The 71,233-nt window shown below is 42.3% G+C and overlaps 4 protein-coding genes across 7 annotated transcripts in view; 2 read left to right on the top strand and 2 right to left on the bottom strand.

Annotated features, from left to right (window-relative positions):
- The first annotated feature begins 9,281 nt into the window (after positions 1-9,281).
- LOC115128979 (transmembrane protein 42) lies at positions 9,282-13,369 on the top strand. Its single transcript, XM_029659116.2, has 3 exons — positions 9,282-9,621; positions 10,775-10,921; positions 11,093-13,369. Exons 1-3 carry the CDS (start codon positions 9,445-9,447, stop codon positions 11,222-11,224), a joined length of 456 nt encoding a protein of 151 aa, XP_029514976.1. The 5' UTR covers positions 9,282-9,444; the 3' UTR covers positions 11,225-13,369.
- Positions 13,370-23,863: 10,494 nt separating this feature from the next.
- Positions 23,864-36,470, bottom strand: LOC115128235 (zinc finger DHHC-type palmitoyltransferase 3). Of its 4 annotated transcripts, none has more exons than XM_029657912.2 (8): positions 36,059-36,470; positions 35,917-35,939; positions 31,714-32,048; positions 31,186-31,310; positions 28,666-28,762; positions 27,665-27,746; positions 27,135-27,265; positions 23,864-26,765 (listed from the first exon to the last, which is right to left on the bottom strand). In XM_029657912.2, exons 3-8 carry the CDS (start codon positions 32,017-32,019, stop codon positions 26,607-26,609), a joined length of 900 nt encoding a protein of 299 aa, XP_029513772.1. In that variant the 5' UTR covers positions 32,020-32,048; positions 35,917-35,939; positions 36,059-36,470; the 3' UTR covers positions 23,864-26,606. The 4 variants fall into 4 exon arrangements, with proteins under 4 accessions (XP_029513772.1, XP_029513771.1, XP_029513773.1 ...); XM_029657911.2 differs by having other exon boundaries at positions 31,714-32,051; XM_029657913.2 differs by lacking the exon at positions 35,917-35,939.
- Positions 36,471-37,585: 1,115 nt separating this feature from the next.
- On the top strand, positions 37,586-47,186 carry exosc7 (exosome component 7). The gene is made up of 8 exons (XM_029657914.2): positions 37,586-37,693; positions 37,893-37,994; positions 38,122-38,216; positions 38,330-38,495; positions 42,234-42,304; positions 42,452-42,575; positions 42,741-42,896; positions 47,026-47,186. Exons 1-8 carry the CDS (start codon positions 37,637-37,639, stop codon positions 47,128-47,130), a joined length of 876 nt encoding a protein of 291 aa, XP_029513774.1. The 5' UTR covers positions 37,586-37,636; the 3' UTR covers positions 47,131-47,186.
- Positions 47,187-49,975: 2,789 nt separating this feature from the next.
- Positions 49,976-71,233, bottom strand: part of cdcp1b (CUB domain containing protein 1b) — a 27,407-nt gene continuing 6,149 nt past the window's right edge. The window contains exons 3-12 of the mRNA XM_029657915.2: positions 63,813-64,046; positions 61,866-62,222; positions 59,898-60,107; positions 58,626-58,982; positions 58,121-58,483; positions 57,655-57,852; positions 55,281-55,643; positions 52,435-52,791; positions 51,481-51,568; positions 49,976-51,350 (exon numbers count right to left, since the gene is read on the bottom strand). Of these exons, the coding sequence (XP_029513775.1) occupies positions 50,819-51,350; positions 51,481-51,568; positions 52,435-52,791; positions 55,281-55,643; positions 57,655-57,852; positions 58,121-58,483; positions 58,626-58,982; positions 59,898-60,107; positions 61,866-62,222; positions 63,813-64,046 (3,059 nt within the window). The 3' untranslated portion in view covers positions 49,976-50,818. The remainder of the gene's footprint in view (positions 51,351-51,480; positions 51,569-52,434; positions 52,792-55,280; positions 55,644-57,654; positions 57,853-58,120; positions 58,484-58,625; positions 58,983-59,897; positions 60,108-61,865; positions 62,223-63,812; positions 64,047-71,233) is intronic.

Genomic DNA, 71,233 nt, shown 5'->3' on the forward strand with positions numbered 1-71,233 from the left:
TATTTACAAGGACGGCCTGCCAGGAGGCAAATGCCTCCTGCGGCAACAGGGGCTGGGATTAAAAATGAAAAAACTAAATAAAAATATAGGACAAAAAACAATGGCAAATGTTCTACTTTTAAACTCGGGATAAAACAGAGATGCTTGTTCTAGGTCCCACGAAACAAAGAGATCTTCTGTTGAATCTGACAATTAATCTTGATGGTTGTACAGTCGTCTAAAATAAAACTGTGAAGGGCCTCGGCGTTACTCTGGACCCTGATCTCTCTTTTGACGAACATATCAAGACTGTTTCAAGGACAACGTTTTTCCATCTACTTAACATTGCAAAAATCAGAAACTTTCTGTCCAAAAATTAAGCAGAAAAATGTATCCATGCTTTTGTCACTTACAGGTTAGACTACTGCAATGACCTACTTTCCGGGTACCTGGATAAAGCACTAAATAAACTTCAGTTAGTGCTAAACACGGCTGCTAGAATCTTGACTGGAACCAAAAAATGTTATCCTATTACTTCAGTGCTAGCCTCTCTGCACTGGCTTCCTGTTAAGGCAAGGGCTGATTTCATGGTTTTACTGTTAACCTACAAAGCATTAAATGGGCTTGCTCTTACCTATCTTTCCGATTTGGTCCTGCCGTACATACCTACACGTACGCTATAGTCACAAGACGCAGGCCTACTTACTGTCCCTAGAATTTCTAAGCAAACCGCTGGAGGCAGGGCTTTCTCCTATAGAGCTCTATTTTTATTGAATGGCCTGTTTATCCATGTGAGAGACGCAGACTCGGTTTCAACCTTTAGGTCTTTATTGAAGACTCATATCTGCAGTAGGTCGTATGGTTGAGTGTAGTCTGGCCCAGGAGTGTGAAGGTGAACGGAAAGGCACTGGAGCAACGGACCGCCCTTGCTGTCTCCACTGGGATTCTCTGCCTCAAACCCTATTACAAGGGCTGAGTCACTGACTTCATCCCGTCGCTAGGAGGGGTGCGTCACTTGGGTGGGTTGAGTCACTGATGTGATCTTCCTGTCCGGGTTGGCAGCCCCCCTTGGGTTGTGCTGTGGGAGAGATCTTTGTGGGCTATACTCGGCCTTGTCTCAGGATGGTAAGTTGGTGGTTGAAGATATCCCTCTAGTGGTGTGGGGGCTGTGCTTTGGCAAAGTGGGTGGGATTATATCCTGCCTGTTTGGCCCAGTCTGGGGGTATCGTCGGACCGGGCGACAGTGTCTCCGGACCCCTCTTGTCTCAGCCTCCAGTATTTATGCTGCAATAGTTTATGTGTCGGGGGCTAGAGTCAGTGTGTTATATCTGGAGTGTTTCTCTTGTCTTATCCGGTGTCCTATGTGAATTTAAGTATGCTCTCTCTAATTCTCTTTCTCTTTTTCTCTATTTATTTATTTCTCTCTTTCGGAGGACCTGAGCCCTAGGACCATGCCTCAGGACTACCTGGCCTGATGACTCCTTGCTGTCCCCAGTCCCCCTGGTCGTGCTGCTGCTCCTGTTTCAACTGTTCAGCCTGCGGCTATGGAACCCTGACCTGTTCACCGCATGTGCTACCTGTCCCAGACCTGCTGTTTTAAACTCTCTAGAGACAGCAGGAGTGGTAGAGATACTCAGAATGATCTGCTATGAAATGCCAACTGACATTTACTCCTGAGGTGCTGACATGTTGCACCCGCTACAACCACTGTGATTATTATTATTTGACCCTGCTGGTCATCTATGAACATTTGAACATCTTGGCCAAGTTATATTATAATCTCCACCCGGCACAGCCAGAAGAGGACTGGCCACCCCTCATAGCCTGGTTCCACTCTACGTTTCTGCGTAGGTTCTGACCATTCTAGGGAGTTTTTCCTAGCCACCGTGCTTCTACACCTGCATTGCTTGCTGTTTGGGGTTTTAGGCTGGGTTTTTGTACAGTACTCTGTGACATCAGCTGATGTAAGAAGGGCTTAATAAATACATTTGATTGATTGATTGGCAATAAAGACACCACAACACTACATGAAGAGAGACCTAGACAACAACATAGCATGACAGCAACACAAAATGATAACAACATGGTGGCAACACAACATGGTAGCAGCACAAAACATGGTACAAACATTATTGGACACAGACTTCAGCACAAAGGGCAAGAAGGTAGAGACAACAATACCTCACGTGAAGCAGCCACAACTGTCAGTAAGTGAATGGCCCACCCATTTTTACCTACCTCATCCCCATACTGTTTTTATTTATTTACTTTTCTGCTCTTTTGCACACCAATATCTCTACCTGTACATGACCATCTGATCATTTATCACTCCAGTGTTAATCTGCTAAATTGTCATTATTCACCTACCTCCTCATGCCTTTTGCACACAATGTATATAGACTCTCTTTTTTTTCTACTGTGTTATTGACTTGTTAATTGTTTACTCCATGTGTAACTCTGTGTTGTCTGTTCACACTGCTATGCTTTATCTTGGCCAGGTCGCAGTTGCAAATGAGAACTTGTTCTCAACTAGCCTACCTGGTTAAATAAAGGTAAAATAAAATAATATCTATGAGATCATACATCCCCTACCACCCACACTCCATGGGGCGTATTCATGCCTAAATATTCCAACATCAAGATAACAGATTAGATGGAGTCTGTGGGCTGTTTGCTCTATCTTTTTATGGTCTCTTTGGCAGAGAACACACATTTGGAGAAAATTAGGATACATGTAAAAGATGTAGAGGGCGTTTTTTTCTGAATTTCTATTCATTTTAGGTCTGCCTCTTTTTAACCTAGTCAAATGATCTTATCTGCCTAGATCGCCCCATTTAAGATGGCCCGATATACTGAGACAAAGGTCAAAGTTGTAGTAGCTAATGATCTTGGTCCCTTCACCTTGAGGTCAGTCTAGTTAGCCCATCCTGTAAAGTTAGGATTGTAAATGGAAAACATGGCTGCCTTTTCAGCCAACGGATATAGATGGGAAGCTCCACGACAGGTCCTCATTTGCGAGTGTTCGTTTGTTCTCTGTGGACTCTTCTCTCCCAATAAACACGAACAGGACCCCAATTAGAGATTTATCTCAATACCTTAGTGAGTCATAAGCTGCGTCCCAAATGGCACCCTATTCCCTATATAGTGCACTACATTTGACCAGGGCCCATGCTGTATATAGGGAATAAGGTGCCATTTGGGACGCAAGCATACACTTCCACAAGCATGCACCTTCAAATGTGAAGATTACATTTAATTGGCCCCTTGATATGAAAGTTATTATTTTCTGAGGGTGGCGATGATGACTTGCTAATGACTGGATGGCGAGACATGATGATGGAGACTGAACAGTAGCCTAATGGCCTAACGAGAGGAGAGCTTTGATGTGACTGGTCACAAATATCCTAATGATGAGATCATAGATATTACAGGTAAAATAGGTAGATTTTTTAGGTAACAGACCTGAAGTAGTCAAACCACCAGTAGTTTATAATCACATTTATTTGAGGTAATATGTTTAATGATACATGACTGATAATAACAATAATCCAATTTAAAATGATTCCATAAGTATTTTCTGGATGTTTTTCAGTTCATCCAAGCAGTAATTTACATTTACATTACATTTAAGTCATTTAGCAGACGCTCTTATCCAGAGCGACTTACAAATTGGTGCGTTCACCTTAAGACATCCAGTGGAACAGCCACTTTACAATAGTGCATCTAAATCGTTCAAGGGGGGGGTGAGAAGGATTACTTTATCCTATCCTAGGTATTCCTGAAAGAGGTGGGGTTTCAGGTGTCTCCGGAAGGTGGTGATTGACTCCGCTGTCCTGGTGTCGTGAGGGAGTTTGTTCCACCATTGGGGGGCCAGAGCAGCGAACAGTTTTGACTGGGCTGCGCGGGAACTGTACTTCCTCAGTGATAGGGAGGCGAGCAGGCCAGAGGTGGATGAACGCAGTGCCCTTGTTTGGGTGTAGGGCCTGATCAGAGCCTGGAGGTACTGAGGTGCCGTTCCCCTCACAGCTCCGTAGGCAAGCACCATGGTCTTGTAGCGGATGCGAGCTTCAACTGGAAGCCAGTGGAGAGAGCGGAGGAGCGGGGTGACGTGAGAGAACTTGGGAAGGTTGAACACCAGACGGGCTGCGGCGTTCTGGATGAGTTGTAGGGGTTTAATGGCACAGGCAGGGAGCCCAGCCAACAGCGAGTTGCAGTAATCCAGACGGGAGATGACAAGTGCCTGGATTAGGACCTGCGCCGCTTCCTGTGTGAGGCAGGGTCGTACTCTGCGGATGTTGTAGAGCATGAACCTACAAGAACGGGCCACCGCCTTGATGTTAGTTGAGAACGACAGGGTGTTGTCCAGGATCACGCCAAGGTTCTTAGCGCTCTGGGAGGAGGACACAATGGAGTTGTCAACCGTGATGGCGAGATCATGGAACGGGCAGTCCTTCCCCGGGAGGAAGAGCAGCTCCGTCTTGCCGAGGTTCAGCTTGAGGTGGTGATCCGTCATCCACACTGATATGTCTGCCAGACATGCAGAGATGCGATTCGCCACCTGGTCATCAGAAGGGGGAAAGGAGAAGATTAATTGTGTGTCGTCTGCATAGCAATGATAGGAGAGACCATGTGAGGTTATGACAGAGCTAAGTGACTTGGTGTATAGCGAGAATAGGAGAGGGCCTAGAACAGAGCCCTGGGGGACACCAGTGGTGAGAGCACGTGGTGAGGAGACGGATTCTCGCCACGCCACCTGGTAGGAGCGACCTGTCAGGTAGGACGCAATCCAAGCGTGGGCCGCGCCGGAGATGCCCAACTCGGAGAGGGTGGAGAGGAGGATCTGATGGTTCACAGTATCGAAGGCAGCCGATAGGTCTAGAAGGATGAGAGCAGAGGAGAGAGAGTTAGCTTTAGCAGTGCGGAGCGCCTCCGTGATACAAAGAAGAGCAGTCTCAGTTGAATGACTAGTCTTGAAACCTGACTGATTTGGATCAAGAAGGTCATTCTGAGAGAGATAGCGGGAGAGCTGGCCAAGGACGGCACGTTCAAGAGTTTTGGAGAGAAAAGAAAGAAGGGATACTGGTCTGTAGTTGTTGACATCGGAGGGATCGAGTGTAGGTTTTTTCAGAAGGGGTGCAACTCTCGCTCTCTTGAAGACAGAAGGGACGTAGCCAGCGGTCAGGGATGAGTTGATGAGCGAGGTGAGGTAAGGGAGAAGGTCTCCGGTAATGGTCTGGAGAAGAGAGGAGGGAATAGGGTCAAGCGGGCAGGTTGTTGGGCGGCCGGCCGTCACAAGACGCAAGATTTCATCTGGAGAGAGAGGGAGAAAGAGGTCAGAGCACAGGGTAGGGCAGTGTGAGCAGAACCAGCGGTGTCGTTTGACTTAGCAACGAGGATCGGATGTCGTCGACCTTCTTTTCAAAATGGTTGACGAAGTCATCTGCAGAGAGGGAGGAGGGGGAGGGGGGGAGGATTCAGGAGGGAGGAGAAGGTGGCAAAGAGCTTCCTAGGGTTAGAGGCAGATGCTTGGACTTTAGAGTGGTAGAAAGTGGCTTTAGCAGCAGAGAGAGAAGAGGAAAATGTAGAGAGGAGGGAGTGAAAGGATGCCAGGTCCGCAGGGAGGCGAGTTTTCCTCCATTTCCGCTCGGCTGCCCGGAGCCCTGTTCTGTGAGCTCGCAATGAGTCGTCGAGCCACGGAGCAGGAGGGGAGGACCGAGCCGGCCTGGAGGATAGCGGACATAGAGAATCAAGGGATGCAGAAAGGGAGGAGAGGAGGGTTGAGGAGGCAGAATCAGGAGATAGGTTGGAGAAGGTTTGAGCAGAGGGAAGAGATGATAGGATGGAAGAGGAGAGAGTAGCGGGGGAGAGAGAGCGAAGATTGGGACGGCGCGATACCAACCGAGTAGGGGCAGTGTGGGAAGTGTTGGATGAGAGCAAGAGGGAAAAGGATACAAGGTAGTGGTCGGAGACTTGGAGGGGAGTTGCAGTGAGATTAGTGGAAGAACAGCATCTAGTAAAGATGAGGTCGAGCGTATTGCCTGCCTTGTGAGTAGAGGGGGAAGGTGAGAGGGTGAGGTCAAAAGAGGAGAGGAGTGGAAAGAAGGAGGCAGAGAGGAATGAGTCAAAGGTAGACGTGGGGAGGTTAAAGTCGCCCAGAACTGTGAGAGGTGAGCCGTCCTCAGGAAAGGAGCTTATCAAGACATCAAGCTCATTGATGAACTCTCCGAGGGAACCTGGAGGGCGATAAATGATAAGGATGTTAAGCTTGAAAGGGCTGGTAACTGTGACAGCATGGAATTCAAAGGAGGCGATAGACAGATGGGTAAGGGGAGAAAGAGAGAATGACCACTTGGGAGAGATGAGGATCCCGGTGCCACCACCCCGCTGACCAGAAGCTCTCGGGGTGTGCGAGAACACGTGGGCGGACGAAGAGAGAGCAGTAGGAGTAGCAGTGTTATCTGTGGTGATCCATGTTTCCGTCAGTGCCAAGAAGTCGAGGGACTGGAGGGAGGCATAGGCTGAGATGAACTCTGCCTTGTTGGCCGCAGATCGGCAGTTCCAGAGGCTACCGGAGACCTGGAACTCCACGTGGGTCGTGCGCGCTGGGACCACCAGATTAGAGTGGCCGCGGCCACGCGGTGTGGAGCGTTTGTATGGTCTGTGCAGAGAGGAGAGAACAGGGATAGACAGACACATAGTTGACAGGCTACAGAAGAGGCTACGCTAATGCAAAGGAGATTGGAATGACAAATGGACTACACGTCTCGAATGTTCAGAAAGTTAAGCTTACGTAGCAGGAATCTTATTGACTAAAATAATTCAAATGATACAGTACTGCTGAAGTAGGCTAGCTGGCAGTGGCTGCGTTGTTGTTGTTCTATCTCTCTATAGTGCTGTTTCTTGTATTATGGTCTCTTGTTTCTTTAGAGGTTTCACTTTGTTGTCCTTTTTCTTTTCCTTTTTCTTCTGTCCTTATTTTGTCTTCCTTTCTTCTGTTAACTAGATATTTTTAATTAATTAATTTCTGAAGTGCATCACAGATTATAGGTTTACATGATTACTTGTGTACATTTTAGGAAATTGTCTGCATTCAAAACTCAAAACTGTTTGATTTCTGTAGATATGCTGTTGCTTGAAGAACATTAGAGACATCTACTGGCCAAAATGTGGATCTGTTGAATAATGGGAATGGACGGATAATGTTTCTTTCAGCTTGGGCCTGTAACATTTTATGACCTTGAATTATTAATTAAATAGGCATTGTGCAAAAATCCGTAAAACACATACAAAAGTAAACTACTTGCCACAGCTGAGGAAAGAAGTGGCCCAGTGTTATTCTCATGGTGCCTGGAGCCATAACTTAAAGATTGGTGCATCCATAGTATTGTTAGGTTAATGTTTTTGAGGGGGTATCTTAGATCGATATCTTAGAGTCTCAAATATGTAATACAGATAATATTCTTCTTTGATAATCAATAAGAGGAGGAGAAATAGATTGTTTTTTATACAGTGTTCTCTTTTTTAGGGAAACTCTAATAGTAACAGACAAGTTCCCTCGCTTTATTTCCTCTCTGTGTGCAAATAATGAGGATTTCAAGTCTTGTCTCTGAAGGACAGAGATATGGCTGAACTAAGGTACCATTTTCTCCCCTGGGGGATGCATCCCAAACGGCACATTATTCCCTACGTAGTGCACATATTTTGACCAGAGCCTATAAGGATCTGGTTTAAAAAAAAAGTGCACTATATATTCAAGAGGATGCCATTTGTTTTTAGGTAATGAACCTATATGATCCAGCTCATCAGTATGGTGAAGGGGACATTTATTCTGAAGGCCCCGGGCCCCAATCTGAGGGACCTACTGTCTGGATCAGGATTGGGGCTAGTGTGAGAGTAGTCCTGCCTTGACCCACTCAAAGACATCACATTAGCATCCAGGATATGAAATTAACACCCGCCACCCACCAAATGCTGGTTGATTTAGGTATTGGCAGGAATGTCTATTCCGTTTGCAGGGCTCTACAGTGTGAGCATTACATTTGCGAATAAAAATAGTCTAAATTCAAGTATGAGAATGTGTGATTTTGTGTTAGAAAAATACATCAGTATGCTGTTTTCAAAGTATTTATGCTGTTTTGTTTCATAGCTGCTAATTGAACAAAGAAATACAAATCCTATATCCCATTGTTGTATTTACATTGTTTTGTTCACAAGCTTGGTTATTTTTCAACATTAATTTGAGTCTGCTGCTTCAACTGATAAGAGAAGAGATGCCCTAGTCCAGTGGTCACCAACCTTTTCTGATTCAAGATCACCTTCGAAGTCAAAATGCAAGCCAAGATCTACCACTCCGATTGTTTTCAAAACATGACTTAAAAATGAAACCTATGCAACATAAACCAATTAAAAACAGTTATGTAGCGATGAGGTTTGTGAAGTAGACTATAGGCCCAATATTATCACTACATATTGGCTATGCTTGAATTGCCCTGCAAATGTTGTTCTTCTCAGAGCAGTTAGAAATTATATTTAAAAAATGTAGGTATATGATCATACTGGCAACAGATTTGTTGTATTACTTGTGAGGCACAGCTGAGTGAGCATAATAATTAGCTTTTTTTTATTTTATTATTATGGACTGATGGCCTGCATCTGATGGTGAGTCTGAGGGGAGGGAGGGTAGCAGTGGAGGCTCCTCAGAGGAGGAAGGGGAGGACCATCCTCCTCAGTGAATTTCAGAAGAAAGAAAAATATTGAAACATTAAAAATGTATGCTTTTTAGATAAAACTATACTAAATATATTAATGTCACCAAATAATTGATTAAAACACAATGTTTTGCAATGAAGGTCTACAGTAGCTTCAACAGCACTCTATAGGGTAGCTGCTTTACTGCTTCTTAAGACTTGCTTTCGATGAGAATGACAGATCTATAACTCACATTTCTATGTACATTTGGTCAGGTTTCTCAAAAAGTTACATATTGCAACTTTAATATAGAGCAGATTAACAAAGTAGTAGGCTATAAGACTAACCTCGCCCATTGCCTAATGTATGATTCTTTTTTGTGATTAAAATGGAACGTCTGGCTATTAATTTAATATTATAAATATGAATCAGACTAATTAAAGGCCTATTATGATTCATTAATTGGGTCTTGCCTTTGAGAGACTAGAACTCACTCATAAACCTATTGATTCCTGAAATAAATTCTTATCCAATATCCACAGAATTCCTGAACACGTGATGCCGCTGAAGAAACTACTCATCCCACAATGCTACACAGCCGTGGAGTTCGAACCACTTTCTGCACCTACCCGCCGAGCAAGTATTTTGATTGGTGTGGCTATCTCCGGGCGGTTATTGTTAGGAAGTAGCCTGTAGATTAGATTTTACTCACACATTCAACTCAATACCGCCGTAGGAATGTGATGGATTAGAAAAATATGTGCCTTGGTTGTCAACATGTTTCCCGGCGTTTTCTATGCGCTCCTGGCGGGGTTTCTCGGGGCTGTCGCATCTTCATCTGCAAAGCTGTCACTTGGAGCCGATTACCTTAAAGGTGTATGTGAAACGGGGCTACGAACATGGGGAGAGCAGCGGAAATTTAGACAACCGGATGAAACTACCGCGTGTGACTGGGTGAGGAATCGCCCCCGTTTAAGTGCCTGAATTATTAACGCTATGGGATTCGGTTGGCTTTGAATAATGTAAATGTCAATGTGTTAGCATAGCAATACGTCCGCGAGAAGGGAAATTGTGGTTTTCCAGTGATGAGTTTAAGGCTCCCGATTCCAGCTCGTGCGCTCAGCATCAGCACCATCGGCGGCTCGCTCAGCTGGACAGGCGATGCTGTGTATCAAGCTCCTGTCGTACCCGCGTGCTTGAACGACATTGCAGCTCGTGCGACCTACAGTAGTGCAGTATTACATCGTTTATTTTTGTGTTAAAGCAATATATTTGCTTATGTTGAGTATCATTTTATTCTAGTGGCCGAATGTGATCCTAGTTTAACATATGGGCAATTGTCCATTCAATGTCAATACCATATTGTATTTGGGCTGCTTGAAACGACCTTCATAATGTGGTGTTATGATTTTACGTTTGAGTTATTATCTATATTATTTATTTATAAAGCCGTCAGATATTTATTTGACATACATTTACATATCAAGACACATAACTAAAATAGGCTCCAAATCTCTGAAATGGAGCTAAACTATTTGATGTGACTCAATTGCCACATAACATTGTATTCATTCATATAGACCACATTCCAGTACACGACACACTGACGTCACGTACAAATGCGTGCTACTATTGGCAGCAGTAAAAAGCCATCACCATCTATGCCCGTTCAACATAGCCTAGATTTACGTTTTTATTACTTATAAACAAAGTCACTTTTTTGGGGTTCTCCTATGCTTACAATGATGTTTAGACTCTTGCTTGAATAGTCACAAAGATTCTATTTGGTTATCTTTGCAAAATAACTATTTTGGATTCAGCCGTTGTTAGCTAGAATTCTAACGCTCATTGAAATAGGCTGTTTTAAAAAAAAGTATAATGCAGTTGATTTGCGATGATGACACAAACATTATATTAAACAGGACATACATATTAGCCTTAAAATATGATTATAATCCAAAAGTAGTGTGCAATGCACTTATAAGCAACATGTAAATAGAGGCTTTTTTAACCCTTGTTCTCCCACCAACTTGTGTACATCGCCCTAGTGGAGCAATGTTTGCAAACACAGAAAGGGGTCTATTGTGTTTGTGTGTGTTTGTTCCAGTTACACATCCCCCTGAGGCTGCTTTGTGGGGGGCTGCTCTTCACTTGTAATGCTGTGATGTGGACATTCCTCGCTAAGGCTCTCAGGTACTCTTCCTCCTCCACCCGAACCACTGTGACCACCACCGCTTCCAACTTCATATCTTCCGTAAGTACATGTTTCCCTGTGGAAAAGACACACTTATTTATAAATAATGTATAAGACTAAAAGTGCATGGTTTGAATTAATACATGACACAGATTTTCCGTTTTGAGTGCTGTCAGAGAGAAAAGTGTAATGACTGGTGCACTAAATTTAAATACCTGTATTTTGCCACAGGCCTTTTTGGGGCAGCTTATCTTCGGGGAGGCCCAGATTGCATTGTGGTGGGTGGGAATATCCCTCACGTTCTCTGGCCTCCTGGTACTTCAGAGGGCAGCCCCCAACGACCGAGCCAGGAAGGACGAATGACAACCTGTCGGAAGGCACAACTAATTAACTGATATAGAAAGAAACCAGTAATGCAACGTATAGCCTACTATCTGTGACAAACAATAGCATTTCTTGGGTGAAAGGCAACTTTGGAAGGTAAAGCACTGTAAAAACATACCATGTAAGGAATATACAGCGATTTTTTTTTAAACACTTTGACATCATCAGCAATGTGTGCATGACATCAATACTTGAGAACACAAAAGTTGTTTTGCTCACATATCCTAAGATGACACTCACTGTACACTTCCACACCAACATTGCATTATTGCATGTTCAAGGTGATGTGTGAATGAATCATGTATATAGCCTCATATCTTGAGGACTTGACCCTTAAGAGTTTTGACATGTTTTGTGAATTCTGAGGAGGTTTGGCCTTGCCTGCCTTTATAGCAAATGTCTAATAGAAAGTTCCTCACAAGGTCTAAACCCAATTAAGTCAAACCAAAGTACCCAAATATGTTGATCCTGCCTTTTACCCACTAACCACAGCAGTGGCTCTGTCAATGCATTGTGAAGTCAAACTGCTAAGTGGCCCAAAAAAAATCGTAGTGACCTCAACTGCCTGTAAAGTGATAGTGTCTAGTTCACTCAAAAATCAAAGTTTGTCAGACATATTCAAACCTCAAAAGTGGCCAATGAATGGAAAGGATAGGCAAAGTCTAATTGAATCTTCTTTAGAGGGTGCCTGTCTTTCCAATTCATTTGGAGTTGAGGCACAGAGCTGGATCTACACAGAAGACAGTCTGGACCTCTTGACATTAGCCCACATCTGACCTCAACTACAATTTTGGAGTGAACTATCCCTTATTCCCTTTGGCAGAAGAGACTCATTTAATTCTGACCTAATGGGGTGTCTAAACAACAGTTACTCCGATGTCTGGCCTTTTAATTGTGTGTCACCAGCTGTTTGTCTTCCAGCTATAGGCCTGTCTCATCAACAATGTCTATCCTAGTTTTCCAATGCAATTCAAATCAGTTTGAGGTTATCCTTGGGGTAAGAGAGGCATCCGGTAGCACAGTCCCTCCCTCTGCATCTTCCAAGACTCCCAAAAGGTCAAATGTTGCTGTGGGGTTTCTAACCCAACTACTGAAAGTAGTGTTTATTACTAGCATGCTTTTCCTCCAACGGTGTACTTCCCTGATATTCCTTAACACTGTGATGTGCTATTGTGGAAATGGGCTTTTTGCGTAATACTGACAACGTTACCATAGACTGGAGTTTGACTTGACAACTTTACTCTACGATCACACTTTGCTGTTTTTTTTAATACGTATCATATGCATGCAACAACCAACGGTAGCTACCTGTATTCTGACTGTATCTATTAGACAATGATATGTCTGTATAAATGCAGAGGAATACACACTATGAAATCGGTTCTCCATCCAGTTGCAGTACATTACAGGCTGCAGGTTTTGTATGTAATGTAATCTACTTCCCTGGCAATGTGACTATCTATGCTATTGAATCAGGATGGGAGACATTGGTGCTGACATTTCTCCTGTGTTCTTCAGTCTAAACTGAGGATAAACATTTACCTGTGAAGCCAGTGTCACTAAGGGCAAGAGAAATCAATGCATTAGTGCAGTGGTTTCATGAAATGTTTGATTTATAGCCAGCACCTGAATGGGACATGTTTGTCGTAACCATTATACTGTAGATATGGATATCATGTTATAAACTGTAGATATTAGTTTGGGAGGTGCATATGACTGACCTGTTAAGATGTGTGTTCCAGATTAGTGCAGCACTGGGGCCCTACTAGGGGGATAAGGAAAGGCAATGTATTATAAACAAAAAATGCATTATTAAAAGAGTCCTTACTTGGACAAGACACCTCCCCATCCTTTGAATATGTTGCTTGGCTCTTAGTAAATTGTGTATGATAAGGGAGGAAGTCTCAGAAAATGTCTGTTAGCCAATAGAATCTGATTGCACATACTGATGCTGTGTCTGTCAAACTGTTAGTCATCACTTCTTGGAAAACGGGGAGAGAAAAAAGGTGTTTGGGCAGACTGCAAACTGTCTGCACTGGTAAGAAATATGAACCATTCATATCTAGTCTAATATAACTTATATTAAACTAACATTTAAGTGTAAATATTTTCTATTTACAGAAAATATTATGGACATGTTTAACCACTCATCCAAATATGAGATGGTGCACAATGTGAAATAAACCTCATCTAGGAAAGTGAACTGTTTGTTCATTCTATCACGTTAAGGTATGACCCAGGTGCAGACAGTGTAGAAGGAACCAATGTTTATTCTTTAAAATGGGCAGTCAAACGACAGGTCAAGGCAGGCAGGGGTCAAAAATCCAGAGCAGTGTGGCAAAAGTACAGGACGACAGGCAGGCTCAGGGAAGGCAGGAAGGGTCAAAACCCGGAAACTAGAAAACAGGGACTATAGCAAAGACAGGCACTGGTACGTTTGAACAAACAAACGAACTGGAAACAGACAAACAGCGAACACAAGTATAAATAAACGGGATAATGGGGAAGATGGGTGACACCTGGAGGGGGTGGAGACGATCACAAAGACAGGTGAAACAGATCAGTGTGTGACACATTCATTCTAAATGACTCATCTAAAACTCCCAAGAGACTAATTAACTATCGTCAATGGAATGAGATGCACATACAGGCAGAATTTACAAGGTTACAAGTCCAGTAAATTTCTCAGATTACCTAATTAAATGATTGTCAAATCAAATTGTATTTGTCACATGTGCCGAATACCACAGGTGAGGACCTTATCGTGAAATGCTTACTTACAAGCCCTTAACCAACCATGCTGTTCAAGTAATAGAGTCAAGAAAAGATTGACTAAATAAACTAAAGGAAAAGGGAAAAAAAGTAACACAATAAAATAACAATAATGAGGCTATATACAGGGGGTACCGGTAACGAGTCAATGTGTGGGGGTACAGGTTAGTCTAGGTCATTTGTACATGTAGGTAGGGGTAAAGTGACTATGCATAGATAATAAACAGCGAGTAGCAGCAGTGTAAAGACAAGGGGGGGGTCAATATAAATAGTCCGGGTGGCCATTTGATTAATTGTTCAGCAGTGTTATGTGTTATGTCTTGGGGTTAGAAGCTGTTTAAGGAGCCTTTTGGACCTAGACTTGGCGATCCGGTACTGCTTGCCGTGCGGTAGCAGGGAGAACAGTCTATGACTTGGGTGACTGGAGTCTTTGACAATTCTTGGGCCTTCCTCTGACACCGTCTACAATATAGGTCCTGGATGGCAGGAAGCTTGGCCCCAGTGATGTACTGGGCCGTACGCACTACCCTTTATAGCTCCTTACGATCGGGGGCCGAGTAGTTGCTGTACCAGGCATTGATGCAACTGGTCAGGATGTCCTCGATGGTGCAGCTGTAGAACTTTTTGAGGATCTCGGGACCCATGCCCAATCTTTTCAGTCTCCTGAGGGGAAAAGGTGTTGTCGAGCCCTCTTCACGACTGTCTTGGTGTGTTTGGACCATGATAGTTTGTTGGTGATGTGGACACCAAGGAATTTGAAACTCTCGACCCGCTCCTCTACAGCCCTATCGATGTGAATGGGGGCGTGTTCGGCCCTCCTTTCAGACAAAGTCCAGTGTGCTATTAACATAACAATTAAGGCATATGATAAATTGAAACTGGATATGAAAACATGATGGTCATTCAGAATGCACCACTACATTAACTATTCCACGGGTATAGTATATTGTCTACCTGGAAATAATCTTAAAGGGATAGTTAATTGAAAACGAACTATCTATTTAAATACGTTTTTGAGTGAACAATCCCTTTAATAAGACAAAAATGTTGACAGACGGACGACCATTTTTAAAAAACAATACATTTATTGTCATTAATTTCCATATAACTCCAGTAACTTAAACTTTTGCATTCGGATAAACATTGAAAGAGAAGCACTTTGTGAAACATTTATTTATAGCGGTGTGTTTGAAAAATGTATAAAGAGACAGATATGAAAGATTACTAGTCCCTTTGTCCAGTGGCGTAAAAAACGTAAGTAAAAATGCTTTATTAAAGTACTACTTAAGTAGTTATTTGGGGTATCTTTTACTTTACTATTTTAATTCACTACATTTCTCAAGAAAAACAAAAAAAACTTTTTACTCCATACATTTTCCCTAACACCCAAAAGTACTCATTACATTTTGAATGCTTAGCAGGTCAGGAAAATGGTCTAATTCATACACACAAAGAGAACATCCCTGGTCATCCCTACTGCCTCTGATCTGGCCAACCCACTAAACATACTTGCTTCGTTTGTAAATTACGTCTGAGGGTTGGAGTGTGCTCCTGGCTATCTGTACATGTAAAAAACAAGAAAACGATGGCGTCTGGTTTGCTTAATATAATGAATTTGAAATTATTTACACTTTTGATACTTAAGTATATTTTAGCAATTACATTTACTTTTGATACCTACTTAATTATATTTAAATCCAAATACTTTTAGACTTTTACTCAAATAGTATTTTACTGGGTGACTCATTTTCTATGAAGGTATCTTTACTTTTACTCAAGTATGACAATTGGGTATTTTTTCCACCACTGACAACTTTTGCTAAACTAGATTTGTCCGTCGGACTGCCAGATGGTGAAGTGTGATTCATCACTCCAGAGAACGCGTTTCCACTGCTCCAGAGTCTAATGTTGGCGTGCTTGACACCACTCCAGCCGATGCTTGGCATTGCGCATGGTGATTTTAGGCTTGTGTGCTGCTGCTAGGCCATGGAAACTAATTTCATGAAGCTTCAGACGAACAGTTTTTGTGCTGACGTTGCTTCCAGAGGTAGTTTGGATCGCAGTAGTGAGTTTTGCAACTGAGGACAGACAATTTTTACACGTTACGTGCTTTAGCACTCGGTGGTCCCGTTCTGTGAGTTTGTGTGGCCTACCACTTTGCAGCTGAGCCGTTGTTGCTCCTAGATGTTTTCACTTCACCATATGAGCAAGTACAGTTGACCGGGGCAGCTCTATCAGGACAAAACTTTGACTAACTGACTTGTTGGAAGCTAACTGACAATGGAGATTGCATGGTAGTGTGCTCAATTTTATACACCTGTCAGCAAAGGGTGTGGCCGAAATAACTAAATCCACAAATTTGAAGGGGTGTCCACATCCGTTTGCATATACAGTGCATTCGGAAAGTATTCAGACCCCTTGACTTTTCTCCACATTTTGTCATGTTACAGCCTTATTCTAAAATTGATTTAAAAATTTAAAAAACTGTTTTATTCATCAATTGACACACAATACCCCATAATGACAAAGCAAAAACAGGTTGTTGTTTTTTTGGTGCAAAAACCTCCAGAAATATCACATTAACATAAGACCCTTTAACTTGGTATTTTGTTTGAAGCGCCTTTGGGAACGATTACAGCCCGAGTCTAATTGGGCATGATGCTACAAGCTTGGCACACCTGTATTTGGGGAGTGTCTCCCATTCTTCTCTGCAGATCATTTCAAGCTCTGTCAGGTTGGATAGTGAGCATCGCTGCACAGCTATTTTCAGGTCTCTGTTTGATCGGGTTCAAGTCCAGGCTCTGGCTGGGCCACTAAAGGACATTCATAGACTTGTCCCGAAGCCACTCTTGTGTTATCTTGGCTGTGTGCTTAGGGTCGTTGTCCTGTTGGAAGGTGAACTTTCACCCCAGTCTGAGGTCCTGAGCGCTCTGGAGCAGGTTTTCATCAAGGATCTCTCTGTACTTTGGAAGGTGAACCTTCACCCCATTCTGAGGTCCTGGGCGCTCTGGAGCAGGTTTTCATCAAGGATCTCTCTGTACTTTGCTCCTTTCATCTTTCCTTCGAACCTGACTTAGTCTTCCACTCTCTGCCCCTGAAAAACATCCCACAGCATGATGCTGCCACAACCATGCTTCACCGTAGGGATGGTGCCAGGTTTCCTCCAGATGTGACGCTTGGCATTCAGGCCAAAGAGAGAGTCCTTTTGGTTCCTTTTGGCAAACTCATAGCGGGCTGTCATGTAGCTTTTACAAAGGAGTGGCTTCCGTCTGGCCACTCTACCATAAAGGTCTGATTGGCGGAGAGCTGCAGAGATGGTTGTCCTTCTGAAAGGCCCTCCCATCTCCACAGATGAACTCTGGAACTCTGTCAGAGTGACCATCTGATTCTTGGTCACCTCCCTGACTAAGGCCTTTCTCCCCCGATTGCTCAGTTTGGTGGGCAGCCAGCTCTAGGAAGAGTCTTGGTGGTTCCAAACTTCTTCCATTTAAGAATGATGGAGGCCCCTGTGTTCTTGCGGATCTTCAATGCTGCAGACATGTTTTGGTACCATTCCCCAGATCTGTGCCTCGACACAATGCTGTCTCGGAGCTCTACGTTCAAATCCTATGACCTCCTGGCTTGTTTTTTTTGTCTCTAACATGCACTGTCAACTGTGGAACCTCATATAGATAGGTGTGTGCCTTTCCAAATCATGTCCAAACAATTGAATTTACCACAGGTGAACTCCAATCAAGTTGGAGAAACTTCTCAAGGATGATCAATTGAAACAGGATGCACCTGAGCTCAATGTTGATTCTCATAGCAAAGGGTCTGAATACTTGCAGTACCAGTCAAAAGTTTAGACACACCTACTCATTCAAGGGTTTGTCTTTATTTTGACTATTTTCTACATTGTAGAATAATAGTGAAGACATCAACACTATGAAATAACACATATGGAATCATGTAGTAACTAAAAAAGTGTTAAAGAAATGTGAGATTATTCTAAGTAGCCACACTTTGTCTTGACGACAGCTTTGCACACTCTCTCAACCAGCATTCTGGCATTCTCTCAACCAGCTTTATGAGGTAGTCACATGAAACACATTTTATTTAAGAAGTGTGCCTTGTTAAAAGTTAATTTGTGGAATTCCTTTCCTTCTTAATTTGTTTTAGCCAATAAGTTGTGTTGTGACAAGGTAGGGGTGCTATACAGAAGATAGCACTATTTGACAAAAGTCCAGGTCCATATAATGGCAAGAACAGCTCGAATAAGCAAGGAGAAATGACAGTCCATCATTTTTTAAGACATTATGGTAAGTCAATGCAGAACATTGTAAGTTTCTTCAAGTGCAGTCGCAAAAACCATCAAGTGTTATGATGAAACTGGCTCACATGAGGACCGCCACAGGAAAGGAAGACCCAGAGTTACCTCTGCTGCAGAGGATAAGTTCATAAGAGTTACCAGCCTCAGAAATTGCAGCCCAAATAAATGCTTCACAGAGTTAAAGTAACAGACACATCTCAACACCAACTGTTCAGAGGAGACTGCGTGAATCAGGCCTTTATGGTCAAATTGCTGCAAAGAAACCACTACTAAAGGACACCAATAATAAGAAGAGACTTGCTCGGGCCAAGAAACACGAGCAATGGACGTTAGACCGGTAGAAATCTGTCCTTTGGTCTGATGAGTCCAAATTTGATATTTTTGGTTCCAACCGCCATGTCTTTGTGAGACACAGAGTAGGTGAACGGATGATCTCCGCATGTGTGGTTCCTACAGTGAAGCATGGAGGAGGAGGTATGATAGTGTGGGGGTTCTTTGCTGTTGACATGGTCTGTGATTTATTTAGAATTCAAGGCACACTTTACCAGTATGGCTACCACAGCATTCTGCAGTGATTCGCCATCCCATCTGGTTTGCGCTCAGTGGGACTATCATTTGTTTTTCAACTCGACAATGACCCAACTCACCTCCAGGCTGTGTAAGGGCTATTTGACCAAGAAGGAGAGATGGAGTGCTGCATCAGATGACCTGGCCTCCACAATCACCCGACCTCAACCCAATTGAGATGGTTTGGGATGAGTTGGACTGCAGAGTGAAGGAAAAGAAGCCAACAAGTGCTCAACATATGTGGGAACTCCTTCAAGACTGTTGGAAAAGCATTCCAGGTGAAGCTGGTTGAGAGAATACCAAGAGTGTGCAAAGCTGTCATCAAGGCAAAGGGTGGCTACTTTAAAGAATATAAAATATAACATATATTTTGATTTGTTTAATACTTTTTTGATTACTACATGATTCCATATGTGTTATTTCATAACAAAATAGTAAAAAATAAAGGAAAAATGAGTAGGTGTGTCCAAACTTTTGACTGGTAGTGTATGTAAATAAGTTATTATTTTTATTTTTTTATTTAAGACATTTGCAAAAAAATCTAAAAAACAGTTTTAGCTTTGTCATTATGGGGTATTTTTATTTATTTAACTAGGCAAATCAGTTAAGAACAAATTCTTATTTACAATGACGGCCTACACTGGCCAAACCCGGACGACGTTGGGCCAATTGAGCTCTGCCCTATGGGACTCCCAATCACGGCCTAATGTGATGCAGCCTGGATTTGAACCAGGGACTGCAGTGATGCCTCTTGCATTGAGATGCAGTGCCTTAGACTGCTGCGCCACTCGGGAGATTGATGAGAAAAATGTAGAATAAGGCTGTAGCGTAACATGTTCAAACAGTAAAAGGGTCTGAATATTTTCCAAATGCACTGTATAGTTTATTTTGAGTAGATACATATTCAACCTCCTGTTAGAAACACTGTTGGCGATTACAACTGTGAGTTTTTCTGGGTAAGTCTCTAAGAGCTTTCCACACCTGGATTGTGTAACATTTGTACATTATTTATTTTTTAATTCAAGCTCTGTCAAATTGGTTGTTGGTCATCACTAGACAACCATTTTCAGGTCTGCCACAGATTTTCAAGACGATTTAAGTCCAAACTTGAACTGGGCCACTCTGGAACATTCACGGTCTTCTTGGAAAGCAACTCCAGTGTAGATTTGGCCTTGTGTTTTAGCTTACTGTCCTGCTGAAAATGTATTCATCTCCCAGTGTCTGGTGGAAAGCAGACTGACTGAACCAGGTTTCCCTCTAGGATTTTGCTTAGCTCCATTACTTGAATTTTTTATCCAGAAAAACTCCCCAGTCCAAATATGCCCATAACATGATGCAGCCACCACTATGCTTGAAAATATGGAGTGCTACTCAGTAATGTGTTGTATTGAATTTTCCCCAAACATAACACTTTGTATGCAGGACAAAAAGTGAATTGCTTTGCCAAACTGTTTTTGCAGTATTGTTTGTGCCTTGTTGTAAACTGGATGCATGTTTTGGAATATGTGTTATACTGTACAGGCTTCATTCTTTTCAAGTTAGAAATGTGGAGTTACTACAATGTTGTTGATCCATTCTCAATTTTCTACTATCACAGCCATTAAACTCTGGCCTCATGGCAACGGAGTTAGGAAGGATGCCCGTACTGTATCTTTGTAGTAATTGGCTGTATTGATGCACCATCCATAGTGTAATTAATAGCTTCACCATGCTCAAAGGGATATTCAATGTCTGCTTTTAAAAAAAAATCAATTTACCAATAGGTGCCCTTCTTTGCAAGGCATTGGAAAACCTCCCTGGTGTTTGTGGTTGAAATTCACTGGTCAACTGAGGGCCCTAACAGATAATTGTATGTGTGGTGTACAGAGATAAGGTTGTCATTCAAAAATCATTGCACACTGAGTGAGTCCATGCAATTTATTATCTGACTCGTTAAGCACACTTTTACTCCTGAACTTATGTAGGCTTGCCATAACAAAAATGGGTTGAATACTTATTGACTTAAGATATTTCAGCTTTTCATTTTGAATTAATTTGTAAACATTTTCCACTTTAATTTTATGTGTTATTGTGTGAAGACCAGTGATAAAAAAAATCTATATTGAATCCATTTTAAATGCAGGCTGTAACACAATAAAATGTGGAAAAAGTCAAGGGGTGTGAATACTTTCTGAAGTCACTGTACGTCATGTAGCTGAGTCAACCATTAATGTACTGAAAGGGAGTAACACGAGCCTTGAACCAGCCTCTTTCTAAGGAACCTCATACCCCATTACTTCTGATGTCTCTCCTCTGACTCTGAGGAGTGACTCTGACACCGACAGACATTAATCAGATTCAGGAACTTCTACATCTACAAAGAATGAATACATGCCTGTGAGGCATGTACATGATGAGCAGATAATTAGTTGAAGTTATTTGGTTAAAGGTCCAACTGGAATGAGCTGGAACAGGAAGCACCTTTTAAAGATAAAATAAATAATGTATTTTTGGAGAGCATTTAGTCTGATATGATAGTCAACTTTAGTCACAGTATTTGATAGTTGGGTCATTCTACGAAAATGGTGGGTTTCCTATCCCGGCCTTATTCACCAGGAAAAACACTTAAAAGTGTGAGATAATGACACAAAAAAACATTGTTTCAGGAGTCATGGTTTAGTGACATATTTTGAGTTTTTCTCCCTCTTTAAATGCCATAATACAAAGACAAGTATTATAGTTATTTAGTGTACTACTTAAGAACTAAAATATCAAATAAATATTACAAATAATTTACAAGTAATAGCTGCTCCTCAATTTTATGTCACTGGTGTGAAAATGTATAAAAACCACCACTTAGAAAAAAATGCAACATCGTTGCCAACTTTTTCCTGGGTCAAAGGTTCATTGGAGACGGGACTGTTTTGAAAAGCACATGGTGAGTGTGCACTCTCTCTTCAATTTGATTATTAACTTGGTAATTTCATGCGAGGACTTAAGATTTCACACAGTTTATAGTAAGGGGAAAGGAAATTGGATTAAAATGATTAAAATTCCACGATTAAGTGATTTATTTACAATTTAAGAAGTGTGGTTTGAGCTAGTGGCTGCAGTCTTAGATATTCCATCTTGTCTGCAGATTTGTCACTGGTGTTACTGTTCTTGCTGGTAACGCCAGTGACAATCAATAAAACCAAACTTTTAATGTTTTATGTTTTAAGTAATGTTTTATAAAACCCTCAACAATTATATATATAAAAATAATACTTATTAGCATTTTATTACTGTTTCAATATTGTAATCACATAATTAAAGACTGAAATTACATTCTAGAAAGCCTGAATTGTCATCTAAAATATAGGTAATACCAGTGAAAAAAGGGCAGCACAAGCATTTTTGTTTATGTAAAGTAGTAAAAATATATAAAAAATATGTTAAGCTGTCATTTATCTTGATTTATAACATTAAGGGGTTAACTATTATCTGACTATGTTTTGATAAAAAAAAAAAATAAACATTTGTAAAAGTTTGCGGTTCAAAAAGCCACCATTTTCATAGACTGACCCAGTTATATGAGTCACTACAGAGCTTAAAAGGGTCGATCAGTTCAAGTAGGAGTTAGCAGTATTGAGATTTAGGTAGTTGAGCGTTCTGCTTTAAAAGAAAAAAGGTGCACCAAATCAGAAAGATATGGTAACGTAAACTCGTACATCGCCTTGGTCCGTACAATTGCCCTTATTTGAGCGCCCCAAAAACGTAATACTTCCAGATCAACTGTAATGTCAATACCATTGTAAAGCACAATTTCTCCCCTTTCCAACAAAATCAATTACATGACCTAAACGCTGCCCGTTTCTGCATAATTCAACAAGGCAATGAGCCCCGTCGGGTCTTTTTAAAAATGGCGGGTGGGGAAGCTAAACTCATGCGTGGTAGTGAGGAGATCTGTCCAACTTATCGCCTCTAGAATGTAAATAAAACACTATAAAGAGTTTATATAATGTGTCATTACATACCTATTTGAAGGTTTGTGTCGAATTAGAATCGGGTTTTTAGGGCGGTGCTAAAGTGATCTTAGAAGTAAACAGCGGCTTTGAGAATGATGATCGCATGCAATGATGACGCAAAAAATTAGTAGGTATCCCTCCGCCTTACCCCTGTCACTGTCCATTTCTTGTTTCTAAAGGATGAGAGAAGTGCTACACCTGGTGAAGAGAGATTGTAAGACAGAAATAGTTGCTTTAATGCGTGCTTGACACTTCACGATGTAAAGGAGGGTCCGTTTTTTCTCCAATACTATAGAGCCATTACCATGTCGATCAACGCTTGAATAGAAACCTAGTTCACACCTCCGATTTTGACGTCAACACAGTCCCATTAGCTTTCTTTGTAGCCTCGTTTGAATGTTGTGGTTGCGCACATTTGTACGGAATGGGGTGAGTTTACGTTAGTAGATTTGATTGAAGAATCTTTAACTTTAAAGTCACCTATTCAATAAAAAAATTAACTGCTTAGAAAAAGTGACTGTCCGGCCTCTCGAGTGGAGCATCGCAGTACTTGAGGCATCACTACAGATCCGGGTTCGATCCTGGGCTGTGACACTGCCGTCTGGGAGATCCATGAGGCGGCGCACAATTGGCCCAGCATCGTCTGGGTTGGGGGAGGGTTTGGCCGGCCAGAATTTCCTTGTCCCATCGCGCTCCAGCGATTCCTGTGGCGGGCCGGGCGCCTGCACACTGACTTCGGTCGCCAATTGTATGGCGTTTCCTCCGCCACATTGGTGTGGCTGGCTTCCGAGTTAAGCGTGCAGTGTGTCAAGAAGCAGTGCTGCTTGGCAGGGTCGTGTTTCGGAGGACGTGTCGCTCTCTCCCTTCTCCTCTCCCGAGTCAGTACGGGAGTTGCAGCGATGGGACAAGACTAACTACCAATTGGGGAGAAAAAGGGGTCAAAACCAACAGATAAAGGTGACTGTCGTGATAGTGTCATGCTGCTTTAGTGACTTCAAAGTTGATTTTATTCTTCATAATACATTTTTTTAAATCTATAAAATGTGGTCCATACACATTTCAAATTACACCCATGCTGTGCAAATGCACTCTGCATTCTCAATTACGAGAGAAACATTTTTGTTTGATGAATACATAACCATTGTGTTCATTCAGCATGGCTTTGACAGTCTGTAAAATGCATTTTCACAAAAGGCATATGTTTCTGAAAGTTTCCCTGTGGCCTCAATGGTACATTCCACCATAAGCTGTACAAAATGATATGCAGGGAGGGTGAAAGAGTTCAGAGATTCCTCATTCATAAACCAGAAAATATGGCACCAAAAATATTCTACATGAGTTCGGCTGTGCCCCAAATGGCACTCTATTCCCTACACAGTACACAACTTTTGACTAGAGCCCTGTGGGAATAAAGCCCCATTTGGGATGTAGCCATTCTGTTCATCACCAACAGCAAATACTCTTTCTATAGTAAGGCTTCTGAACACACGATTGATTGTGTGATCATTTTCTCACAGACAAAGGCTTTTTCACTGAAGTATCTGCTTTGAATGAAGCTTGTTTGTTTGCAATTGGCCTAGAGCCAATCTAGACTGTCTCTAGGAGACCGGTCTGTGCCTTTACATAATGTGTGAACTAGTTAGCATGGTCCACAATGTTCTTTCGGGTTTCAGTGCACGTTTCACTGGCCTAAATGTCATCACCAATGTTTGTGTCTCGCAAAGCTTAGCTCGGTCAGATTCGTAACCACAAATGTCAAGCCGATAGCCTGTTTTGATATGACATTTAACAAATTCCATTTAGTGAACACAGGGGAATTACACATAGCTGCAGGCTTCTGTTCCAAAACGTTAAATATTATGTACATTTGATTTACCAGTTGTATAGTTATTCCAGTGATCAAATGAAAATCTCAGAGGGCATTACACTACAGAGCTACAAAAATATCTTTACCCAACTGCCATTGTGTACTGTCCTATAAGTAAACATTTGGGGGGGGGGTCAATTTGAGGTGTTGTGAGCGGAAACTTGAACATTGTGAGAATTTTGTGCAAGTTCTGACACGCGATTACAGGGAATACTGAGGTGGAACCCTTAGGTTTTAGACAGTAACCTATTGCTATTGTGGCTATTTCAGCATAATGTAGTCCTACCAACAAAACCAATGGAGCAAATCCCATAACATTTTCAGATAGAAATCAAAAGCAATTTCTATGATATAGCCTACAGTAGTCTATATGTGGTGTTCAATGCAGGCCTACATTGCATGATACCTTTAAACATTTTTACATTATGAAGGGTTTGACATTAATTAAAATGACTTTTTACTTGGTCTGTAACACCATGGGCCAAATAGGTGATTGCATTGTATGATGCAAGAAACCACTTTTCAAATAATTAATTATTATCATTCAGTGAAATAGACAATGAAGACTACCCCTCTGCCTATTGGCTCATTTCCTTATTCAAGGCTGTCTCAAAATACAACACTGCCCCTTTAATTAAAACACACACGCTTTTTACCTGACTAGTTTTTCAAAAACAGCTTAAAGGGGCTGATATAATTAAGCAATAAGGCACGAGGGGGTGTGGTATATGGCCAATATACCACAGCTACGGGCTGTTTTAAGCACGACGCAACGTGGAGTGCCTGGATACAGCCCTTAGCGGTGGTGTATTGGTCATATACCACAAACCCCTGTGGTGCCTTATTTCTATTATAAACTGGTTACCAACGTAATTAGAGCAGTAAAAATACATGTTTTGTCAAACCCGTATACGGAATGATATAGCTGTCAGCTAATCAGCATTCAGGGCTCGAACATCCCAGTTTATAATGTTGATTCGATCACAGAAAAAACGTTGATCTATGTAGTGCAACCTAATGGGGTGAACTCGGTGAAGTTCAATCTCTGGAGTCTGCGCGGCCTGGCATTTCTTCTGTGCGGCAGTCCTGCAGGAGGTGAGCAGCCGCGCATGCCTATAAGGCAAAGACTCTGCAGCTTGCAGCAACAGATTTGGCTGTTCTAAACAGCAAATGTAATGCCTTGTGGGTCGGTAGCACATCAACAGCGTGGCCTGGCACCAAAGGCTATAGCTTATACCATAAAGCATACTTTATGGAAAGGCTGAGGTACTGCAACATTGGAAGAGAAAATATGCCTACTGGAACTGATCGTTTTCGTCCACTGAAAAGCCAATCCGAATTCAGGTCATGCGTTTGCTTTGTTTAGGCCTAGTCCTCAAACGGGACATGAACAAATACAGGAAATACTGTACGTTGGGTTTAAGAGTGTCTACCCTTTCTATCCCAAAGGTAGAGCCTAGTTTATAGCCACGTCAGATTCAGTCTCTGGCTAGGTTACATCAGTAAGTGCTCTCTTTCATGTTAAACGTGAGAGAAGCAGAGACTCATTTTACAGTTGATGGTTTTGCAGGGCTTGGCTGTGATTGTGAACAGAAGGGAAAATAACTTGTTTTTCATACAGGTATCAAAATCAGCACCGGGCAAAGAAAACTAAAATAAGTGACAAGTATTAAAAACAGGCAGAAAGATGTTTTTCACAAAGAAGACCCTGAAATTTAAAAATGATTAAAAACAGAAAAGGAGAAGAAGTGTCAAGAGTTAATGCTCAGGCGGTGGGAACACCTTCGCCTGTACGCATCATCAGTCCGCACCCTGAAAGACAGGCTGGTAGCACGGGTGCTGGAGCTTGGCTTCTTCTTCTCAGACAACGTACTGGTAATAGTCTGCCTTCCCGTGGTCGGGGGTTGCAAAGGGACTTAGCCAGGCTATGGAGAACGGATGGCCAAATACCACCCTCATGTTCATCCACTTTGTCCTTTTAACCCATCTTCTCTCCTCCTTTTTCAACTGCTCTATGCCCTGTAGATAAGATCCAACAGGCAAAACATCAGAAGGAGACCATGTGTCTCAAAATAATCCTGGCTACTTATACATCTTGGGGATGGTTCCATCAAGAACCTGAATAAAGCTATGTGCAATCTGGATCTAGTAACTAAGCAGCATGGTTGGGGCCAATTCCATTTCAATTCAGGAAGCAAACTGGAATTCTAATTCCAATTGTCCTCAACGCTTTTCTATGACAAAAAATGGAATTGGAATTCCAGTTGACTTCCTAAATGTTCAAATGGAATCAACCCCAAACCTGCTGAGCAGCGATGGTTAAGAAGGAAGAGAGGAGCATTGAGTGGGGGAGTAAATGGGAGCTGGTGGCGTGTTCTGTTCACTTACCGTCTCATCGGTACAGATGGAATGGACCTGGGTCCCAAACATCACTGAGGTGAAAATGAGGAAGAGGAGTCCCTCAAAGCAGAGGAAGATGAGGAGGATGACGGTCGCAGGAGGAGAGAATGTACTGCACTCTGGGGAGGGCCGAGGGAAGAGAGGAGAAGGGAGAGAAGAGGTTTAAACTGGAGGGCACTGATAGTCTGGAAGCTGAGGAGAGGGGTGCTGGGTTCCTTCTCATCAGGTAAGTATTATCTTAGGGGGCAGGAAAGGAGAGACAAAGGTTGATATCCTGTATGTGGCATTGACCAATTAAGTCATGCTTTAACAAAGAGAGAGTCAAAGGAGAACAATCAGGGTACTGGAAAGGAAAACATGATACTTATGAAGTAGTGGAAATAAATAATTGCAAATGGAAACCACAACACTAAATCCATTAAATGTGTTTCTCTGTTGCGGAAGAACCACGCAAAGTTAAAAACAGTATGGTGGATTTGACAGAGAAGGCTAACATAGCTGAACAGCATGGTACTCACTCGTCCAGTCTGACTCGAAGCAGAAGATAAAATGGAAGGCAACCATGACCAGGGCATGGAGGGATATCAGTGCAATGTACATCTGAAGGGAGACAAAAATTACATCGCATCAGCTAACACAGTAGTAACACTACATCATTTAACCATGCAGTGCTCTTATTTTGAAAAAGTATTTATCAGAATTCTGTCAAGATTGTGTACATTATTATGGATACAGGTATCCTATGTGTATTTGTTTTCTCTCCTTCAGCCCTAGTCACAGGTTTCACTCATCAGTCGCCAATCAGAAGACACACCTGCTCCTTTTCCCTTACCCAATCACATCCCCCTTGGTTTAAAAACCCACTCGGTTGTTTTCCCAAACACTCTGTCCGTCTCTCCCTCCGGATAGAGATCATCTCTCTTTTGTTTTTGCACCTACATGTCACATTTGCCCGTTATTATGTATTGTAATATTGTGTATGACTGTTTGTTTGTTGGTGGGAAAAGGGGATACCAAGACAAGTCGCCCACGGGCATACATTACCCGTAGGAAAACATTGTCTAAGAACCCTAGTTAGAACTGGGCGGACCACCCACTGTATTTCATTGGTCAGTTAGCTAGCTGTGCTTGAAGGTAAGCTCAGCCCTTTTCCACCCCATTACCGTGTGTTTGACAGTAGATTTAGGTTGTCTGTTGTTATTAGTTTTCACTGTTATGATTTGCATGACATATGTTATGGGTCTCTTTTCCATCTCCCCCTAGACTGCAGGGCCAAAGGGGTTCGTAACATCCATAATGGAATAATGTGTTGTCTTGATGAATGTGGGCGAGAGTTTGCAGGTCTGTAGGAGGACATTAGTCAGCATTAACTGTAAGGTAGGAACACATTAGTCAGCAATAACTGAAAGGTATGATTGCTGAGACAAGTAGCAACATCTCATGTGAGGGAGTCAATAACAGCTTGTTGTGAATGTATGTTTGCGTAATAGCCAAGTAGCTCGAGGCTAAAAACACTCACTGTGAAAAGCACAAAGAATTTCTGGTTCTTCTCTCCTACGCAGTTGTTTACCCATGGGCAATGGTGGTCCATCTTCTTGATACAGCGTTTACACACACTGAGAGGGGCACACACAAGGACATGACAGCATGGAACAGCCACATAGAGAAAGAGGCCTGGAAATATGAGCCAAACCGTGACCTACTACACAAGCTGCTCCTTCTGGAAGCATGAAGACCAGCCACAACGCCTAGTTAATTAAATCCGGCAATTCAGAACACGCACACCAACACAGCAGAGTGAGTGGAGAGATACTCCACTCCTTCTAGCCACCTTCAGCTGCATGTCTGCGCCCCAAAGGGCACTCTACTCCCTATAAATGGTGCACTATATAGGGAATAAGGTTACATTTGAAACAAACATGTTGACATTTATGGAGGTGAGAGATGGGAATAACCAGCTGAACTGGACTCTCCCATCACACAGGGGAGTCACAGCGGAGACATATTATTTAAGGTAGCAGACTGACAACTCAACTCTCTGCCATATGGAGCTGCAATATGCTCAGAGGTGTTCTGATACCATGGTATTCTCTGAAGGTGGAACAAGTGTTACAGTATGGGGTCATGATATTTATACTATATGCTTGAGAGGGGTTGTTGCTATGTACTTTTTTCCAATTCCTACTTCAACTAATCCCTTTTTGTTTTAGCCATTTCCGTCCCCTTGAAACTATGTTAAAGCACTTCAAAGTCTGGGGAACAACTCCTTAGCCATCCAGTAAGTACCAGTGGGTATAAGTAATGCAGCTAGGCTGAGGCTAAACAACATTGTCAGGAGAGAACATTAGAATAAAATAAGTGGAACGGGACAGACCAGACTGCAGCAGTCCTGTACTGTACCTGCAGTGGTGAGCTCTGTCAGGCTTTATACTGCAGCAGTCCTGTACTGTACCTGTAGTGGTGAGCTCTGTCAGGCTTTAGACTGCAGCAGTCCTGTACTGTACCTGCAGTGGTGAGCTCTGTCAGGCTTTATAGGCTTTAGTCCTGTACTGTACCTGTAGGCTGGTGACTGTACCTGTAGTGGTGAGCTGTCAGCTTTAGACTTAGACTGCAGCAGTCCTGTACTGTGGTGAGCTCTGTCAGGCTGGTGAGCTGGTGAGCTCTGTCAGGCTTTATACTGCAGCAGTCCTGTACTGTACCTGTAGTGGTGAGCTCTGTCAGGCTTTAGACTGCAGCAGTCCTGTACTGTACCTGCAGTGGTGAGCTCTGTCAGGCTTTATACTGCAGCAGTCCTGTACTGTACCTGCAGTGGTGAGCTCTGTCAGGCTTTAGACTGCAGCAGTCCTGTACTGTACCTGTAGTGGTGAGCTCTGTCAGGCTTTAGAGCAGTGCAGCAGTGGTGAGCTCTGTCAGGCTTTACTGCAGCAGTCCTGTACTGTACCTGTGTGGTGAGCTCTGTCAGGCTTTATACTGCAGCAGTCCTGTACTGTACCTGCAGTGGTGAGCTCTGTCAGGCTTTAGACTGCAGCAGTCCTGTACTGTACCTGCAGTGGTGAGCTCTGTCAGGCTTTAGACTGCAGCAGTCCTGTACTGTACCTGCAGTGGTGAGCTCTGTCAGGCTTTAGACTGCAGCAGTCCTGTACTGTACCTGCAGTGGTGAGCTCTGTCAGGCTTTATACTGCAGCAGTCCTGGACTGTACCTGCAGTGGTGAGCTCTGTCAGGCTTTATACTGCAGCAGTCCTGTACTGTACCTGCAGTGGTGAGCCTGTCAGGCTTTATACTGCAGCAGTCTGTCAGGTGGTGAGCTTTTTATACTGCAGCAGTCCTGTACTGTACCTGCAGTGGTGAGCTCTGTCAGGCTTTATACTGCAGCAGTCCTGTACTGTACCTGCAGTGGTGAGCTCTGTCAGGCTTTATACTGCAGCAGTCCTGTACTGTACCTGTAGTGGTGAGCTCTGTCAGGCTTTATACTGCAGCAGTCCTGTACCTGTAGTGGTGAGCTCTGTCAGGCTTGGCAGCAGTCCTGAGCCTGCTGGTCTCTGTCAGGCTTTATACTGCAGCAGTCCTGCAGTGGTGAGCTGTACCTGCTGTAGTGGTGAGCTCTGTCAGGCTTTATACTGCAGCAGTCCTGTACTGTACCTGTAGTGGTGAGCTCTGTCAGGCTTTAGACTGCAGTCCTGTACTGTACCTGCAGTGGTGAGCTCTGTCAGTCCTCCTGTACTGTACCTGCAGTGGTGAGCTCTGTCAGGCTTTATACTGCAGCAGTCCTGTACTGTACCTGCAGTGGTGAGCTCTGTCAGGCTTTATACTGCAGCAGTCCTGTACTGTACCTGTAGTGGTGAGCTCTGTCAGGCTTTATACTGCAGCAGTCCTGTACTGTACCTGCAGTGGTGAGCTCTGTCAGGCTTGATACTGCAGCAGTCCTGTACTGTACCTGTAGTGGTGAGCTCTGTCAGGCTTTATACTGCAGCAGTCCTGTACTGTACCTGCAGTGGTGAGCTCTGTCAGGCTTTATACTGCAGCAGTCCTGTACTGTACCTGCAGTGGTGAGCTCTGTCAGGCTTGATACTGCAGCACTTGGGACATTTGTAGACCATCTGACCGGGCTTGAGCTGCAGGCTCTCGATAAACTCCTTGGTCGCATTCCCTTTAGGCACCGCACCCTGGGAGAGAGGCACGGGTTAGGACAGGGGCAGTCATTCATATCTGAAACCTATCTGAAAACAAGAGTTCTCTACAAGCAGGTTTTCTAGTGAAGACAACTTATTTCTAGACTGAAAGCACTGCATTCGACAGTTTAGCCTGAGAGTCCAGTCACTGACTCACTGGGTGCGTCCCAATAGTATCTCCTTTCTCCTGAAGTGTGTACTCGTTCACCACTGCCCACAAATCAAATAGCATTGGATTGGTGGAGGCATGGGCTAGTAAGAATATCCCCCATATTTTTGATTCCAGTCATTTCCTTTCAAATCAGTGAAGGAAAATGATCATGTGCATGCTTGGGGGGGTAATTGGAACAAAGCCACAGAATCACTGAGACAGACAGACAAAGCCAGCCAGACTAACCGGGTCTGTGCACATGGCCCGGGCGTGCGAAGCCAGAGCGAGGAAGGCGAGGGTACTGAACAGTGCCCCGTTGATTAGACTATAGAGCAGGTTCTTGGCGGGCAGCAGCATGACGAAGAGCACCACGAACTCGGCGTAGAACACCAGGCACCAGGTGATGACGCCGCACGCGATGCCGCAGCAGTCGCGGATGAACCACATGGCGTCGGAACTGGGGCGGGTCGGGGGAGGGGCGCAGTGCTCGGGCTGCAGGTAACCGGCTTGCCTCTCGATGTCCCTGCAGCGGTGCGCCGGGCTCTTCTTCATTCTAGAGCGGATGCAGCTCTCTCCGCATGCTGCTGAGAGAAGGGTTTGGATGGTTAGGAATAGGCTACAGATGTAGGTGTCAACGAAGTGATATCGGATGTGCCAATGTTGCAATGCATTTTCTATGTTGTTGGAATGCGCGGTTGTTGTAGTGTAAATGAGAAACTACAGGTGTATACAGAAGTGATTAGGAAGTGAAGTGTCAATGTTGCATTGACTGTACAGACACTATTGTTGGAATGTGGTCCGTTTCTGTTATTTGTTGGAACGTGGCGTTGTAGCCTGAAAACAAATGTTTGACTGAAAAGGCTAGAGACCTGGTGTGTTGCATAATCTAAACTAATCTGAACTATGGTGATGGAGCAACGTTGACATGCAATTCAATCATCTGTGCAAACAGACAGTAACGGACAAAGGGAGTGAGAGGAGACGGCGCATGAGCGTTTGAAGTTCCTGTTAGTCTGTTTAACGATTGTAATGCAAGTCAATTACCCTGGTCAAAATGTCTCTGTGGTCAGTTTTGGCCCACGTTTAGTAGAAACAGAATGTCAGGGTACTAAATATAGGCATATATGTCAAAACATACGAAGAAAAGTTCACAAAAGCTGAGTATTCACTGCCTTTTCAAATGTATTTATCAATCAAACGTATTTTATAAAGCCATTTTTACAAAAGCAGTTGCTACAAGGTGCTTATACAGATACCCAACATAAATCCCCAATGAGCAAGCAATGCAGATGTAGAAGCACAGTGGCTAGGAAAAACTCCTCCCTCTGAAATCTGGCCTACAAGAGATCAGAATTACATCCATTGATGTGGCCAATTCAATCTCACTTTTATGATTAAGCCACACTAGCTTAATTGAGCTTTAGCCTATCGGCTTTGAGGGGAACCCTGGTCCAACTGACATTCCTGCCAAAACTGTTTTCATATCATGTTTGTAAAAGCCCACTATTCAAGCATCCCTAACAGCCAGGGATATAGGCCAGTGAGTAAGTAGCCTCATAGTGACAATCAACCTGAGATAAACACATTACTGCACACACAAATGCACAAGCCTACACAGTGCCCTCCCCCATCCTCTGGTTGTCTCCAATATACACTACAGACTACAGTATTGTAGCCTGAGTAGTGCCTAGCGACAGACTCTGGACAGTCTGCCTACAGACAACAGGATTAGAGCCCACCTGCTGTGTTAGTGGGCATGAAGTCCAGTCTGGCCATGGCTATCACTTTCCCCACTCAGCCCAGACATTACCATCTGCTGCTGATAGCCTGAATGTGCTAGCATAGCAGTAACGGCATCTAGCTAATTCACTGGGTCAGTGTGTCACTCTCTCTCTCACAGACACACACGCACAAACTACAACACTCCCATCCTGCAAATTGGGCGTAGCTAATAGCCAGAATGCAAGGATCCCTCTGTGGATTTGATAAGCGCAGGTGTAGAATGTTTGTGTTAGCCTAGTTAATCATAAAATCATGATGCATATAATTTGTTTTGTCAAACAGCCAACAAATGGAAGGCCTTTGCTGTTATCCATCAAATGAAATATTCAGTTTGAGTCATTTCTGGTAGAACTTGCTTTAGACAAAGGAAGTGGAATGCTAATATCTCCCAGGGGTTGTTCCACGTCATTTCAGCAAGCCGTGACACCCACCATCTCATTGTTCTGAAATCATTTCTATAGTCAGAAACATGTAAGGTTAGCATTCCTGAAACATTATTTTGCTGAAATATAATGATTAAGTAGATTAAATTAAGTAGATTGATTGCCCCCAAATTGGCCATTTTAACTTATAGGATTCATAACATTCAATAAATATAGTACCTAACATCTGATTTAGACCAAAACATTTTCTAACAATGAGTAAGACATGAGGAATCCAAATAAAGTCAAAATCCACCCACCACTCCAATCCCACCCCAACGAGTATACAGTATCAGTTCTCCATGTCTGACAAGTAGTATGGAGCTGTGGCTCTGAGTATTGTTTCCTCGTCTTATTTGATGTATTCTCAGTTAATTTGGTGATGTTTCCCCCATGTTCAAAGAAATGAGTCATTGAAGTGGTTAGGTTTATGTCCCATCATACATACTGATATTACAAGGTTCTGACCACTAGATGGAAGAGGACCATCTAGTGGTCAGAACTGGGTAATATCAGGACGCAGGATGGGACACAAACCTAACAACTTTAATGACTCATTTCTCTGAACAGGGGGAAATGAGTATTTCCTAAATATTGGTGCATTACGGTAATGATAAGCAGGTTTCAGTAATGAGTGTTTCAGTTTGCCATTGAAAAACTGTACTGAGATCTATTAGAGATTGAGTAACCCAATACATCATCAAATTGTGTCACTTGTTAATCCCAAATTATTTGCATAAAACAAAATCTGATCTTAATGCAATTGACTAAAATATCCCTTATTTTATCATAAGTACTGTAATTGTGCATGTATTATCAAATGTCAAAAGTGGACTTAAGCGTAAAAAAAAGCCTATTTTTAGACAAAGTAATTTCTCAAGTCTTTCAAATGTATTTAAAATGAGACTGTGCCATAAACTAGGCATCTTAGTATTCAGAATGATAGTTGATTGTTGCAGATGCATAATGGTTTTCTAATTCAATTTACTACTGCTATGGTTAACTGGTTTCTGAGAATCACCCGGTGGGTGTTGAAATCCTCTTTCTTGTGCTTTTTGAGGTGGAACAACCCATAAGTGAATCCATGTTGACAGATGACTGAGCGTCACTCTCGTAGAGTGAACAAAGCTAACAGTATCTCTTGTACAACATCATAAATACTGTTTCATAGAAACCCATTAAGTCAGGAACGTCACAGAAACGTTGCACTATATCATCTCTTAATGCTTCATAAATCCAGTGACACAATCTGTTACCAAGGACAATGCTACTAATGAAGTCACTATAGCTACTATGGCATTTGTACACATAAGCCAAAGCACTGTCAAGAAAAACACTTCCAAGCAAAAGCGTCGATTATCTATTATCTGCTAAATCAATGCTCTTTTGTGGTTGACTGGAAGGGGGAGTGAATAAACTACTGTTTCACTGAATGACATGCTGCTGTTACTCTGAATGAACTGATTTGACTTTAGTATCATCTTTGTCTTACAGCAGAAAGTACTTTTACAAAACTGCCATTCTATTCTGCCGTTCGAGGCAGCAATAGTTTTTATTTTTTATTTATTTAACTAGGCAAGTCAGTTAAGAACAAATTATTATTTACAATGAGGGACCGCTGAATGAGACATCCGTTTAATACATTATTTCTAGGGATGCAGGACGAGCTGCTGCTTGGATGCCTCCAAACAGTACAACTGAGGAATGATTGGTAGACACCGAGGCAGAGACCACGGGAGGATGGGAGTGGAGATGTGTCTCAATAGGTCGAAATAGCAGTTAACAGGCTGATGAGACTTCCGTTTATAACCTCTGCTGGCAGTCGCTGTCTGTGACATGAGATACTGCTGGCAGCTGAAAAGATACTGCTAACCTAGCCGAAAGGCCGGCAGATGGCGATATTGATCTGGTATTGATAGTCCTAACACTATCTATTTATTTAGAACAAACACCTTACACTGAGTGTAATAGTAAGATGACAAATGGAATGAAACTGGTCTTTTGATCAGTTGACCCTCTAAGTCACAATCACTGTTATTGAGCTAGAATAATATGGTTCATTAGCTAATGCAACAAATCTCGATTCTGCTGTCAGATTCAGAATATAATGCGAGCTAGCTTGGTAGCTCCAATGATCAGCATGGTTTCACCGGTTTTATGACTTTACTTACTTAGTTAGTTAGTTAGCCAATTTGGTTAGTTTAGCTAGGCAACGGTAGAAACAACCATGCTGATTTCAACTCACCTCTTTCCTGGTTGAGGAAATAGCTTTCAGAGAAGAGAAACGTTACTCGGTTTGACAGTCTGGCACGCAAACGTCAGCTAGGTAACGTTTCACCATTCACAACAGTAAATCGTAGCTGATTGTACCAAGTTAGCTAGCTTACGTTCACTAGCTGGTTATCCTTGCTAGCGTGGAGGTAGTTAGCAGTACCCCTTGTTGGGTCTCACTATTCACGCTTGACGTATCGAGTCCATCGTTAAACTACAAAACCACTTCGTTTCAATATTTCCTGTGATTCATTTGTCCATAAGTGCAGACCTAACGTTACTAGTTCGGTGGGTGGATGCCTGTTTCCCCATTACTCAATATAGAAAGAGCTCTCTGGTAAGCAAGAAAAGATCTGAGGAAAAACAGGAAGTGCCCTGCCTTCCATGCGCAAGACTTCAGTGCGCTCCAAAGGTTATCTGGCGTTCCAAGCACCTGAAGATGCCCCAGTATATTTGTTGCCTCTGCAAGCAGATCTAGGAACAGATTTGCCTACCCAATCCCAAACTCAATCCCAAAGAACTGCATCTAAAAACCGATGCAGGATATTAGTGTAGCTAATGTCCCAAAAGCCGGCAGATGGTGATATTGAGTCATTTTAGTGTACCGTCCAAAGCGAATGTATGCAGCTGGCTATTTAGCCTATAACACTTATCCTCCATGGACCAGTTTGTACATAAATCGAGTCTGAATGGAGAATGTTTTAATGGTGAGAATGTGGAAAATATGGGTACTTTCTTTATGAAACACATTTTCCACCACCATGTAAGAGTGGCTAATGGTACTTCCTGATGATGTGCCACACTTTCATCCAGGGGTAAACAGCATACTGCTGTTACTTGATTGGCTGAACACCATACACCCAGGGTTGTATTCATGACAGAAACATTTACCATTTAAGAACCAAACAGAGAAAACAGAACGAAACGGGGCGGGATCTACCTGAATTTGTTCAATAGAAATTCTCGTTTGCGTTTTCTGTTTGGAGTAAACGGTTTGCAACAGAATCAGCATAATGATTATACACCCCAGGACGAGCATTCATGGGCATTAGCCGCTCTAGCATGGTTATGGAAAGTGGTGTTTCATAAGGAAATTACGCCAATTTCCCCTGTTTTTTTCTCACCATTAAATCGAGTTGAGTAGGAAATCGACGCTGTTGCAACCTGAATGGAGAATGTTTTATGTTTGAACCGGTCCACGGAGGGATACAAGTGTAGCCTGCTACATGGGCTTCCTTTGGACGGTAAGATGAAATGACTCAATAACGCCATCTGCTGGCCTTAGGGCTATTCATCTAACTCAATTTAAACTCCAACTGCACTACAAAGTAGTCTTTTGCAAAATATCATCCGTCGCCTACTTTTATGTAATAACTATAGCTATTTGTTAAAACAGCAGTAATCAAAGAAATATCGATCTTAAAATACCAATGAATGCATAACAAGCTAAATCATTGACATGTTATCTCAAAGGCTATAAAGTACAAATTCAAACAGTCCAAAAACACACACAATTCGGGGCATTTGAATCGAATGGTAGAGCTGTGTTGATTTGTACACTGATCCAGCAACATTCTGGATAGTTTTTCTCCACTGAGGTACAATAAGAAGCTGAGTTTTATCTGTGCCTTTTTGCCGCTCGTTGATGACGTACACAGCGGAAGAACACATGTGGTATTTTAGTGCAAGGCATCATGGCTACTGTACAAGTCAGTGAGGCTGAAAAGGTGTATATTTTGCATGGTGTACGGGTAGGTGGTATTCTGAAAGATATTGCTACATGCTCTTGTTCAGTTGACCTTTTTGCGTGAATTCATTGTTTTATGGCTAGCTATCTTTCTTTACCACAGCGAAAGGCATCCTCTTGGCATAGCTAGCTAACAAGCTAACGTTAATGCCAGAATGTGACAAGATGTTGTCCTTATGTTCTATGGTAATTTTTTTCACCAGGATGACTTACGGGTTGATGGACGAGGATGCGAGGACTACAGACACATGGAGATTGAGACAGACATGGTGTCAAATACAGATGGCTCAGCCAAAGTGACACTGGTAATTTCAATGCTCCTTGCAAAACAATGTGGCACATCAAAAAGCTAACACCGTGGGATCTGACATGTCAGACAGTGAGATACATTTATCATATCCCTGCATTCAATATATGTCTTGTCTCTTGCAGGGGCATACAGATGTGCTAGTGGGAGTCAAAGCTGAAATGGGAAAGCCAAGGCCCATGGTCCCAGATGAAGGCTACCTGGAGTTTTTTGTTGATTGGTGAGTGCATTGTTTTGCTTGGAGTACAGTATAATTCTAATATGTCGGACACTGGTGGTAGTGTTGTAACAAGTCATTTATGATGAATCGCCCTCTTCTTGTACCGCTCCTAGCTCTGCCAATGCCACACCAGAATTTGAGGGTCGGGGTGGTGATGAGCTGGGCATGGAGTTGAGCAACACCCTGTACAAAGTGTTCAACAACAGATACAGTGTGGACCTGAAAAGCCTCTGCATCAGCCCAGGGGAACACTGCTGGGTGCTCTATGTGGACGTGCTGGTGAGTGACTGACACGGCTACCATCCTCAAAAGTAGAGGTCTTAACAGGTTCTCAAATGGATCTGTGGCTTTCCCACCCGACGTGATATGCATCAATTAATTATAAAACAAAACATTCCGAATGGACCCAAGGACAGTCAGACCCGTTCCGAAAAGGCCTGTGTACAAAACACACCCGTGCCGTTCAGAACTGAGTAGAAAGGGAGAGAAGGAAACCTCCGACCTGGTGCTACCATCACCCTCAACAAAAGAACGGTATTGGCCAAATGATCCACAGTTACATGTCCTTAACTGCCTATAACAAATGACCAAAAAACTATTTGTTTCGACGTGTAGCATATTCAAAACTTCATAGCCTGTTTTATTGGTTTTTACTTTCCTAAAACAATAATTGTCGACCTCACGGTTCAGATTTTGGAGATTTGAGCGCTTATATATATATATATTTTTTTTTAAATATGAAAGAAGAGAAGCTTAGGCCTTAGAGAGACCGATAGAGAGAAACCGGCTCCGTTTTCCCAACACCACTGCATTCTTTATCCTTGTCAGACAGGCTACTACTGCTATACAGGTAAAGGTGTACAGAAGGAGGCAAATTCGTTAATTTTCAATCAGATTGTTATGTATTTTTTTTATAAAGATAAGCATTACATTGTTCGATGAATAAAGGGGGAACTCGGGTAAGCCTAAAATATTCTTCCTCACTGCAAGTTCAACAGCAGGTGTCAATTGAAGCTCTGGTGCCAGGGGCGGACTTAGTGATTTGGAGGCCCCAGGCGAGGGCCAGTCTGATTGTCCAACAAATCACTTAAAAAAATAGGTCACTTTTACATGTTCATCCAAAATAATTCCAGCATCCGAACAGTGCACTGTGCACCTGCCAGCTTCTCTTCAAATCGCAAGTGGCTGAAACTACTGTATCTCACCGGAGAAAGCACCTGAGCGAGCGAAACGGCACCCCTCTCTCTGTCTTACTATATGTAGCCCATGTATCTGATTTTTGTCTGGCCCACAAATTGTATTGCATGCTATACTCTTTTTGGCCAGACAGCATCGATACATGGGCTACACATGCTTATCATTTGCCTTGACGATGGTAGCAGTATTATCAGCAGCACCACTCTTTTTACAAAATAAATGCGTATTGTATACCCTTAGAGTCTAAGGGCCCGGGGCTGGGTTTCTCCTAAGCTAGCCTCTTTGACAACCAGGCTTCCTTAATACAGGTACGCCTGGGGAGGTTTGTGGTAGAAAAATTGCTAAAAAGGGTGGAGACGCAGTGTAAATCAGAGACCCCCCCGCTACATGTCAAACCAATGAAATGCCTTGCTTGGGCGGAGCTCCAATAGTGCTCACTAGATTAGTGTCGTAGGTGCAACAGTGTGTGCAGATTATTTTTTACAGTCTATGATGGGAAATCGCTGATTTAAAACCTCAGCAAATGTTGGCGAATGTCGATTTTTGTGTATAGAGCACACTTCTGACAAGACAGATTCATATTTTCCCTCCGGGTGTTCTTTCATTTTCTACAATGTTGCAAACCAGCGTACTGAATAACTCCGCAAAATGTCCCTCCCGGTCTGAAAACAGTGTCGAACCTAACACGTAGCACAAACAGGCGTGTGTGTGTGTGTGGGGGGGGGTTAAAATGTAACATCCAATCAAAATCTTGCTGCTGGGAGACAACGGACCATTCAAACTGTTTTTGCAATTCTACAGACCTCCCAACGGAGGCGTGACAGCGATGTGATTTTGGAGGTATTGCAATGCTACGCTTCTACTAAGCTAAAATATGGAATTGTTTTAAGATGTTCATATCAAGGATAAGTTGGCTATCTGATTTAGAATTTTAGGACTCTTGTAGGTATACTTTTTTTTAAAGGAAACATTGAATTTGGCCTAACTGCCATTAGCCCATAGAAGTACATTGAATAACAGATTCATACATGGGGGGGGGGGGGGAGACACAATCACAAATTTAATCAAAAGGAAGAATGTTTTGAAGTGTCTGTCCTATATCTGAGAGAGATATGGGAAAAAATGTAACCAGTTTATAATAGCAGTAAGGCACCTCGGGGGTTTGTGGTATATGGCCAATATACCATGGCTAAGGGCTGTATCCAGGCACTCCGCGTTGCATTTACATTACATTTAAGTCATTTAGCAGACGCTCTTATCCAGAGCGACTTACAAATTGGTGCATTCACCTTATGACATCCAGTGGAACAGTAGTGCATCTAAATCTTTTAAGGGGGGGGGGGTGAGAGGGATTACTTTATCCTATCCTAGGTATTCCTTAAAGAGGTGGGGTTTCAGGTGTCTCTGGAAGGTGGTGATTGACTCCGCTGTCCTGGCGTCGTGAGGGAGTTTGTTCCACCATTGGGGGGCCAGAGCAGCGAACAGTTTTGACTGGGCTGAGCGGGAACTGTACTTCCTCAGTGGTAGGGAGGCGAGCAGGCCAGAGGTGGATGAACACAGTGCCCTTGTTTGGGTGTAGGGCCTGTTGCGTTGTGCTTAAGAACAGCCCTTAGCCGTGGTATATTGGCCATATACCATAGCCCCTCAGGGCTTATTGCTTAAGTAGTAGACCTTAAGTAGACCGTTCGGACACTATAGACGTTTTCATGACAAGACTGAATTTCGAGATGTCGCCAGGTCTGACAAACACAGCTGTAGTTCTGCCACCTTCCGCTGCAGATGTGGAATGCCGACATCAGCAGATGCGGTGGATTGAAGTGCAACCATGTAAAAATAAAACAAACTCTAGCTTTAACAGACAGATTTTGAGTATGATTGTTTTGGTTATTTATTGTCTCGAGGAGCATGGGGGTCCACCAATAATATATAAAGCAGCAGTCAAAAGTTTGGACACCTACTCATTTAAGGGTTTTTATTTAGTTTGGACTATTTTCTACATTATAGATTAATAGTGAAGACTTTAACTATGAAATAACACATGGAATCATGTAGTAACCAAAAGTGTTACACAAGGTTTTTCCTATCCATGGTTTGAGTGCGAGTAGCCCCTATAACAGGCCTACCAGTAATTCTATTTTTATTGCTACAAATACAGCATTACAGTTGGAACTTCATTAGGTTGAAGAAAATGTCTCAGAATGAAATAAAAACACTTATTGCATAGTTAAAGACCTGGTTTAAACCTTCACAAACGTTTTGAACATGCTAGGCCTATATTGCAGCAATTACCAACAAAGGCGAGTTCCCACTGTAGGCCTACAAATGACAGCAAAAGGCTAATGATATTTATTTTACAACAGGTCTACTTGAGTAGAGGTGCGTGGGTAAAGTCACTGGGGAAGTCGAGCCAGAAAATGTAAAGGCATATTACAATATGGGTTATGATAATTGCATTGTTTGCTCTATAACCTGTTAGTTCATATACTGTACCTTGCGACCGTGATATATATATATATAAGGCCTAAAAAGACAGTGGCAGAATACATTCAACCATACCTTTGTTTCATCACAAAACCCGGAGAGCGACCTCTGTCTAGTGAAGTCCACAAAACAGGAAAGAGAAGAGCTTTGACTGAGCTGAGCGGGAGCTGCCCTCCGTAGGGCTGGGTGGGCCAAGAGACCAGAGGTGGCAGGAGTGTTCGGGTTGGGATGTAGGGTTTGCGCATAGCCTGAAGGTAGGGAGGGACAGTTCCCCTTGCAAAGTGTAATTGGTCTCTTTTATTTGTGTGTGAAGTCATCACTTTTTATTTTGTTTCTCAGCTCCTGCAGTGTGATGGAAATCTTTTTGATGCCATCTCTGTTGCAATTAAAGCAGCTCTCTTCAATACAAAGTAAGGTGCTAAGCTTCAGTTACCACTTTGCTCATTAAATTGCAATAAATAGATGCTGTGATTTCATAGTCTGTCCTACAGAGCTCAAACAATAGAACATCTAGTCCTGAGTCAAACACTTTCTTCGCCTTCCCTCTCTCCCAACAGAATTCCCAAAGTGCACATCTCTGAGGATGAGGAAGGAGGGAAGGAAATAGAGCTGTCAGATGACCCCTACGACTGCATGCGACTCAATGTGGAGAACGTTCCCTGCATCGTGACCTTGTGCAAGGTGGGTTCTGTCATTCACATGGCAACACCTGCTGAGATGGTATTAGTGTATCAAATCACATCATTTACATTAGTTTAGTTTAGACAAAGGATAGTAAAGCTGGATGGTTTAGTCCACAAATGATGGTTATTCACATATTATTTGTGTGTCCTCGTCTCACTCCAGGTGGGTCATAGGCACGTAGTGGACGCCACGCTGCAGGAGAAGGCGTGTTCAGTGGCCAGCCTGATCATCTCCGTCACACACAAGGGGACGGTCACCTGTGTCAGGAAGGTGGGCGGGGGCAGCCTGGACCCAGAGAGCATCTTTGAGATGACCGAGGTGAAATAGGATGCCTGTGCCCTTTTTCATACCATCCGTCCTCACCCAGGCAAACTTATTAGCATAGAATGTTCAGTTCTATCAAATTTTAACCTTATCAGCACATCAAAGTTGGTTACACAATTACACCTTTTGTGTAGAGGAAATTCATTAAGTGTGTGAATGTACAGTTTATTTTGTTTGTGAATGCATTGTGCAATTTTCTTTTGCATTTGCAATGCAGAGTATTCAGACCCCTTCCATTTTTCCACATTTTGTTACGTTACAGCCTTATTCTAAAATAGATTTTTTTTTAAATCATCAATCTACACACAGTACTCCATAATGACAAAGCGAAAACAGGTTTTTAGACATTCTTGCAAAAATTTTAAATAAATAGACAAGTATTCAGCCCCTTGCTTGTTCACATAATGATTAAGATCCTTTGCTTTGAGCACTGAAATTGAGCCCAGGTGCATCCATTGATAATCCTTGAGATGTTTCTACAACTTGATTGGACATGATTTGGGAAGGCACACACCTGTCTATATAAGGTCCCACAGTTGACAGTGCATGTCAGAGCAAAGACCAAGCCATGATGTCAAAGGATTTGTCAGTAGACCTCAGAGACAGGATTGTGTTGATGCACAGATCTGGGGAAGGGTACCAAAACATTTCTGCAGCATTGAAGGTCGCCAAGAACACAGTGGCCTCCATCATTCTTAAATGGAGGAAGTTTGGAACCACCAAGACTCTTCCTAAACGTGGGCACCTGGCCAAATTGAGCAATCGGGGGAGAAGGGCCTTGGTCAGGGAGGTGACCAAGAACCCGATGGTCACTCTGACAGAGCTCCAGAGTTCCTCTGTGGAGATGGGAGAACCTTCCAGAAGGACAACCATTTCTGCAGCACTCCACCAATCAGGCCTTTATGTTAGAGTGGCCAGATGGAACCTCTCCTCAGTAAAAGGTACATGACAGCCCACTTGGAGTTTGACAAAAGGCACATAAAGACTCTCAGACCATGAGAAACCAGATTCTCTGGTCTGATGAAACCAAGATTGAACTTTTTGGCCTGAATGCCAAGCGTCACGTCTGGAGGAAACCTGGCACCATCCCTATGGTGAAGCGTGGTTGCAGCATCATGCCGTGGGGATGTTTTTCAGCGGCAGGGACTCTGGGACTAGTCAGGATTGAGGGAAAGATTAACGGAGCAAAGTACAGAGATCCTTGATGAAAACCTGCTCCAGAGTGCTTAGGACCTCAGACTGGGGCAACAGTTCACTTTCCAACAGGACAACGACCATAAGCACACAGCCAAGACAACGCAGGAGTGGCTTCCGGACAAGTCTCTGAATGTCCTTGAGTGGCCTAGTCATAACCCGGACTTGAACTTGCTCTAACATCTCTGGAGAGACGTGAAAATAGCGGTGCAGCGACGTTCCCCATCCAACCTGACAGAGCTTGAGAGGATCTGAAGATAAGAATGGGAGAAACTCTCCAAATACTGGTGTGCCAAGCTTGTATCGTCGTACCCAAGAAGACTTGAAGCTGTAATCGCTGCTAAAGGTGCTTCAACAAAGTACTGAGTAAAGGGTCTGAATACTTATGTAAATATGATATTTCATTTAAAAAAAAGTTTCATATACTAAAGATTTATGCGTGCATACACACACACACACACACACACACTACCATTCAAAAGTTTGGGGTCACTTTGAAATGTCCTTGTTTTTAGAAGGAAATTACTTTTTTTTGTCCGTTTTAAAATAACATCAAATTGATCCGGAATACAGTGTAGACATTGTTAATGTTGTAAATGACCATTGTAGCTGGAAAATCCTTTTTTTTTATACATAAAAAAAAAAAAAATCTACGTACAGAAGCCCATTATCATCAACCATTACTCCCTTGTTCCAATGGCACGTTGTTAGCTAATCCAAGTTTATCATTTTAAAAAATCATTAGCATAACGCTTTTCCGATTTATGTTAGCACAGCTGAAAACTGATTAAAGAAGCAATTAAACTGGCCTTCTTTAGACTAGTTCAGTATACGGATCATCAGCATTTGTGCGTTCGATTATAGGCTCAAAATGGCCAGAAACGAATCACTTTCTTCTGAAACTCGTCAGTCTATTTCTTGTTCTGAGAAAGGCTATTCCATGCGGGAAATTGCCAAAAACTGTAGATCTCATACACCTTCACAGAACAGTGCAAACTGGCTCTAAACAGAATATAAAGAGTGGGAGGCCCCGGTGCACAACTGAGCAAGAGGACAAGTACATTAGTGTCTAGTTTGAGAAACAGATGCCTCCCAAGTCAACTAGCAGCTTCATTAAATTGTACCCGCAAAACACCAGTCTCAACGTCAACAGTGAAGAGGCGACTCCGGGATGCTGGCCTTCTAGGCAGAGTTGCAAAGAAAAAGCCATATCTCAGACTAGCCAATAAAAATAAAAGATTAAGATAGGCAAATGAACACAAACACTGGACTGAGGAACTCTGCCTAGAAGGCCAGCATCCCGGAGTCGCCTCTTCACTGTTGATGTTGAGACTGGTGTTTTGCGAGTACTATTTAATGAAGCCGCCAGTCATTTACAACATTAACAATGTCTACACTATTTCTGATCAATTTGATGTTATTTTAATGGACAAAAACAAGAATTTCTAAGTGACCGCAAACTTTTGAACTAACAGTACCAGTCAAAGGTTTGGACACACCAACTCATTCCAGGGTTTTTCTTTATTTTTCCTAATTTTTGTAGAGTAGTGTTGAAGACATCAAAACTTTGAAATAACACGTATAGAATCATGTAGTAACCAAAAGTGTTAAACAAATCTAAATATATTTTGTATTTGAGTTTTGTCAAAGTAGCCACCCTTTGCATTCTCTCAACCAGCTTTACCTGGAATGTTTTTCCAACTGTCTTGAAGGAGTTCTCCAACTCATCCCAAACCATCTCAATTGGGTTGAGGTCAGGTGATTGTGGAGGCCAGGACATCTGATGCAGCACTCATCACTCTCCTTGTTCAAATAGCCATTACACAGCCTGGAGGTGTGTTGGGTCATTGTCCTGTGGAAAAACAAATGATAACGCAAATCAGATGGGATGGCATATTGCCGCAGAATGCTGTGGTAGCCATGCTGGTTAAGTTTGCCTTGAATTCTAAATTAATCACTGACCGTGTCAACAGCGAAGCACCATCACACCTCCTTCTCCTTGCTTTACGGTGGATGTCCTCTCACCTACTCTGCCTCCACAAAGACACAGCGGTTGGCACCAAAAATCTCAAATTTGGACTTCTCAGACCAAAGGATAGATTTCCACTGGTTTAATGTCAATTGCTTGTGTTTCTTGGCCCAAGCAAGTCTCTCCTTCTTATTGGTGACCTTTTAGTGGTGGTTTCTTTGCAGCAGTTTGACCATGAAGGCCTGATTTCACGCAGTCTCCTCTGAACTGTTGATGTGTCTGTTACTTGAACTCTGAAGCATTTTTATGGGCTGCAATTTTTGAGGTTGGTAACTCCTAATGAACTTGTCCTCTGCAGTAGAGGTAACTCTGGGTCTTCCATTCCTGTGGCGGTCCTCATGAGAGCCAGTTTCATCATAGCGCTTTATGGTTTTTGTAACTGCACTTGAAGAAACTTAAAGTTCTTGACATTTTCTGGTTTGACTGACCTTCATGTCTTAAAGTAATGGACTGTCGTTTCTCTTTGCTTATTTGAGTTATTCTTGCCATAATATGGACTTGGTCTTTTACCAAATAGGGCTATCTTCCGTATTCCCCCTACCTGGTCACAACACAACTGATTGGCTCAAACGCATTAAGGAAAGAAATTCCACAAATGTAGTTAAGAAGGAGCACATGTTAATTGAAATGCATTCCAGGTGACTACCTCAAAGCTGGTTGAGAGAATGCCAAGAGTGTGCAAAGTTGTCATCAAGGCAAAGGGTGGCTGCTTTGAAGAATCTCATTCAAAATACATTTTGATATTTTTAACACTTTGGTTACTACATGATTCTATATGTGTAATTTTATAGTTTTGATGTCTTCACTACTCTACAATGTGTTTTTTTTTTATAAAGAAAACCCTTGTGTATATCTATTCAACACTAACATATTCTGATGCTCTGTTGTGTATCTCTACAGACAGGGAAACGGGTAGGGAAAGCCCTCCACGCCCCCCTCATGGAGCTTCTGCAGGAGGAGGAGAGTCTGGGAAAGAAGAGACAGAAAGTGGGCTTTCTTGGTTAGCATCACTGTTTTTGTAAATGTTTACTATTCTAATAAAGCATTTTATTTGTACAGTCTTTTTCCTTGTCTGTTTTCAGAGAAAAGTATGAAAGGTATTTATTTAAAGACTCATGTAAGGAAGACATTGCATGTCAAAGCAGGGAAATTCTGAATCACCAATACAAATTGTGTATGAGTATTTTGAACAGGGTCTTCTTGGCATTCAAATGGCTCCAATAAAAACTAAAGCCCCTTACCTTTTGAGTCTTCTAGGTTGGCCAGGATTTCAGCATTAAGTGAAGTTAATATATTTTAAACTTAATGTTTTTCTGTAATTGAGTAGATACAACTCTGAAAGTCCTATTGTCCTTGCCATGTGTTAGTGTCATCAGAAAAGCACAAAGTGCACAGCTGAAAGAGATGTGAGACTTGACCATTTCCACTGCGTAAGAACCCTGGCCTGGGGTGTCTGCGCTGCCTGAACCTCTGTGGAAGAGCTACCACACAGCCTCTTGGGTGTAACCCATTCTCCAAGGACTAGAACAACCATCTCAGTGACTACATCCACCAGCACATTGGCCCATATGAGCTAATCTGGCTGGACATCAGCGACATTGTGACTGAAGGCAAATGGATGGACCAGGCAGGCAACAGCATCCTCTACAAGAACTGGAACTCTGATTCCAGATCCCCAAAGTTAAATAGTTCCCAGAACTGTGCCATCCTCTGAGACCATTGGTGGGAAATGGACAAGACCCGTCAAGAGGAGAAGGCCTCTGTCTACGAGTATCATTTCTTTTATCTGCATTTCCCATGCTTAAGTTATTTTTTGTTGCCTACCAAAAAAAACACATTGCTTTAAACCCCTGAATTTTGGACCTTTTCTAGAGCCAGACAAAAAGAACAGGTGAAACACTGGTACATGGAGAATTCTTTGTAAAGTATAATGGAGTGGTTTCCTGGACACAGATTAAGGATTATCCAGGACTAGGATTAATCTGCATCCAGGAAACTGCCTCAATGACACATTTTCATGTGAATTTGCATATTGTTTTGTACATGTATGAAATCCTTTTAGTAAATTCCTATCTAATTTACAATTGTTATTTCAGAGAGCTAGCCTTTGAATACTTATTTGTTTTATCACAATGTCTAGGCTGATATTAACTGAGAAATATGAAAACCGAACTACACTACTGAACAAAAAATGTTTTAGGGAATGTTCATTGAACAGTGGTTAATATACACTGCTCAAAAAAATAAAGGAAACACTAAAATAACACATCCTAGATCTGAATGAATGAAATATTCTTATTAAATACTTTTTTCTTTACATAGTTGAATGTGCTGACAACAAAATCACACAAAAATTATCATCAATGGAAATCAAATTTATCAACCCATGGAGGTCTGGATTTGGTGTCACTCAAAATTAAAGTGGAAAACCACACTACAGGCTGATCCAACTTTGATGTAATGTCCTAAAACAAGTCAAAATTAGGCTCAGTAGTGTGTGTGGCCTCCACGTGCCTGTATGACCTCCCTACAACGCCTGGGCATGCTCTTGATGAGGTGGCGGATGGTCTCCTGAGGGATCTCCTCCCAGACCTGGACTAAAGCATCCACCAACTCCTGGACAGTCTGTGGTGTAACGTGGCGTTGGTGAATGGAGCGAGACATGATGTCCCAGATGTGCTCAATTAGATTCAGGTCTGGTGAACGGGCGGGCCAGTCCATAGCATCAATGCCTTCCTCTTGCAGGAACTGCTGACACACTCCAGCCACGAGGTCTAGCATTGTCTTGCATTAGGAGGAACCCAGGGCCAACCGCACCAGCATATGGTCTCACAAGGGGTCTGAGGATCTCATCTCGGTACCTAATGGCAGTCAGGCTACCTCTGGCGAGCACATGGAGGGCTGTGCGACCCCCCAAAGAAATGCCACCCCACACCATGACTGACCCACCGCCAAACCGGTCATGCTGGAGGATGTTGCAGGCAGCAGAACTTTCTCCACGGCGTCTCCAGACTCTGTCACGTCTGTCACATGTGCTCAGTGTGAACCTGCTTTCATCTGTGAAGAGCACAGGGCGCCAGTGGCGAATTTGCCAATCTTGGTGTTCTCTGGCAAATGCTAAACATCCTGCACGGTGTTGGGCTGTAAGCTCAACACCCACCTGTGGACGTCGGGCCCTCATACCACCCTCATGGAGTCTGTTTCTGACCATTTGAGCAGACACATGCACATTTGTGGACTGCTGGAGGTAATTTTGCAGTGCTCCTCCTGCTCCTTCTTGCACAAAGGCAGAGGTAGCGGTCCTGCTGCTGGGTTGTTGCCCTCCTACGGCCTTCTCCACATCTCCTGATGTACTGGCCTGTCTCCTGGTAGCGCCTCCATGCTCTGGACACTACGCTGACAGACACAGCAAACCTTCTTGCCACAGCTCACATTGATATGCCATCCTGGATGAGCTGCACTACCTGAGCCACTTGTGTGGGTTGTAGACTCCGTCTCATGCTACCACTAGAGTGAAAGCACCGCCAGCATTCAAAAGTTACCAAAACATCAGCCAGGAAGCATAGGAACCCAGAAGTGGTCTGTGGTCACCACCTGCAGAACCACTCCTTTATTGGGGGTGTCTTGGTAATTGCCTATAATTTCCACCTGTTGTCTATTCCATTTGCACAACAGCACGTGAAATGTATTGTCAATCAGTGTTGCTTCCTAAGTGGACAGTTTGATTTCACAGAAGTGTGATTGACTTGGAGTTACATTGTGTTGTTTAAGTGTTCCCTTTATTTTTTTGAGCAGTGTATATACAAAATAAAAAAATAAAAAGTGATTATAATATTTTCGTACTGAGGACAAGATTTTAAATCAAAGTTTATTGCCACAATCTGATGACCCTTGGCTTCTGGCTAAAGGTTTGGTTGTTTCCTGTAAAAGTCCCTCAACAAATACTCAATGGTAACCACTCCAACCTTCCAAACAATCGGTCTTCTGTGGTTCAAGGTTATAACAAGCTACAAGATGGGATTTAAAAGGTCACAGGTTTTAGGCAAAGGATTAATAATGTCACTTTTCCCCATAACAACAAGGAAGCCTTTTGTCTTTTCTTTGTAAGTTTTAGTGTTTTGGATTGATTACTTTGTCTATCCTAAAAAAAACTGTATTACTCACAATATCACACTGTACACTTTCACAGACCACTCAAAATGTCTAATTAATTCATAAAAATAATTGGCAGATAAAAAGTTTGGTAATGTCTAAAAATACATTTACAGAGAAAAACCTTTGGCAAACAGCATCAACAATGCAAAAAAGCTAAAAGTAACTCAAGGTTACTCATTAGATGCAACCCTGCTCCTAAATCCATGGCACACCAGTGGCCCAGGGCAACATTCATTCTATTAAGTACATACTAGCATATAAAACAAAGATAAAATAAAATCAAGAAATATACACAAAAACCAAGTCCACCAGTATTGTAAAATGAGAAGAGCAGCACCATGTGCTGTAAGGAAGCGTAGACTCAGAGGCTGGAATGAAATGTAGTACCAGTGTTGTCTGATGGTCTTATGCAGTAGACAACACACCACTAATACAGACGCCCGGATTGTTATGCAAAGGCACATTTCCGCTCCATTTCTACACTGCAGTGAACTTGCAACAATGTGAAATAATTAACAGTAGTCCATCTCACAGTACGCTAAATGGATTCCTCCCCATCCGAGCCGATGAAGATCTCCGGTTCTAGGATTTGGTCTGCACCCGACAGTCGAATCGTATTTATATCCCCAGTGCTCTTGAACGTGCACAGCTCATTGTCCACCATCCTGCGGTCCATGAAGCCCATGCTGTTGTGACGGTTTATGGGCGTGCGAGGTCTTGATGGCATGAAGGATTCCGACAGGTCCAGGAAAGGTCTGTGCATGTCTTTCTCAGGCACCAGTTCAGGCTCGTGGTCTGCAGCAGTCTCTGTGATCTCTGGCACTCCGTCCTGGAGCGGCATGAATGTCCGGTAGGTGTCGACCGGCTGTCCTTGGAAGTGGGCCTGGATGGTGCCCACATAGCTGGGCTCGCGGAGCAGGTGGCCATACACCATAGTGTCTTCGATGGAGGCGTAGACATGAGACTCATTGTCCGACCGGGTTTTGGGGAACATGCCGTCGCCTGGGATGAAGATATTCCCTTTCCTTACGAAGATGGAAGCCTCATTGACCATCGTTCTTTTCTTCTTCCTGTAAAGCACGAAAGAAGAATACAAATGGTTTTGAGTCAGACTAACTACATCAGGGGAAACAGTCAAGTCATGGATTGACCTTAACATCAAAGCTATACAGATTGTTTTGGTGAGGCAGGTGTTCTCACCTTATCACCAAGCAGACGACTGCCAGCACAATGAGCATAAGGAGCAGCACTGCTCCCACAGCCCACAGAATGGAGCTCTGGAGCAGCACTATAGAGACACACACAAGAAGATAATCATGATTAGATATGGTAAGAATTAGACAAATATAGCAGCATGTACTGTAGCAATGAAATGGGGTGCTGGTTTATGAGCAGGCTGAAAGACAGTTGCATGGAAGCATTATACTGTACATCCTCCCTTGTAACAAATCTACTCCCATGTAACAATTCAAAACACTATGGCAAGTTTCAAGTTGATTGAGCAAAGAGAAGTGAAGTTACAAGGGTTTCATTTAGGATGTAAATAATGTTTTACAAAGGTTCCATTTTCTCATCTTTTGACGGATTGCTTAGATTTTCTCAAATCGTACTAGAGACAGTAATACGTGCTAAGAGCTAAGGTTCACAACTGAATTGCATGCTGTTAATTTATACTTTATTTTTTTATCAACACCTGCTTTGGCATGCACCTTCCTACCCTCAAGAACATCAATCAGTTTCAAGTTGATAGAGCAAAGAAAAGTTGAATTAGGGTTTGAATGAGAGCGCAATATTATTTTGTAGAAAGTTGCGGTTTTCTCTTCCATCTTTTGACATATCGCTGAGCTTTTTTCATACTTAGTAGAGGGATGAACATATATTCTGAGTTGAGTCAAGTTTCACTGCCAGCACGCCTAAATACAGTGTTGATGATTATGAGACCACCATGTATCCCTAATAAGTGCCCTACGTGTATTGATGTCATTTAAGAAATATAAATTAAAATTGAAATATAAATATAAATTGTTTTCATTTTCCCTCAAATTTAAAGAGGGATTATTGAAATAACCAGAAAAATTCTAGAATTATGCAGATATCTTATCACAACCATAATTCAGTCACAACTCCATAATAACATTACAAACAGGTCCTTACTGCTAGTATTCTGTAGGGTGACCTTGCTGAGCACACTGAAGTGTCTGTCCTCCGGCAAACAGTTGGACATGTTGAGGTAGAAGCTCTCAGGGATCATCAGCTTGTCCTCTGCCGCTTCATCCTCCCTTTGACTCAATAGCTCCTCTGGAGAGCCCAGGGTCTGCACCTTGATGCACGTGTGCCCCTGGCCACACTTGGGCTGGCTGATGTTAGTGAACAGCAGGTTGGCCTGGAGGTGGCCCGGCAGATTGACGATCCAGGACACGGTGGAGTACGGCTTCATACCGTTGGGCCAGTTTGGGGTGGCCAGGAGGGCAGGGGAACCCATTCTGGGCTGGACAGTATATATGATGCTCTCTGATAGAGAAAAAGTAAGTGATGAGGAACAATCATTTTCAATACAGTTTGAACACAGTGGTTGAAGAGAGGGAGAATGGAATTTTCCACTGAATCCATTGTTAAAACAAATCCCCTTGCTATTGCTGTATTTCAGTGCTCACTTGTAGATGTTACACAAGGAATCATAAAAGGGTACGTGAAGAGGGTATTAAAGTAACTGTCCAGTGTTTCCAGATTTCTATGAAATATAATTCATTAAAATACGAGTGAAATACTAAGTACGACAAAAATAAGCTTTGTGTTTGAATGGTGTAGGCGTACCTAGGGCTGTGGTGGACAACATTTTGTCAGCCGATGATTGTCAAGCAAATAACGGTCAGTCTCACGGTAATTGACCGTTAATTAACATAAACACATTTAGCATCTCCTGGCTTCCACACAGCCTACAAGCCACTGATGCAGACCTTTGGAACATCTACATTTTAAATATTCTAATAAATCCATTTAATATAGCCTACACCATTACAATAAATCCATTATTTATTTTAGACCGGTCTAAAGAAACATGATATGAAGAAAATGTAGTCTATTTCAGAAGAACAGAATAACATACTCTGAGTTGTCTTTATGTTAGGTCCTGATCTGGCTATGCCATATGGCAGTGGGCTAAACTAGTTCATTAAGCAGACAAGATTTGCTTAGAATTTCGTAGCATCATTTTATATTATTTTATAGTATGAAGAATACAATTGAACAAAGCTGAATAAAAAATATAAAAAATTCACCAAACAATTTGAGGGAGTGGACATATGTGGCTGTGTTGAACAGTTAACAAAGAAATAGGTACTTCTATATGCTTCATTTAGAGTTATTCATGTAACTTCAGTTCTACCAACGTTGCTCTTTATGTTTAGATTTTTTATACATTGTAAGGCTGCATGACGCGACTAATGATGATTTGAAAAAAGTCACTTGAAATGCATGAGCTCTACTTTGTTTGTTGCGCAGGCTGTACACACTTCATCAGTCTCTCACTCACAATTTGACAAGCACTTGATAATGCCTCGATTTCCCGGCAGGATCCCCTTTGTGTGGCCGTAATGCTCCTTAAAAGAAATCCATGCCTTTTGCGGCCAGTGGCCGTTGAGCCCTTGGGCTAAATATTATAATTCTCCTCTCCCTGATTGCTACGAAGCACCGCTCACTCAGATGGCTCTCCATTACGTGATCGGGTCTTTCTTACAGGCTACAAGTGAAGACTGACATTGGGGACGCAACTGTGCGCACCCTTATCCAATTCCAAGGTGCATATTAAAGATATTGGAAGAACGGTCCACATTTACTTTTTGTCAGCCAACAAGATGAGTAGGCTAAATGAACAGAAAAAGCACTAGCCTATGTCAATCTACTATTCCTCATAGTACAAACGTTTACATATTCTATTCTGTGTGAGAAATAAATATTCCAAACATAGTCTGGGACAGTTGTGGGATGCGATAGATCCCAAATTAATACAACCACTAGCAACAAAAAAACATTTTTTTATGCTGGGCATCATTCACAAGTGGTAATACATAATTCACAAGTGATAGGCTAATATTGTCACCCATCTGACTATTCTTGATTTAATGCTGTATTTACATATACTAAATAATGTGTGTGTGAAATTAGTTCTGATTTAGAACAGACCATTATCATGCACCTGTCTCAAACCAGGGGCAGGGGAAAAAAATACACGTAATCTATGCACTTAAATAGCAAATGTAGGACGCTTTTCCTGTGGTTAATTTTCATGCCAGCCAGGTAGGCTATACTCCTGTTGTAAAGATAAACAATGTGCTTACTGTTAGGAAGGTTGATAAATAAATATAGTAGATCTAGCCTATAGAAAGCTGATGGGATCCTCATCTTTTTAATAAAGGCTATCACTCAGTTCTCGCACGCAATTGCATATCATATATAACTGTTGCCCAACATGAGATCATGGGCTCTCATTAAGTGTTTGATTAGATTTTAGATGACATTTGCATTGATGTCAGAGTGATTATATGGACAATAGAGTGCTGAGTACCAGGCAGTTAGCAAGTTTGGCAGGCAGCAGCATGAGCTTGGAGAAGCCTAATTACCATGACTAAACTGCCACGTGGAATTTGACTGCCTTCATGACTCGCGACCGCATGGCGGTAATATGGTCACTGTAATAGTTCTAGGCATACCCCAACAACAGAATGGTGTGAGCGTATACCGGTCATTAAAAATAGACTGCTGATTGGCCAGCTCCTCCTCCTCAGAAGTATGACATCATACTCTATGAAGAAATAGCAAATATTTTTTAAACGGTCTGTTTGAGATACAAGTTTTTTGAAGTGAATTTATGCTTTGGCCACAAATGGGGATATAGGATGAGTCAATTTGGGTATGAGTTACAATGAGATTTTCACTGGACAGTTACTTTAAAAGATTTAAAACGTGAAAAAAAAGACTGCAAATCCAGTTAGTTAGCATACCTGAGATTTCATCACTGAAGGACACATTGAGGAAAGGCCCTTGATTCAGGCTAAGGTCCTTGGCTGTGGCAGTGACAGAGACGTTGGAGTGCACTTGGACTTTGCGAATGATGCCTTCGGAGCAGAAGTAGCCAATGGAGGACCCATCACCCTCAGCTATGTGAAGGGAGACACTCCCATTGCATTCCTGTCCTGGCAGGGACTGCCTGAGGTTTCCTGTGGGGGACAGTAGATCCACAGTGCCATATACTGGGATGTTGAGGTGCCAGGTGAAGCTTTGTAGTAGCGTAGGGAGGCACATCGGAATTTTGGGGACCTTGAGAAGAGTCCCGCTCACAGAGCATGAGTCCAAACTCTGGCATCCTGGAATAGATCCACAGAGGCTTGAGAGATTATAATGGTTTACACACAGTGCTTTCAGAGTATTCACACCCCTCTACTTTTTCCACATCTTGTCGTGTTACAAATAAAACGGATTCGGCATTTTTTGTCAATGATCTACACAAAATACTCCAATGTCAAAGTGGGAAAAAAATTCTAACATGTCAAAACAATCAAGAAAAATCAAACTAATATATGCAACCCCCGGAGTCAATACATATTACAGCTGTGAGTCTTTCTGGGTAAGTCTCTAAGAGCTTTCCACACCTGGAACCTGTGCAACATTTGCCCATTATTCTTTAAAAAATGTCAAGCTCTGTCAAATTCATTGTTGATCATTGTTAGAGAACCATTTTTCAGGTCGCCATTGATTTTCAAGCAGATTTAAGTCAACTCTCGACATTCACAGTCTTCTTGGTAAGCAACTCCAATGTAGATTTGGCTTTGTGTTTTAGGTTATCATCCTGCTGAAAGGTGAATTAATCTCCCAGGGTCTGGTGGAAAGCAGACTGAACCAGGTTTTCCTCTAGGATTTTGCCAGTGCTTAGCTCCATTCCATTTCTTTTTTATCCTGAAAAATTGTCCTTAACGATTACAAGCATGCCCATAACATGATACAGCCATCACTGTGTTTGAAAATATAGCGAGTGGTACTTGGTAATGTGTTGTATTTGCCCCAAACATAACAGGCTATTCAGGCCACATTTTGTACAGTATTACTTTTGTGCCCTGTTGCAAACATGATGCAATTTAAAAATATATTTTATGCTTCCTTTTCACTCTGGCAATTAGGTTAGTAAAAGTCTAAAATGATTTGGTTTTAAATATACTTCAGTATGAAAAGAAAACATAATTGCTCAAATATACTTGAGTATCAAAAGTAAAAGTATGAATAATTTCAAATTCCTTATATTAAGCAAACCAAAAGCAAAATGTTCTTATCTTTTTCATTTAAGGATAGCCAGGGGCACGCTTCAACACTCAGACATAATTTACAAATGAAGCATGTGTTTAGTGAGTTTGTCTGATCAGAGGCAGTAGCGTTGACCAGGGATGTTCTCTTGATAAGTGTGTGAATTACACCATTTTCCTGTCCTGCTAAGTATTCAAAATGTTATTTTGGGTGTCAGGGACAATGTATGGAGTAAAAAGTACATAATTTTTTGGGGGAATGTAGTGAATTAAAAGACAAACATATAAATGGTCAAGTAAAGTAGACACCCCCCCCCAAAAAAATACTTTAGTACTTAAGTATTTTTTTTAGTACTTTCAAGGACTTTACACAACTGGAAATTAATAACTTCACCATGCTCAAATGGATATTAAGCTACATCTAACAACAGATGCCCTTATTTTCATTGGAAAACCTCCTTTGTTGTTGAATCTGTGTTTGAAATTCACTGCTTGACTGAGGGACCTTACAATTATCTGCAAGTGTTGGGTACAGAGATGAGGCAATCATTCAAAAATCATGTTAAGCACCATTATTGCACACAGAGTGAGTTCATGGAACTTATTATGTGACCTGTTAATAAGCAAATCTTTACTCCTGAATTTATTTAGGCTTGCCATAACAAATGGGTTGAATACTTATTGTCTCATGACATTTCAACTATTCATTTTTGATTAACTAGTAAAAATGTACACATTTAAAAAAAAATAATAATCATTCCACTTTGACATTATGGGTTATTGTGTGTAGGCCAGTGAAAATAAAATCTCAATTGAGTCCATTTTAAATTCAGGCTGTAACATGTGAAAAAGTCTAGGGATGTGAATAATTTCTGAAGGCACTGTACATGAATATTATTGGTGCACATCCTTAGATTTGGATAATACAAAGACCATCTGTTCTAGCTTTGTCACGAAGACACTCTAACAAGCTTAAATGAGAATGGTATAGATACTGTCCATAGTACTATAGTTCCTATGTTCAAGTGTAGTTATTTTGGAGGCAATACATGCAATCCTACTGTATGTATTGTTACAGTACCTATGGTTTTCGTGGCTGTCAGACGTAGGTCTTCACTTGGACAGTCCAGGAAAGAAAGACTTGCTTTGGTCCCTGAGGGAACTGTGATCTTCTCCTGGACCACAGAGTCCTTCCTCATCTCACAGTGGGAGTCAGAGCCCATCTTCTCAATGTGGAGGAATGGCCCTTCCTCCTCTGACAGATTTACAGTGCAGAGAACTGACCAGGGAATACAAGACAAAAAGGCACAATCATCCTGAGAAATAGGTCACTGATCACCACTCAATTAATTTGATTGAATGATATGGCTAATTTTAGGCCACAAGTTTATAATGGAAATATTAGTGGTGTATTGGTTTTGAAAAGTCTAGTGTTGGTTTAACAGATTGCATGCACAGAATAAATAAGCATCTTTGGATCTTATTTGTGATTGCTTACAGCACAATCATGTCATATAACAATTTATGATCGTCAATAGTCTTTGTACCTGGATGGCCGCTCCTCATTACCGAGAGCCTGAAATGTAGGGACAGGCCCTGTTTGGTCTTGTCAGTCTCACAGTTAAACATAGTCATGGTGAAGCTTCCCTGCCTGTGTGTTGGCTGGGGGTCCACCAGGGTCTTCTGGATGCCCACCTCCTCTCCCTCCTTGTCGTAAATCACCATCACTTTCTTCTTCCGGCAGAGAGGCACCGTGTAATTCAGGAAGTTAACTGTGTAGTTATGCATGCCGGGCACCATGAAGTCCCACCTCATCAGGTCATTGTCAGAGAAACCTCTAGGGTAGTTGGCTGAGAGAAAGTTTGTATCGGACACCCCACGAGGTAGGTTGACTTTTACCACAGCCAGCACTGGAAGGAAGAGGGTTAAATAAGGTATAATGACATGAGTAATTCTGTCATTAGAGGGATACCGAATATATATAGGCTAATAGGGATGACCTCAGCAGGCATTGATTTCCTGTGGCTCCTCCAATAGCTGCCAGACACTCACTTTTAATCTCCGGCCCAACAGTGACCTTGAAGTCCAGCGGCTCCAGCTTCCTGTCCCCAGGGACCTGCAGGGACACTCGGCCCTTGTACAGCACCTGGACCGTGGTGATGGTGCCATCTGGGCAGAACATGCCGATGGTGGCGGGCCCGGTGCGCTGGTAAGTGATGATGGTGTAGGTATGCTCGTCAGGACAGGACTCAGAGGGTGGGATCTGTCTCATTCCCGGTGATGGGAAGTCCAGCTGGAAGGAAAGGCCAGGTGGAACTTTCAGGTCCCAGGTGAAGGTTCTGTTGAAGTCTGGGAAGAGGGAGGACTCCGCCTGGACAATGTTCCCGCTGCAGGCGATCTCTGTGCAATCTGGAGGAGGAAAAACATCTAATTGGCGACAGATTTTCATGCGAATATTCTAAAATCGGAAAATATGCGCATTTTCCCACCAGTGGTGTTTCCACCAAACTAACTTGTTTCAGTGCGTGATGACATAGTGCTCACAAAATGTACTTTTTCACCTACAGTTTAATGTACTGAATAAAAATCTAAAAGCTCAATGTGTCTCCATTGCATTTTCAACTCTGCCAAAGGTTTGGTCACAAAAACTGTTAAATAGCAAATGTGCCCACTCTGGTCTTGGCACATGTGCTCTAGCCTACTACTCAGATACAATGTGGGTAGGCTGTGCTGGTAGGCTACTATACATGATTAGACTATTATGGATGAGAGAATATTTTTATCTGTCAAACAGCAGTCAAGCATCGACCACTATGTCCCCAGAATAAGACCCTCAATATTTATTGGAAAGGAGCATCAAGCTCATCACCGTGTATCATGCTGTGAAGTTCATCATCATTTATTTAATCTGTATCCTAATAACCTGCATGGTTTCCCAAGTCGTAGTGGGAGGACCACACACCATATCATAACCTGACTCCAAGTTTAATTTGATATGATGATTATTTTTTAAATATTTGCGCATAATTAATTTTACAGACAAAAAGATCCCAAAATGTCTAATGAACAAATGATCTGTGAGCATTTATAAAATTGTAACAAAGCCTCCTGTAGTTTCCATCCCAGCTTTAGAGATTTAGTTTTTATGGGGTATGACTATGTGGATGGAATCATGGTTAGTGAAGCTAACCGATGAGCAAGGGTTGACACTTTTAAGACTCTTATTGGGTCCCTTGTGCCAGGAAAGCTCAATCAAGTGCTACTAGAAATCAGGTTTGCTCAGTGCCCTGTTGAGGCGAGGAAAATGGGTCAGAGGTGTCTTACCAATATCCCTGTTGATCTGCACACTGAAGACATATTGTGGCTGTGGGCAGGTGAACGTCACAGAGATGTTGTGGGCGTCTTTCAGGACGAGTTCTTTGGAGTTACAGGTAGGCCCCTCCCCAACACACACACTGCACTCTTTGGCTTTGGCGTCTCTGCTGATGGTGACGATAGTGTCTGGCTCTGGGGTCACTGACATCATTCGGCTCTCTGAGGAAGATTCGAAACATAAGCACTCAAACTACACTGAACAAAAATATAAATGCAACAAGTGCTGGTCTCATGTTTCAGGAGATTAAATAAAAAGGTCCCAGAAATGTTCCATACGCACAAAAAGCTTATTTCTCTCATATGTGTTTACATCCCTGTTAGTGAGCATTTCTTCTTTGCCAAGATAATCCATCCACCTGACAGGTACGGCATATCAAGAAGCTGATTAAACAGTATGATCATTACACAGGTGCACCTTGTGCTGGGGACAATAAAAGGCCACTTAAAATGTGCAGTTTTGTCACACAACGCCACAGATATCTCAAATTTTGAGGGAGCGTGCAATTGGCATGCTGACTGCAACAATGTCCACCAGAGCTGTTGCCAGATAATTTAATGTTAATTTCTCTACCATAAGCCACCTCCGAAGTCGTTTTTGAGAATTTGGCAGTACGTCCAACCGACCTCACAACCGCAGACCCATTGTGAGGCCCATTTTTTAAGGTACACTACATACACAAAAGTATGTGGACCCCCTTTCAAATTGGTGGATTCGGCAATTTCAGCCACACCCATTGCTGACGGGTGTATAAAATCAAGCACACAGCCATACAATCTCCAAAGACAAACAATGGCAGTAGAATGGCCTGTACTGAAGAACTCAGTGACTTTCAACGAGGCATAGGATGCCACCTTTCAAACAAGTCTGTTTGTCAAAGTTCTGACCTGTTAGAGCTGCCCCCGTCAACTGTGCTGTTATTGTGAAGTGGAAACGTCTAGGAGCAACAACAGCTCAGCTGAGAAGTAGTAGACTACACAAGCTCCAAGAACGGGACCGGCGAGTGCTGAAGCGCGTAGCACGTAAAAATCGTCTGTCCCCGGTTGCAACACTCACTACACTCACTTCTCTAGAGTGATGAATCACGCTTCACAATCTGGCGGTCCGACAGACAAATCAGGGTTTGGCGGATGCCAGGAGAACGCTACATACCCCAATGCATAGTGCCAACTGTAAACTTTGGTGGAGGAGGAATCATGGTCTGGGGCAGTTTTTAATGGTTCGGGCTAGGCCCCTTAGTTCCAGTGAAGGGAAATCTTAATGCTACAGCACACAATGACATTCTAGACGATTCTGTGCTTCCAACTTTGTGGCAACAGTTTGGGGAAGGCCTTTCCTGTTTCAGAATGACAATGCCCCAGGGCACAAAGTGAGGTCCATACAGAAACGGTTTGTCAAGATCAGTGTGGAAGAACTTGACTGGCCTGCACAGAGCCCTCACCTCAACCACATCGAAGGCCTTTGGGATGAACTTGGAACGCTGACTGCAGGTGTCCACATACTTTGTAGTGCATATCTGCATTCCCAGTCATGTGAAATACATAGATTAGGGCCTGATTTCCTTATATGAATTGTAACATCTTTGAAATTGTTGCATGTTGGGTTTATATTTTAATTAATTGTTCTGTCTTCAACGAAATATAATTTAGTGTACATAAACTACATTACCAAAAGTATGTGGACCGGTTGGAAAGGAGGCATAATATGACGGTGCCACGTTGAAAGTCACTGAGCTCTTCAGTAAGGCCATTCTACTGCCAATGTTTGTCTAAGGAGATTGAATATACACCTGTCAGCAACGGGTGTGGCTTAAATAGCCGAATCCACTAATATGAAGGGGTCTCCACATAGACACTATATATACAAAACTATGGTTCACATTATTGTGAGGCATGAACAGAAGAGTTGAAAGAGCTTACGTTTCTTCATTGGTTTGGCAGTGGCCGTGAATATAGAGGAATTCACCTCCCCGCCGTTCTGAACTTGCAAAGACACCGTGGCGTTGCTCAGTATATCTAAGTGAGCCACAAGGCCATTCCTGCAGTATGTCTGAGTTTTGACCTCTCCTTCAGTGCTGGTCCTGGTTAAAGCGTACTGGTAGCCATCTTGACAGATCTCTGCTTCAGTCATCTCCTTCAGCCTGTCACTAGGGAAGTCCAAACTCAAAACGGTCATCTCTGGCACATTTAGGTGCCAGACAAGGGTTCTAATGAACTCTGGGAAGAGGGAAGGCTGAGCTGCACCTGTGGCAGGGCTGCAAGAGTCCTTGGTGCAATCTGGGTAAAATAAAATTACATAACAGTTAAGAGAAGAAGAAACACAAACAAAACCTGCTTAACGGTTCACCCGTAGTGCTAGATTTGAAAGGTGGCCTTAGCTGTTTTTATTAGAGGTTGACCGATTATGATTTTTCAACGCCGATACCGATTATTGGAGGCCCAAAAAAGCCGATACCGATTAATCGCCCAATTTTAAAAAATTGTGTTTGTAATAATGACAATTACAACAATACTGAATTAACACTTATTTTAACTTAATATATTGCATCAATAAAATCAATTTAGCCTCAAGTAGATAATGAAACATGTTCAATTTGGTTTAAATAATGCAAAAACAAAGTGTTGGAGAAGAAAGTAAAAGTGCAATATGTGCTATGTAAGAAAGCTAACGTTTCAGTTCCTTGCTCAGAACATGAGAACATATTAAAGCTGGTGGTTCCTTTTAACAGGAGTCTTCAATATTCCCAGGTAAGAAGTTTTAGGTTGGAGTTATTATAGGACTAGTTACCTCTATACCATTTGTATTTCATTAACCTTTGACTATTGGATGTTTTTATAGGCACTTTAGTATTGCCAGTGTAACAGTATAGCTTCCGTCCCTCTCCTCGCTCCTTCCCTGGGCTCGAACCAGCAACACAACGACAACAGCCACCATCGAAGCAGCGTTACCCATGCAGAGCAAGGGAAACAACCACCCCAAGGCTCAGAGCAGTGAAGTTTGAAACGCTATTAGTGCGCGCTAACTAGCCAGCCATTTCACTTCGGTCACACCAGCCTCATCTCAGGAGTTGATAGGTTTGAAGTCATAAACAGCGCAATGCTTGGACGCACAACGAAGAGCTGCTGGCAAAAAGCACAAAAGTGCTGTTTGAGTGAATGTTTACATGCCTGCTTCTGCCTACCACCGCTCAGTCAGATACTTGTATGCTCAGTCAGATTATATGCAACGCAGGACACGCTAGATAATATCTACTAATATCATCAACCATGTGTAGTTAACTAGTGATTATGATTGATTGTTTTTTTTATAAGATAAGTTTAATGCTAGCTAGCAACTTACCTTGGCTTACTGCATTTGCGTAACAGGCAGTCTCCTTGTGGAGTGCAACTAGAGAGAGGCAGGTCGTTATTGCATTGGACTAGTTAACTGTAAAGTTGCAAGTTTGGTTCCCCCGAGCTGACAAGGTGAAAATTCCTTCTGCCCCTGAACGAGGCAGTTAACCCACCGTTCCTAGGCCGTCATTGAAAATAAGAATGTGTTCTTAACTGACTTGCCTAGTTAAATAAAGACTAAATAAAGGTGTAAAATAAAATTTAAAAAATAAAACAGGCAAACGGGCGCCCAAAAATACCGATTTCCGATTGTTATGAAAACTTGAAAATCGGCCCTAATTAATCAGCCATTCCGATTAATCGGTCGACCTCTAGTTTTTATGCAGTATCCCTGTTGACACAACTACCACCCCACAGCATGCATATCAAATTCTGAAGCAGCTGTCTGTGGGGTACGTCTTTTTGACTGGTTTGGTCGAATTAAGGTGGCAGCCTAAAGGGAAACCCAATACAACAACGTTTCTCTAGACTCACCGATTTTCCTGTGGATCTGGATGGCAAAGGCCCTCTGTGGCAGTTCAGTGCAGTTGAAGAGCAAGGTGATGTCCTCATCTGGGACCAGGGCCAGAGATGAGTGACAGGCCGTCTGGGTGTCATTCTCACCGCCACGGACTGTGCACACGGAACACTGTTCCAATGGAAGGAACAGTGTGGACGACACAGTCACAGCGGCATCTTTGTCAGGGTGGACATTCATGTGCAGACATTCTGAGGGAACAGAACAAAGGTTGTTTATCATATTGTGCAGTCCACACAGAAAAGGCTAATCTACTACTATATCGTTGTATTGAGGGGTAAAACTGTTGTTTGAATCAATGAACAGGCTAAGATTTCTGAGGTGAAGGTAACAACAAATACATGAGAAAAAGATGATAAAACAGTGACATAGCATTTCAGTTTCACTGAACATTGGGAGTAGGCTAGATAGGCTACCTATTTGCATGTCTGGACTCGAGGCTGCACTGGTTATTGCACAAATACACATCCTTCCAGAACACTCGGTTACATTTTCTCTCAGAGGAAAATATGAATTTAGGTTCTCTGTGACATTCAAATTGACAGAAAGTAGCCTGTATCAAGTCCAGTGTCAGATGACTGGTCTGTGTCTAAACCTACCACGGCGGAAGCTCTTTTGTCTTTGAATAGCATATCAACACATAAAAAAATTCTACTTTAATAACAATAAAAAAATGTGACTAGTGTTGATGCTTCTGACTACCGGCCACTGTGTACTCGACTGTAAAGTACCACCCACAATTAAGTCAGTACTCAGACTGAAGTCTTATCAAAGCCCTTGTTACAGTTATGTAGGTGTCTAACAAGGGTGTTCAAAGAAAAAGTACTGTACTCTCATATTGTTTGAGAAACTCATCCTTTATTTGAAAACCTAAATATTTTGAGTAAAGTCTAATGGTTACATGGTGTACATCTTATGGTGTTAAGATGGAAGTTTGGGAAGGTTAAATCAATACTTTCCATAGGCTGTTCTCTGTGAGAAAAGTACTATTGTAGTGCACCTACAAGAACATGCAGGAAATGTTCATCACCTAAACTTGTAGAGACTTGAAGCAAGCCCAGAACAATGACAGAATTCACATCACACAGTACGGTAAAAAGTGTTGCCAAAGGGTGATTCCTCACAAAACTAGAATTTGGGGGGGGATTTTTATGACATTTCATCTAAAAAAAGGGTCCTTTGGGGGAAGGGTTATTGACATATATTTGACATGATTTTGCTAGCCCACCACCACCCCCAGCCTCCATCTCTTTGGCTGTGCTTCCGTTTCATTTCAGGGTGATTGATATAGCATATTGAGCACACGGTCTGTAGTTATTTTATTATCTTAAATGATAGAGGCTTGCCCTGGCAGTGAGATGCCCTGGAAGAGCAGAGCCTAAACCCAAGACCTAATGAAATGTATTTTCTAATAAATGGTTTTCTGTCTGACAGCATATCAAAGTTCCAAAGTAGGATCTCTGCTACTTTTAGAGTTAGAATCCAATTGAAGCATTCCCAGAGTAGCCTCTGCCAGGCTTTCACCTTAACTTCAGTATGAAAGCCTGTAGAAGACCTGGTCAGAAATATGCTTAAAGGAGGTGGAATGTATACAGAGACTGAAGAGAAAGCGAGACATCCGGCTCCCTCATTTTTTCCTGATAAGGGTAGGGCCGCTCTGGTTTGCTTATTGCCCCCACCCCGTGGAGGTGGTGTCCCAGAGCGAGATATCGCACTAGCTCAAGGCAAGCAGGCAGGGGACAATGGGCACGTTCCTCTGCTCACGTTGCTGACACATGCCAGATCTTACAACACCTGGATATGTAGTTTATGTATCAGCTAACCACATATTTATTAGCAATCTGTCAGTCGATGACGACGTCTGAGTAGGGGATCGCGACCAATAAGTAGGACAGAGCAAGCTGTTCCCTCTCTCACATGAGCATGCCAGATATTGATCACGTTTCCCTGCTCAGACGTTGCATGCATAAATACGCTGTACGCAATGTCGGAGCAGGGGAACGCGACCAACGTTAAACGGCTTCAGTCATTCATCTTAAATTTATCCCCCATCTTTGGTTGCTTTGGTGCAAGACCTTTGTCCCTCACAACAATTGGAATAGGCACATTCAAACAGAGGCAGAGAATCTAAACTGAAAGCAAATCATTTTCATAGATACCGACATGGAGTACTGTCATTTCAACCAAATTATATACAAAATAAAAACAATTTCATAAATATCCATTTTCAAAAGTATAATATGCTAGCACTGTAAATGAGCATACGTAAATATATTTGATCCCCTGCTGATTTTGTACGTTTGCCCACTGACAAAGAAATGATACGTCTATAATTTTAATGTTAGGTTTATTTGAACAGTGAGAGACAGAATAACAAACAAACAAATCCAGAAAAATGCATGTCAAAAATGTTAGAAACTCATTAGTTAATGAGGGAAATAAGTATTTGACCCCTCTGCAAAACATGACTTAGTACTTGGTGGCAAAACCCTTGCAATCACAGAGGTCAGACGTTTCTTGTAGTTGGCCACCAGGTTTGCACACATCTCAGGAGGGATTTTGTCCCACTCCTCTTTGCAGATCTTCTCCAAGTCATTAAGGTTGAGGCTGACGTTTGGCAACTCGAACCTTCAGCTCCATCCACAGATTTTCTATGGGATTAAGGTCTGGAGACTGGCTAGGCCACTCCAGGACCTTAATGTGCTTCTTCTTGAGCCACTCCTTTGTTGCCTTGGCCGTGTGTTTTGGGTCATTGTCATGCTGGAATACCCATTCACGACCCATTTTCAATGCCCTGGCTAAGGGAAGGAGGTTCTCACCCAAGATTTGACGGTACATGGCCCCGTCCATCATCATCATCATCATAATGTTTCCACCTCCATGTTTGACGGTGGGGATGGTGTTCTTGGGGTCATAGGCAGCATTCCTCCTCCTCAAAACACAGCGAGTTGAGTTGATGTCAAAGAGCTCCATTTTGGTCTCATCTGACCATAACACTTTCACCCAGTTGTCCTCTGAATCATTCAGATGTTCATTGGCAAACTTCAGACAGGCATGTATATGTGCTTTCTTGAGCAGGGGGACATTGCGGGCGCTGCAGGATTTTAGTCCTTCACGGCGTCGTGTGTTTTCTTGGTGACTATGGCCCCAGCTGCCTTGAGATCATTGACAAGATCCTCCCGTGTAGTTTTGGGCTTATTCCTCACCGTTCTCATGATCATTGCAACTCCACGAGGTGAGATCTTGCATGGAGCCCCAGGCCGAGGAAGATTGACAGTTCTTTTGGGTTTCTTCCATTGACGAATAATTACACCAACTGTTGTCACCTTCTCGCCAAGCTGCTTGGCGATGGTCTTGTAGCCCATTCCAGCCTTGTGTAGGTCTACAATCTTGTCCCTGACATCCTTGGAGAGCTCTTTGGTCTTGGCCATGGTGGAGAGTTTGGAATCTATTTGATTGATTGCTTCTGTGGACACGTGTCTTTTATACAGGTAACAAACTGAGATTAGGAGCACTCCCTTTAAGAGTGTGCTCCTAATCTCAGCTCGTTACCTGTATAAAAGACACCTGGGAGACACCATAAATCTTTCTGATTGAGAGGGGGTCAAATACTTATTTCCCTCATTAAAATGCAAATCAACTTATAACATTTTTGACATGCGTTTTCTGGATTTTTGTTGTTGTTATTATTATGTCTCTCACTGTTCAAATAAACCTACCATTAAAATTAGACTGATAATTTCTTTGTCAGTGGGCAAACGTACAAAATCAGCAGGGGATCAAATACTTTTTCCCCCTCACTGTACCTTCCCCAGGCTCTAGAGAACACGGTGAGCGTTCAGTTCACTTGCTACATTGCGGAATGGTTTGTACTGAACATCACGTTACCCCAAAACGTACGTCCCTTAAAAACCGACTTTGAGATATGTTTGCTCAGTTCTGTGGGTGTGCCAGGGTGTTGCTTGACAAAAATGAGTGGTATACTTAAAGGGCAGTGATGCATTTTGAACCCACAACCCAAACAGGTCATTCACTACAGCACCATTTTGGTTTAATTGAACGTTACACTACATTTTTTCATCCTGAACACAGGCCTGGAAGCCGAGGCCACCAACAGAGTGAATGTGAAAATTGATTCAAAATGGTCGCCCCCCGCTGGTGATTTGCAGGCTGTCCAATGATCCAAGTAAACAGAGGGCTGGATTTCATACCAATGAAAGTATACCAAACTTTTTTGATATACTCAGAAGACCATTATTAGCATGTTTTAATCACTCCTATATAAATTGTAGATTATCAAACACGCAAGAAGAAGGTCTGATTTCATTACTCCTGAAACAGGATCCAAGTGGTATATATACAGATAACTGTCAAGAGGAGTAAAACAAGGTTGTCCACTATTGGCATATCTATCTATCATTGCCAAGGAAATGTTAGCTGTTAAAATTAGACCCAACAATAATATTACGGGATCCATGGCTTAAAAACATAGGTGTCATTGTAGGCTGATGATTTATGTTATTTTAAAACCACAAAGAACCCCTCCAGTCTCAGAGGATCTACATACATTTTCTAACCTCTCTGGATTAAAACCAAATTTTGATAAAGTGTACTATATTATGTATTGGATCACAAAAAAAATGCAACTTTTACATTACAGTGTAGGTGACCAATTAAATGGTTTGATGGGGATGTGGACATACTCGGTATACATATCCCGAAATAAAGAAATTCTCACTCCAATACATTTTATTATAAAGTTAACAAAAATAGATACAATCTTGCTACCATGGGAAGGAAAATACCTGTCTGTCTATTTGTGTAAAAACCACCCTGGTTAACTCTTTAGTCATATCACACTTGACCTATTTACTTATGGTTTTGCCTACACCTAGTGACCTGCTTTTTAAATTATATGAACAAAAAAAGAATACATTTTGTTTGGAATGGCAAGCCAGACAAAATTAAATGGGCCTATTTATATAATGAATATGAACTCAGAGGGCAGAAATGATTAAATATTAAAATAATTAGACCTCTCACTAAAGGCATCAGTCATACAAAAGTTATACTTAAATCAGAAATGGTTCTCTAGTAAAATAGTAAGAATGTCTCACCCAATGTTCAAGAATGGCCTTTTCCCCTTTATACAGATTACAATGGCTCACAATAATCTCCAAAATATCATTATTTTTTAAACACGCCTTAGAAAGTTGATTGCAATTTCAATTTAATCTACCTGAAAAGACAGAACAAATAACACAACAAAAATTGTGGTTAAACTCAAATATACTAAATTGATAAAAAAATGTTGATAAAATAATTAAAAGGGTATAATCTCTGTAAATGATATCATAAATAGGACTGGTGGAGTTGTGTCACACATGCAGCTAACACAAACGTACAGTTGAAGTCGGAAGCTGCAAGGCACCCGCACAACATGATGCTGCCACCTCCGTGCTTCACGGTTGGGATGGCGTTCTTCAGCTTGCAAGCATCCTCCTTTTTCCTCCAAACATAACGATGGTCATTATGGTCAAACAGTTCTATTTTTGTTTCATCAGACCAGAGGACATTTCTCTAAAAAGTATGATCGTTGTCCCCATGTGCAGTTGCAAACCGTAGTCTGGCTTTTTTATGGTGGTTTTGGAGCAGTGGGTTCTACCTTGCTGAGCAGCCTTTCAGGTTGTCGATATAGGACTCGTTTTACTGTGGATATAGACACTTTTGTACCAGTTTCCTCCAGCATCTTCACAAGGTCCTTTGCGGTTGTTCTGAGATTGATTTGCACTTTTCACACCAAAGTACGTTCATCTCTAGGAGTCAGAACATGTCTCCTTCCTGAGGGGTATGACGGTTGCGTGGTCCCATGGTGTTTATACTTGCGTAATATTGTTTGTACAGATGAACGTGGTACCGTCAGGCGTTTGGAAATTGCTCCCAAGTATGAACCCAGCTTGTGGACATCTACCATTTTTTTCTGAGGTCATGGCTGATTTAATTTGATTTTCCCATGATGTCAAGCAAAGAGGCACCAAGCATACTTCCAAAGTTGTGGCAAAATGGCTTAATAAATAAAAGTAAAGGTATTGAAGTGGCCATCACGAAAGCCCTAAGCTCAATTCTATAGAAAATTTGTGGGCAGAACTGAAAAAGCATGTGCGAACAGGGAGGTCTACAAACCTGACTCAGTTACACCAGCTCTGTCAGGAGGAATGGGTCAACATTCACCGAACTTATGGGAAGCTTGGAAAAGGCTACCCGAAATGTTTGGCCTAAGTTAAACAATTTAAAGGCAATGCTACCAAATACTAATTGAGTGTACGTAAACTTCTGACGCACTGAGAATGTAAAGAAATAAATAAGTCATTCTCTCTACTATTATTCTGACATTTCACATTCTTAAAATAAAGTGGGGATCCTAACTGACCTAAGGCAGGGAATTTTTATTTGGATTAAATGTCAGGAATTGTGAAAATTTTTGTTTAAATTTATTTGTCTAAGGTGTATGTAAACTTCCGACTACAACTGTACATACATACATACATTCAGCAAAAAAAGAAACGTCCCTTTTTCAGGACCCTGTTTTTCAAAGATAATTTATAAATATCCAAATAACTTCACAGAATTTAAACACTGTTTCCCATGCTTGTTCAATGATCCATAAACAATTAATGAACATGCACCTGTGGAATGGTCGTTAAGACACTAACCGTTTACAGACGGTAGGCAATTAAGGTCACAGTTATGAAAACTTAGGACACTATAAAGAGGCCTTTCTACTGACTCTGAAAAACACCAAAAGAAAGATGCCCAGGGTCCCAGCGTGAACGTGCCTTAGGCAACCTACAAGGAGGCATGAGGACTGCATATGTGACCACGGCAATAAATTGCAATGTCCGTACTGTGAGACGCCTAAGACAGCGCTACAGAGAGACAGGGCGGACAGCTGATCATCCTCACAGTGGCAGACAACGTGTAACAACACTTGCACAGGATTGGTACAGCCGAACATCACACCTGCAGGACATGTACGGGAGATGGCAACAACAACTGCCCAAGTTACACCAGGAACACACAATCCCTCCATCAGTGCTCAGACTGTCCGCAATAGGCTGAGAGAGGTTGGACTGAGGGCTTGTAGGCCTGATGCCGACATCCCATTTAAATTAGAACCATTTATTTTAATACTATTATGTTATGGTATGAAATGTATGGGTTCTTGGTTAAACTAGGACTGAAAATGTAAGTAAAACGAATTAATTGTCTGTACCTTGCGGGTTTAAGGGAGAGGGATGGCATATCTCTTTAGACAGATAAAAATGTTTGTTTGATGATCCATTAGTGGAGAAGAGTATATCTTTTAGACAGATTGGAA

This window comes from Oncorhynchus nerka, linkage group LG4 (genome assembly GCF_034236695.1).
Source record: "Oncorhynchus nerka isolate Pitt River linkage group LG4, Oner_Uvic_2.0, whole genome shotgun sequence".
NCBI classification, from domain to species: domain Eukaryota; kingdom Metazoa; phylum Chordata; class Actinopteri; order Salmoniformes; family Salmonidae; genus Oncorhynchus; species Oncorhynchus nerka.

Excerpts from the sequence above, each read along its gene's own strand:
- exosc7 (XM_029657914.2), top strand. The coding sequence starts at position 37,637 with ATGGCTACTGTACAAGTCAGTGAGGCTGAAAAGGTGTATATTTTGCAT. Across the intron at positions 38,217-38,329 it reads CTGGAGTTTTTTGTTGATTG|CTCTGCCAATGCCACACCAG; the intron begins GTGAGTGCATTG and ends TACCGCTCCTAG. Across the intron at positions 42,897-47,025 it reads GCATCTTTGAGATGACCGAG|ACAGGGAAACGGGTAGGGAA; the intron begins GTGAAATAGGAT and ends GTATCTCTACAG.
- LOC115128235 (XM_029657913.2), bottom strand. The coding sequence starts at position 32,019 with ATGAAGAAGAGCCCGGCGCACCGCTGCAGGGACATCGAGAGGCAAGCC. Across the intron at positions 27,747-28,665 it reads AATTCTTTGTGCTTTTCACA|ATGTACATTGCACTGATATC; the intron begins GTGAGTGTTTTT and ends GTCTCCCTTCAG. Across the intron at positions 26,766-27,134 it reads CCATCTGTACCGATGAGACG|GGCATAGAGCAGTTGAAAAA; the intron begins GTAAGTGAACAG and ends TCTTATCTACAG.
- LOC115128979 (XM_029659116.2), top strand. The coding sequence starts at position 9,445 with ATGTTTCCCGGCGTTTTCTATGCGCTCCTGGCGGGGTTTCTCGGGGCT. Across the intron at positions 9,622-10,774 it reads AAACTACCGCGTGTGACTGG|TTACACATCCCCCTGAGGCT; the intron begins GTGAGGAATCGC and ends TGTTTGTTCCAG. Across the intron at positions 10,922-11,092 it reads CTTCCAACTTCATATCTTCC|GCCTTTTTGGGGCAGCTTAT; the intron begins GTAAGTACATGT and ends ATTTTGCCACAG.